The 72089-nt window shown below is 38.8% G+C and overlaps 1 protein-coding gene across 1 annotated transcript; it reads left to right on the top strand.

Moving 5' to 3' along the window:
- The first annotated feature begins 32798 nt into the window (after nucleotides 1-32798).
- COL1A2 (collagen type I alpha 2 chain) lies at nucleotides 32799-69506 on the top strand. The gene is made up of 53 exons (XM_060020517.1): nucleotides 32799-32833; nucleotides 33989-34193; nucleotides 36689-36699; nucleotides 37300-37314; nucleotides 37961-37996; nucleotides 39129-39221; nucleotides 40562-40615; nucleotides 43420-43464; nucleotides 43554-43607; nucleotides 43699-43752; nucleotides 44069-44122; nucleotides 44543-44596; nucleotides 45129-45182; nucleotides 46807-46851; nucleotides 47145-47198; nucleotides 47299-47343; nucleotides 48007-48060; nucleotides 48572-48670; nucleotides 48796-48840; nucleotides 48948-49046; nucleotides 49467-49520; nucleotides 49680-49787; nucleotides 50157-50210; nucleotides 50312-50410; nucleotides 51333-51386; nucleotides 51835-51933; nucleotides 52313-52366; nucleotides 52858-52911; nucleotides 53066-53119; nucleotides 53389-53442; nucleotides 54425-54469; nucleotides 55641-55739; nucleotides 56928-57035; nucleotides 57703-57756; nucleotides 58686-58739; nucleotides 59467-59520; nucleotides 59618-59671; nucleotides 59768-59875; nucleotides 60252-60305; nucleotides 61175-61228; nucleotides 62222-62383; nucleotides 63123-63230; nucleotides 63901-64008; nucleotides 64359-64412; nucleotides 64501-64608; nucleotides 64754-64807; nucleotides 65181-65288; nucleotides 65756-65809; nucleotides 65931-66038; nucleotides 66367-66625; nucleotides 67043-67227; nucleotides 67960-68202; nucleotides 69044-69506. Exons 2-53 carry the CDS (start codon nucleotides 34124-34126, stop codon nucleotides 69188-69190), a joined length of 4101 nt encoding a protein of 1366 aa, XP_059876500.1. The 5' UTR covers nucleotides 32799-32833; nucleotides 33989-34123; the 3' UTR covers nucleotides 69191-69506.
- Nucleotides 69507-72089: the final 2583 nt, after the last annotated feature.

The raw sequence follows: 72089 nt of genomic DNA, 5'->3' as shown, positions 1-72089 counted from the left end.
ATGGTTATTTCAGTACTATTTCCACTGTGTCACACCACCTGTCTGAATTCCAAACTGAGAACACTCAGGTTCAAGCTATATTCAGAAACAAGAAATCTAGCAGTCAAAACTATAAACACTCATTCTCTTGTCACCCACAGTATCCTCTTTCTTTCTTTATAAACTCCTTTCTGTCAGTGTCTGAACCACTCCAACACACACACACACACACACACACACACACACACACACACACACAGAGTTGAATTTGGTGTTTAGACTTGGTTTTGAATATGATTCTATATCCTCTGAAAATCTTGGTTCTATCAACAATTAACATACATGTTTCAAATTTTTCACTGGGACGATAGTATAAAAAAAAGTGGTGTGCCCAGTAGAATTATAAAATTATTGAACTAAGAACTTCATTTTACAGGCAAGAAAATTGAGTCCTAAAAAAGTAAGATGATTTGCCCAAAGCCATAGAACTGGACGGCAGAAGAGACTGGATCTCAGGTTTCTTGACTCCTCTGTAGCATACCTCCCAATCCCTGCCATTTATAACAGTGTACATATATCTGTGCCTTTATGGCTATTAACTTCATTACTTCAGGGGAAACTAATTTTGGATTACTTTTTCAATATAGTAGTTCTCTTTTTTCTAGAATGGAGATAGAGGTTTTTGTTTTAGAATGTAATCCAAGTATTCTTGAGGGATTTCAAAAGTTACTATGACTTTTACTCTTCCTAAAAGACCATCAATCTCTCAAGAGGATAGTGACTTGCCTTTGCACTGCTGTGCTTTGAAACAAAAGGATAATTTGTATATTTAAAAGGCACCTTTCATCTTCTCATCTGCAGAGCTCAGCACTTACAAAACAGCTAATTAATTGTTTCTTCACCTTTTGTCTCCTTAGAAAAGAGGAGAAATTCAAAGACTCAAAAACTAAGTCATTTGCACAAGGTTGGACAAGAAGTCACTAATTTAGCACATTGCTTCTAAAAAGCTCTGGTATGAACTTTTGTATATTAGTATTACTAATAATAACTCCTACAAAAGTAGCAGTCACTGAAGTTATACTGTGTTCTAGATACCATGATATAACTTTTATATGCATTAACTTATTTATTCCATGATTATTGTGTCTTAGTATGTAATATTATTATCCTCACCTTACAGCTGAGGAAGATGAATCTTAAAGGTGTTAAACAACTTCTCCAAGGGGACACAGGGGAAAGGACATGCCCAATTTCTGGCAAAGATGTCATGTGTTTCTTAAAAACTATTATCAATTCAGGACAGGGAAAGGCTCTTGATTCTAGCAGTGAAAGAGTAAACAGAATGGTTTCTGGGGTTTTATGGTGTATTGCTATAGATACACATAGCTACTTGTTTGAGGCACTGTGAATCTATGGATTTGAGCTGCTTCATTAAGGTAAATTAAAAATTAGTCCTTGATGTTAGAAGTTAGGATGAGGTTTCCTTTGAAGGGGAAGGGGTGCTCCCGACTTGGAGGGTCTTCTGCAGCATGAGTAATGTTCTATACTGTGTTGTGGGTGGTTGTTAGGTTGGTGGGTTTACTTTGTGAAAATTCATTGGGAAGGATACTTATGATTTATGTAGTTTTCTGTATGTTATATGTCATTAAAGTTCACATTAAAGTTAACCTTTGAAAATGCCTAAAAACATATTCAGCATAGAACCACTGTCTACCTCTGAGGAGATGTTACATTTACCAGCAGTGAAGCACATGAGGCTGCATAACAGAGGTTATGCATATGGACGTTGACGATGACAGGTCTTGTTCAGTTCCATCCCAATTAAGGATTTCTAAGCTTCAACATTCTTGCTTATGAAAATGAAGGGACTGAGCTCAATGAGATATATTACAGTCTTAGCTATATTCTTTGTTACTTCATCTTCCAAAGGTTTTTGTTCACCTTGTTAGTCCAAAAAACAGACACTAAGATGAATTAAATGTGCAATAGATTTATTGGGGAAAACATCGGAGGAGGCTGAGAAAGATGTCAGACTGCAATGCAAGTCTGAACTTTATGAAGGTGAGAGGGCAGGGGTCATTGCAACAGATAACCCTTGAGAAGAACCAGGTTTGGCGAGAGGGAGAAATAATGAATTCGGTTTTGGCATATTGAGCTCGAGGCGATCTCTAGACATCAATCGTAATATGTCAAAGGGAAATATGGGTCTGGAGTGGGCTGCAGTTGCACATTTGTGCATATAGGTGGTAATAGAAGCCAGAGGCATAATGAGAGAGCCTAGGGACATGGTACCAATTGGAAAGAAAAAAGGACTCAAGCGCTGAAAAATTCAGATAATTTAAAGTCAGGAGAGAGAAGGATGAACCTGCAAAGATTACAAGTCAACAAGGAAGCAGGAAGAAAGCAGGAAAGGATTGTGTCCAGACAGTGAAGGAAAGTAAGAAATGCTCAACAGTGACAAATGCCACAGGGAGGTCAAGTTATAAGCAGCCTGAAACTGTCCATTGGATTTAGAGACCTGGAGGCCCTTGTTGATTCTGAACAAGAACTATTCAGTGATGGGGACAGGCCACTCTCCCTATTGGTGGTGGGTATGGGTAGGGAGATAGACGTGGAGACAGTGTACAGATCTAAAGGGCAAGTGAGCAGATGGGCTTTCAAGAGGATGCAAACAGTTCCTCTGTTAGACAGGAGGAAAGGAGCATAGATTAGATACAGGTATAGGCAGAGATACATTTGGAAATGGGAAGATGAGAGATCACAATCTTATCTAACAGTTTCCATTTTCTGTGTGAAAATTCTACCTTTGGAGAGCAATGGAAAGGACAGAAATGTTGAGGGTTATGGAGAACAGAGAATTTGAAAGTCTTTTCAGAAAATGTGGGTGGGAATTGACCAAAATACATGCAGCAAGTTAAATGCCCATTTGCAGTTGTTGACTCTACATTTATAGAATATCCAGTGAGGCCTGCTGTGCTACCTTCTACAGCCAGGTTGGGCTGTTAGCTGCAAACACAGGAAGGGCAGATCTTTGGGTTAATCTGGGGCTGACTTTATGCCTGATGGGTGCAATGAAGAGCCAAAGGTGAATGCATTTAGTGGTACTGGCCATCGTGTTACTGAAATCATAATGCATGGATCGTGGTTGAGAAGGAAAGTGACAAAAGGAAAGGAACAATGGCTTGACAGAAGTCAAGCAGTCACGGAGAGAACCCCAGCGCCTGAACATCCTTGCCCTCTAGCTTTAAACAACTCTTCTAAGACCCATCAGTTTGGTTCCCAGGAAAAATCATGTTATAAATCTTATGTTTGAGAAATCAACTATCTTTATGTCAGAAAACACAATTATAAAACTCCTTGCCTTCATGAACTTTTGTATTCTAGGAAGTCAGAATAACAATATTTATTGTGGAGCAATCCTATCCCACAGAAATATCATGGGAACCATATATGTAATTTTAAATATTCTAGTAGTCATATTAAAAGAAGTGAAGAAAACAGGTAGACTTGCCAGATAAAAAACAGGAATATGCTCGTACTAAAAAATCATTCCTTGTTTATCTGAAATTCAAATTTAACTGGGCATGTTATTCTTTTATTTGATAAATCTGTCCATCTAAACAGGTGAAATAAATCTTAAGACTATCTTTTTATCATTTCCACATGTTTTAAAAACTGAGATATTTTACATTTTAATTAAAGTAAATAAAATTTAAAATTCACTTTCTTATTCATACTTGCCGCACTTCAAGTGTTCAATAGCTGCATGTGGCTAGTGGCTACTGTACTGGTCTGCTGAATTCTAGATTATAAACTCCTGATGTCATGGACGATGCTCACCTTTGTAATCTCCCCCAATGACCAGCATAATAGCAAGGCTCCATAATTACGACTAACAGAAGGAGTTACATTTGATTAGAAAAGATATATAATAATGGGCAGAGAAGAGAAGTAGTATATGCGTTGAACAAAACAGCCTTCTACAAACCCAAGAAATTATACCCTTTGGACAGAAACATATATGAAAAAGATGGTCCTTAGAGAAACAGTTTCATAACCAACTGGAATGTAATTTTAAAAGAAAAACTTTTAAAAGTGTACTTCAGCAATACATAGAGAAAAGGAAAAGGTGTTTTTAAGAAAGTTTCTATCCCATTCATGCACCAGACATTTCTTTCTCTGTGTTTTGCATGGAGCTTAATCCCTAACATGAATATATGCTCCACAAAAACAGCATAAGAAACTCCATCTCTGTAAACACTACAAGGACAAACTCTCCCTAGGAATTCCACAGAGCAAAGACTCATGAAGTTGGGTATCTCTGATGAGCATGGCTATTTTCTTTAAATCCTCTCAGGGTTTTTTCTGTTTTCCAAAATGAAAGCAACCTGGAAATTATTTACTTCTCTGTGGAGACCCAGAAGAGTAATGGCAGACTGAAAGCTCACAAAAGAGAAGGCTGAAGCTGTCCTTTTCCTCAGGGAAAAACAATCTGAGTCTGATGCAATGCCGTCTTTTTTTCCTTGCCATTCTTTTTATCTGCCAAAGCTGTGCTTTCCTAGAGCATTCATCAGGCCGCTCTTTCTTGGTTAGCAGAGAGAACACTGTATGAATTCTAACCTCGCAATATGATCCATCTTGGAGAAAGGAAATACAGTGAAAGAGGAGGGGGAGATAATTCTCGTATTGATATTTACATTTCCCAGAACATATAAAACTACCATTTGAAATTAATTGCTCGCAGACCAGGCTCCCACTGAGAAACGTTGTTTATTCAGAGAGAAGACTGACCTGGAGCCTCTTTGAATCAGAAACACTGTTTTAATTATTCTTTTCTCTTCACTCGTCAAATGAGCCCCCTTAATGGCTCGGTTTCTTAAAAGTTCTCCCACTTTTGTATTTTTAGTCTGCTGAAGTTTAGAATTCATTGTATCATTTTTAATTAGTTAAAAGGTTAATTTTATAAACTTCTGAAATGACAAAACAATAATTGGTTTCCCCAATCTATAAATGGATTTTTTTCAGTGACAATTACAGGACCAATTTTTGAAGTTAGAATCTACGTGTAGTGTTCAGGTTAAAGTCCCAGTTTGTGGGAGAGGATGGTATACAAATTTTAATGATTTTACAGTGGTTGGGTAACGATTGAACATTGAAAAGATGACACCTAAGTATTGGGTTGGCCAAAAAGTTCCTTTGGTTTTAAAGTAAAAATAAAAGACACATTTTTCATTTTCACCAAGAACTTTATTGAACAATGTATTCACCCTTTTGTTCCACTACATTCTGCCATTTTTCAGGCAACTTCATAATTCCATCTTCCCAAAACTTTTTATCTTTCCGAGCAAAGAACTGTTCCAGGTGCCTTTTACAGTCTTCCATGGAATTGACATTTTTTCCATTAAGAGAATTTTGTAAAGATCGAAATAAATGGAAATCCAAAGGTGCAATGTCTGGTGAATAAGGCAGATGAATCAGAACTTCCCAGCCAAGCTGTAACAGTTTCTGCCTGGTCATCAAAGAAACATGCGGTCTTGTGTTATCCTGATAGAAAATTATGTGTTTTCTGTTGACTAATTCTGGACACTTTTTGTCGAGTGCTGCTTTCAGTTGGTCTAATTGGGAGCAGTACTCATTGAAATTAATTGTTTGGTTTTCCGGAAGGAGCTCATCATAGAGGACTCCCTTCCAATCCCACCATATACACAACATCACCTTCTTTGGATGAAGACCGGCCTTTGGTGAGGTTGGTGGTTCATTTCGCTTGTCCCACAATCTCTTCTGTTCCACAGTGTTGTACTGTATCCACTTTTCATCGCCTGTCACAATTTGTTTGAAAAACAGACCGTTTTTGTTACATTTCAGTAGAGAATGGCATGTGGAATACAGTCAAGAAGGTTTTTTTCACTTAACTTATGTGGAACCCAAACATCTAAGCAATAAACCTAACCAAGCCGGCGCAAATGATTTTCAACGCTTGATTTGGATATTTTGAGTAAGTTGGCTATATGCCATGTGGTATAACATTGATTGTTCTCAGTTAATATCGCCATTTGATCACTATCAACTTCAACTGGTCTACCTGACCGTGGAGCATCATCCAGCTAGAAATCTCCAGCACAAAACTTCACAAACCACTTTTAACACGTTTGATCAGTCACAGCACCTTCTCCATACACTGCACAAATCTTTTTTTGTGTTTCTGTTGTGTTTTTACCTTTCTTGAAATAGTAAAGCATAATGTGCCAAAAATGTTGCTCTTTTCTTCCATCTTCAACATTAAAATGGCTAAACAAAAATTCACCAATTTTGATTCTTTTTAATGCATGCTGACATGACAGCTGTCATAATACAATCTAACATTTTTTTTCAAATGAAGTTAAAGACAACTGAGAGCCAATAGAGCCATTTTATGGAAAAAAAACCAAACAAACTTTTTGGCAAACCCGATGTACTACCCACTGGTAGTTTTTTGAGGCATGAACTCAGGAGCAATAACCTGAAAAGAAAGGTCACCATTTAGTGAAGCATCATTTACTTCCACCACTTAGCATTTACTAAGGACGGACAAATTATGAGTCTGTCAGTACATTGAACACTCAAGAACAACTCTTTTCATCTTTGTCTTCTCTTAATCTTCCAAATCAGTATAATAACCCTACAAAAAGAAAACATGGCCTAAGATGGAATTAGAGTCCTGGGTGAAAATAATTCAACTCTCCTTCATCCTAAAAATAATGTATCACCAGCTCTGTTGTACATGTATGAGATTGTTGGGAGACAATTCTTTATGGGTCTCACGTTTCTGCACATTTTGCAAGAGAAGCACTGATTGCTCTTTTATTCTGGACTATATTTTCAAGGATGTTTGTACCATGAACAACCTTGTAAGAAAAACATGTTTATCATCCAGTAAAATAGAGAGCAAACACAGGAAAGCTTACTGTTTGTTGTAAAAGATTCGGGTTCCCTAAATTCAGGGTTCCTCTCCTATAATGCAACCTACTGCATGTGCAGATGTCATCTGTTTTTTTTAAATCACGCTGTGGGACTCAGAGAATTGGGGTGGGGGGGAAACTTATATTCTGACCATTGTTATTACTGCGAGTAATAAACATTCCTTTGTCTCTCACCCAGCAGTCTTCTGTCTTCTACCAGTATCCATGAAACTGTGGCAGTCTTACTTGTTAGTTTGCAAGCAAGGCAAAATCTCAAAGCTTTAACAGTTCTTAACAAGAATCAGCTGGGAAAAGATGCACAGAAAGACAGACTTTACCACTCAAATGCTCCTGATATATTCCTTCAAGCTGAGGCTGGAGAGGGCCAGAAAGTGAGGGATTTCTGGAGCACAGGTTCTCAACACTGATGGACAAACTTTTCATCACTGTACAGTTTGGGCTCAATATGTGAAATGTATTTTTGCTGCAGCTAAGGACATGAACCCTTATGGTGTGGCCCATCTGACAGGATACTGAACTCACCTGACTATGCAGTATACTATAGAATATACTTGCTGAGAGTAAGAAAAGAGAGGTTAAACTCGATCTAGCATGAAAGAGTAACTGAGCATTCACTGCAATATGTGATGATCTTCCTTCAAAAATGCAAAAGTATTGTCAGAGCATTAAAAAAACTTGATTCAAATAGGGATTCAAGCTGAAGGCCCTAAGTGTGACCAGCTGAAGAGTGTGAATACTTCAGGACTTCTTTTTTTTTTTAGTTTTCCAAAACTTTCCCTTTTAAAAATAAAAACTGTTTTCACCTCTTCATCTTTTCAAGAGGGCTGATTTGAGAATCTAGAGTTCAAAAGCGTGCCACAAAGACATAAATGATGTGAACCACAGATCTAGAATGTCCACAGCTATGGGGTGGGTTGGCATTGCCAAGCCCAGTATCCCCAAAGAAACCCACCCCCCAATTCACCCTCACCTCCATGAGGTTGATTCTCACAGGAAGTTACGAGTCACACCAGGGTCTAAATACAGAGCTGAGCAAGCAAATGGTACTTATTCAGGACCATTTTCCTTGGTGTCCTTTAAGAAGCTATGGGAAATGCCTTCTCCTCATCCTTCTAAGCCCCCCTCTAATTCTCAACACAAAGTCACTGTAGGTGCTATATGAACAGATTTAGAGATATAAGCCCCAGACCTCATATGTAAAGCTTTCCCAGTCATACCCAAGGGATAAGATAAGAGAGATACAGTCTACTATCCATGCCAGAGGGAGGCCTCCAGGAGAAGGTCTTGGGCCTCTGGAGAGACCTGCCAAGATACGGGAGGGATGCCACATACCACAGCCAGCAAGTGACATGATGCAGGAAGGAGGAAAGACAAATCAGCTTAGCTGAGCGCATCTCTGCCCTGCCAAGAATGTGGCAGACACGTGGGAGAGCTCCCCACCGCCAGTCAGAACACACTGCTGCCCTCAGATATTTTTGGGTCCTCCAAAATGATAAAGTAAAAAGAATAGCTTCTGTGCCTATGAAGTCCTGGAGGTTGAGCCACAGGAAGTGACCTCCTCTGACATGACCTGAAGAACAAAGAAAAGTGATTTCTCTTAGGAAGAACTTCACTCTTCACCTTTGATTAAAAGTAGGACAATAAATAAACAGATAAATATTTTAGGTGAATGTGCTAATTGACCACCTGCTATGTTTACAATTTGACTTCATAAAGGAAAACCCTGCTGTGTTTCTATTAAGAAGTCTTAAACGATAAAGCCCTTTCCAGGGACATCCAATTTGAGGATGGCTGTATGTTTTAATGAAGACTTTTGACCCCTGGGAAATATAAGAAGGAACAACCAGAAATCATGATAATAGATTTTCTGTCTTTTCGTCCTGATGGGAAAGCTTATTTTGAAGAATTTTAATTCTTAACGAAGATACACAACAGACGACAGAGCTGATTAACACCTAAGAGTTCGATTCTTCTCCAGCAATCTATTCAGGTTTTGATTCCCTATTAAAACTCAACACTTAGGTCCACCAGTGAGAGAAGGAAAAAAAAAAAAAATGTCTCTTGCTTCGAAGTCATAATGGCCTCCAGCTCTGCTTTGCCCACTTTAAGTAGATTGCTTGGTTTGGCCACTTACACTGTTTTTTCTGGAAACCACTCATACTTCTTCTGTGTTGCAGTCCTAAACCACTGGAAGTCGTCTGGCTAAGAAGGAATTAGGGTCCAAGTACTTTTTTATGACTTTATTTTACCTTCTCCTTTTGAGCACCCTGCCCTTTAACAAACAGAGACAACAAACTTATTGACGACTTTTTTACAACAGTGTCCTTACAGGAAGATTTTGTTGTTAATCATTCTTTCTTCCCAAGTTTTACTGCAAAAGAAGCAACCCTACAGAATCGAGCTGGTGACTCCCATGGAAAAGTTTACCACAGAAACATTTGCGATCAGTTAGGACCTTGTACCCATAATTCTTAGCAAAGGAAGCTGAAGACAATTCAGAATGGAAATCGAATTCTGTACGCCGAACCCTGGAGCTAAGCTCTGAAGAATCACCCACAGGAGATGTGTATTTTTTTCATTGTTTTTTGCCTGGTGAATGCAGATGACCATGTCTTTAAGATTTTTATTCACTGTATTTGTGTCTGCATCCGTATAGAACATTATCTTCCACTTGGCAGGTCACCTAGACTTGCCCACATCTGTTTCTGCTTTCATTTCTGTTACCCTATTCATTTCTGGCCAGCAGTCAAAAAGAACTGCAAGTTTATAAGTGCCACGGAGGCATATGATTAAAGGGAATAGTCTCCCTTTCACCAAGCCTCTATTTCTGTTTTGATTTTTTTTCTCTATTTTTCACTTAATTCAGAGTAATCACAATTGAGTAGAGGGTTTTATTAATTTTCTGGAAAATGATGTTTTAAAGAGGCATTTTAGAGGGATCTAAATGCTTAGAAACTTTGTTTTCAGTACTGAACTACAGACCTCGCTGAGCGGCAGCTCTTTATTGAAAGACCATGGGCCTCAGAGCTAGGCAGAGTTCATTCTGATCCAACTTTTACCATTTACTGGCTGACTAGAATCCTGGGTTTTCCCATCTGCATTTATGTGATTTTAAAAAGTCTACATCTTCAGGCTGTTGTGAAGAATAACTATAAATGCATGCTAAATGCCTGGTAAAAGGGAAGTACTATTAATAAACAACGGCTCTTAATAATACTTTGTAGCAGAAAAATGCAACATTCTGATCACACTCAGCAATTAAAAAAAGAAAAACCCGCTGGTTATCATCTCTATGAAATCTAATATTATGTAGTGGTTTTCCATTAGGCCCAGTAGAATGTCTTTGCTATTAATAAAGGATGCAAAGACTCAATAACGCATATAAGTTTTATTTGCTTAATGTCAGAGAATGAGCCAAAGGACAATACATTTATGGTTTGGGAAAGAGAAACAAATTGCGCTAAAAGCAATAGCAGGCCAAACATGTCAGAGAAAAATACAACTCTGATAAACATGAAAATAAGTCCTGGTACCAGGAATAAAGTAAAACTGTGATTATCTACTGAAAATCCAGAGAGTAGACCTAAATAAAACAAACAAGATTAGCTGAAGGAAACCATTCTCTGTCTCTCTCTATTCTCTTGATTGTAATCAGCTCTGGCTCTTAACTGAGGGGAAAGAATGGTTCCAGCTAGGTAGGGCCAATGCCAATCAGAGTTAACCATTTGAGATGACTAAAGTGGAGTTGCCTCAGAATGTCAATTTTTTTTTTTTTTTTTTTTTTTTTTGCGGTACGCGGGCCTCCCACTGTTGTGGCCTCTCCCGTTGCGGAGCACAGCCTCTGGACGTGCAGGCTCAGCGGCCACGGCTCACGGGCCCAGCCGCTCCGCGGCATGTGGGATCTTCCCGGACCGGGACACGAACCCTGTCCCCTGCATCGGCAGGCGGACTCTCAACCACTGCGCCACCAGGGAAGCCCCAGAATGTCAATTTTAGTTCTGCCTATAAGCAGTGAAATTAAGCACAGAGACTTATCTACACTAAGTGCATTCATAAACATAAGAGAGACTGAAGTTTAGAATAAAGAATTTGAACAATATTTTAAAAGATGACATTTTAGGTGTTTATTTCACTTCTGGAATTGAGCAAAGTTGAGTAAGGTATATTGTACTATTTTGATAGAATTGACTTAATCAGCTGGATTTAAACATTGCTTCTTCTGTGTGGGTGATGGTGTTTGCTGGATTAGGGGAGATATTTATGATTCTTATTTTTAAAGCAGTGATTATTTCCTATACTTTCTAATAATTTCTCAGGCGCACCAAAGGTAGCCATGTTCATCTATCTATATTGTCTACAGATATATTTTGTGTCTTCTCTCTCTCTCTCAGGTGAGGTTGACGTCCATAAAAAAAGACAGGGATTCTGGTAAACATTGGAGTTTTTGTTTAAACAGTTTTCTTGTCTCCTATTTGTCATCACTTACTTCCCTCTGGGTCATTCAATGAAATTAGACTTCACTATGCCATACTAAATAAAGGGGAAAAAGGAGTGTGAATTAATGAAGTTTGGATAATATAATTTTTTAATGAAATTCAGGTTTATTGCTTTAAAGAATCTATGGTAATTAAAAGTAGACTGAGAACTGCTTCATCGAGATTCAAATTTAATAAATAACGAAGCAAGATTTGCAATTAGATGATCATATCCAGGCACCAGTCCAAGTATTGCCAACATCTGCTTATAAGTATACTATTTTATTCATTTATTCATTCTTTCTTTCCATACAAATTTATTGAGCACATATTATTTGCCAAGAACTGTGGTAGATGCTAGGGATAGAATGGTTAACAAGAGAGATTACTTCTTCACCTGCTTGCTTCTTGTACACTTGAAAACACTTTTCCTCTAATTAATCTTTTCCCTTATGAGCTTATTAATATTATTCTATGTATTGATATAATCGCAAGCTCACAATTAAGTCTAAATTAATGAGGCTTTTTCCTACTTTTTTCCAAGGGCAGAAACTGATCAGCAACTCTTTCTTTTTATGCAGCGGTGTGTCTTGAAAGACAAAAAGCTGTCTGAATCCATTTTGTTTTTCTCTGACAATTTGCAGGAAATGGGTGACTTCTGACTGGAAACAACTCATCAGTTCAGTCTTTTTTTCCTGCTGTACCAATTTTTACAAGAGTTCTAGCAAACAACAAGTTAAGGGAAATATTATGAAGTCAAGCAAATATCGTACAGCAAAAATGTGGGGGAAATACGTTTTGATGGAAAGAAGCTGAACCCTCCAATGGTTCATAGTAATGCAGTTGTCTCAGGTGACAGTACAACTTTGGAAAATTAAGCACACAAGTGCTATGCAGTGTGCAGTATTCAGAAGTAAGTCTGACCCCCTCAGCAAGCACGCTACCCATAAGGGGCACAGAATCCTGGAAGGAGAATTGAGTCTGGGGTCCCAGCTGTGCCGTGACCTTGGGCCAGTCACCTCACCGCTTAGGCATGCAGCAACTCAAAAGCACAGGAGTTGAAATCAGAAGCATGATGATATTTGTGACTGTGGGTAAAGAAAGCTCTTTCCAACAGTGGGCTCTTCTGTCTAAATTTGATGTCAGACCAGAAGCTCTCTAAATGAAACTCCAGCGTTAGCATTCTTCATTTCTAGAAGTAGTTAACACCAGAGTTGTTTTCCAAGTAGAAAAAAATTTTTTTAATTGTTCTGAATGGCAACTGTCCCACTCACCACTCTCCTTCACAGTACTCCGTTTGGGCTCATTGAGCTGGACCATCCAAGCACAAAGGAGAAGGTAGTAACCCCCCAAATGTGTATGTTGAATCGGAAACCCCAAGACCTCAGAATGTGACCTTATTTGAAGACAGGGTTTTTTAAGAGATAATCAAGTTAAAGGAGGTCATTAAACTGAGGGTTTTTAAAGAGATAATCAAGTTAAAGGAGGTCATTAAGGTGGGCTCTAATCTAATATGACTGGTGTCTTTATAAAAAGGGAGATTTGGACAGAGATACACATAGAGGGAAGGTGACGTGAAGACACAGGGAGCAGAAGATAGCCATCTACAAGCCAAGGAGAAAAGCGTGGAATGGATCCTCCCCCCCACAGTTCTCAGGAGGAATCAAGCCTGCTAACACCTTGAACTCAGACTTCCAGCCTCCAGAACAGGGAGACAATAAATTTCTGTTGTTTAAACCACCCAGTTTGGGGTACTTAGTTACGGTAGCACCAGCAAACAAATATACCCCATGAGCTAGTACCAAGAAAATTAAAAAGGGGTCTGACCATCCCAACTAACGAAAAGCAGTAGGCTTGGATCTGAGATTTCTTGCGTCTTCTAAACACACACCCTGGTTTGCTTGTTTCCCTTTTCCTGTCATCTCCCTCTTCTCCTGTATCTCCCCGTCCCCAAAGCTGCCTCCAGGCACACTTTAACCAGATATAAGATGCTGATTCAACGTCCAGGATTTATCACCTGACTTGCCCAGGCATCCCCACTCTACATCTCTGCCCCAGAATAGTCTCCTTTGTAAAACTAGTTGGTTGGATTTGATAATGAGGACCCCTTTTAGCTACAATGTCTGTATAAGCATATGTAGTAGTTAATAGGATCCCCTGAGACATTTCGAGAGAAAGAAAGATATGATTAAAATGGCACTTTAGGAAGATAATTACTGACAATGCAAAGGAGGGATTAGATAGAGAGAGAAGTAGAGGCTGAAAGACAACAACCATTGCAATTTTTCAAACAGTTGATGTGACCAAATTGTCAGCAGGATTTAGACTAGAGCTGTAGTTCTGAAACCTGAGTGTGGGCCAGAATCACCCAGAGGCTTGTTAAAACACAGATTGCTGGGTCCCACCTCTCGAGATTCTGTTTCATTAGGTCTGAGGAAGGAAGAGGCCCAGAATTTCTATTTCTGACAGGTTTCTCAGGTGATTCTGATTCTACCAGTTTAGGAACCACACTGTCGGAATCACTGGGCTAGACTGCCACAGCCATAGTGCTCTAGAGAATTTGGGCTACAAGTCCCATTTTTTTTAATCTTCTTTTTTTTTTAAGTTTGGCTTTTGGCAAAAATAGGGTTTATTTTTGCTTTTGATTTTGTTTTGGCCTGAATTATCCAAGCTGTTAAAGACACAAGAGTGCCAACTCAATGATAATTGATCATGCAAAATTCTATCTTATTTGGGGCCATATTAACAAGGAATTAGAAGCTTCAGACCCTTAAACTGAGGGGAAAGATTATGAATTGGTGTCCTCAAGTCTGGCTACAGTCTTCTTCAAGTTAAAAAACCTAGGTGACTATCACTCCTCTTCCTCCAACTTCCCCACCCTGATTGAGCATCACTGATTTATAATATAAAGGCTTCCCATTTGATTTTCCAGAGCAATTGGTGAATTCACAAATAATGGTTCTGTTCAACATTCTATGTGTGTAGACGAAAAATATTACCCCCAATTTACAGATAAAAGAAATGAGGCTGAAAGAGGATGTTACCCTGTCTCATTTCTGTTCTTGCCTGGATTTTAATAATTTGCCAAAAATGATTAATGTTCCGGCTCCAGAAGTTTCCCTTAACATATTTGATTAGGAACAATATTAGACTTATTAAATTCACACAACCAGTTTAAAGTAAATCGCCACAGAATTAGAGTCCATTAAAAAGAGCCGATCGGCCCTATCATACATCGCCACCGGTAAATTACGGGTTTTGCCTGAATATTCATTGTATAAGATTGATCAAATTTCTGTTTCTTTTCTCTGTGTTCTTAGAACTAATTTTATATAAAGGGGCTTCAAGCTACCGATTCAGCAAATAGTCCCTTGTTAAATGAGGAGAAAATAAGCTTCTCTTTTCTGATTTCCTTCAAGTTCATGAAGAGAAAAATTCCAAGAACTGTACTTTCTATCAAATTGAGAAGAGAGATGTGTAATGAGGAAAGAATTTTGTTCAACAATAGCAGCAGTGCCACATAGCTGACCAGCTGGAGCCCAGCCCAGCTGTGGTCCCGCAGCCCTCCCTTCCAGCAAGAAGCCAGCGTGGCTCAGCAGAGGCGCCCTCACAGAGGGCACCTGCCCTCAGCCTCCACCCCAGGAACCAACCGTCCTTTACATAGCAGAGTGTGTGCATTTATAAAACTTTTGTGCCCTGTCTCTCTGTCTCTGTCTCTCTTCCTTTCTGTCTCCTTCTCTCTTCCCAACTCCTATCTTTTAAATCAGTCCTATGGCTTTCACGTGAGCATTTTAGTGTGTTGGATCCACCCAGCTGTCCTTGGATTTAAATGAAAAATGAGTTCCTTTTATTTCCTTGAGGACTTAATTTTACTCAAAAGTTGAGGGTTACACTCTGACACTTTATCTTCATGAGAAAGAGCAAGAGAGAGAGAGAGAGAAGCCATTCCGAGACCAACATTTCGACCTCTCCTTCCTGATTGCTATTTAAAGCACTTATTCCGACTCGGAGAAAATGTAATATGTAGTTCCTTAATGTGTTTAGTTAAGGACCTCATGAATCATGTGGATTTCTCTAAAACCTAAGTGGTTATTATGCTGACCCAAGGGTGTGCCATTTTGTGGACACTTCATCTCTGTGTTCCTGTTTATTTGTATCGGGCAAGCTCAGTGCTGTTAAGACACTGATTAGAGTCACAATGGAAGTTGTTATCTACTGCAAGTTGCATACAGCAAAAAGCCGCCAAGTAGTGTTCATGTAATTGAAGATGCCCAGCTTTCAGACTTGATTTTGTGATTTTAGTTTGGGGCTTCTAATTCTAGCTCGGGCTCTCAGTAAGGCCAAGACTATTCCTCATCCTGAATTATTCCTTTTCAGGAACAACACTTCAACAACACTTCAAATGAAATCTTGGAGATTGCATACCAGTTGTTGCATTTTAAACCTCCTTTTTAACTACAACAATCTCACCCTTAGTCCTCCCCAAACTAATGAACCAAAGCTGCTTCCTTTGCTTACCACCGGATTTCAACTTTTGCAAGGAATTTTATTAAGAGAAGCAAGGCAGTGGGGGATGGTGATGGCCCTGAGTTAAGTATATGACTGAGCTGAGCTTGAGGGAGAGGCTGTGCTTTCTTACCAGCTGTTAAACATCAAGAAGAGACAGGCTTCTGTAACCCTTTCCTGGCATGCTAGTTCAAAACAAAAGCCAAACACTCCGTTTTGATAAAGATTTACCTATGAAAACATAAAACAACATAACACTATGAATCAAATTCATATCTAAATAAGATTAATAAAATGTGACACTGTTTGTGTGTTTTGGATTGTCATAAGAAAGTGTGAAAGGAGTTCAACAGTGTTGGTCTCACTGACATCCCCAAATGGTCCTGCTATTTGCTTCTTTCTCAAGGAAAGCCACTCTTTTCCCCTGAGGTGTAGGTTAGGAAAACACCAATCTGAAATACAGAAAGAAAATGGCTAGGGTTGGACCTACTCTTGGTCAAATCCCAGAAGTATGTGTATTCAAATGTGGTTCCCTTAAGGGTTAAGGGTAGGGTTCCTCCCAGGAAATGACAAATGGTTCCACAGTTCTCCTCACTCCCCTGCCCCCAATATCCAGACTTGCAGACTTCAAAAAGTGCAAACTAGAAAAAGTGTTTGGCTTGAAATAATTTCTGAGCTTTAACTGGCCTCGCAAACCACATTCTTTTTACTCTCCTCCCCCAGCCCAGTTTAAAAAAAAAAAAAAAAGAGGAAAAGGGAAATGGCTTGGAATTCTGATGATAGACTTTCATAAAACTGTCCGTGTTGCTTGCTGAAGCAAAAAAAAGTCTATCTGAAGTATATGACTTCTTCTGTTGTTACTAAAATGTTTGTCTTCAATATAGAGATATTTGTCTTCTATGTTTACTTTTTTGCATCTTGAATTCTTACTGTAGTTTTTATTTCCCAATTTTCCATTTTAAAAACTTAATTCCATTTTAGCCCTACTCCCTATGAAGACATCAACTATTTTGTGAAGCTCCAGGTCCCTGGATATACCTAAACCCTTAAGTCAGTGTCTATAAGATTTTTTTTTTAACCTGCAGATGCCTGGGACCCACCTCCAAAAATTCTCAGTAAGTCTGGTTTGGGGCCTTAAAGAGTATAATTGGTCCTCCGGTGATTTTAATACAGAACCTGGCTGGTAACATACTGCTACATAATATATACCTCCCCCCGCCAACACACACACACACACACACACACACACACACACACACACACACACACACACACAACTCCCACATAACGACCAGCATCAGAGAAGAATGGCCATCATTAAGAGTTCTATTTGTAAGTCTACTACAGAGGATATCCTATTTTTTCTTTATTGCTAAACTTCTTGAAAAAGTGGCCAGTCTGTCCTCACTACTCTCCTGCTCCCTAACCCTACCACCCCCTTATACTAGGTCCAGTCTAGCTTTCCTCCTAATGATTCCTAGATCAGTGGCCAGTGACCTCTTCATGATAAAGTTCGCTGGTCTTCTTTATTCCCTGCTTCTTCAACACATTTTCAGCCTTAATACTTGACCATCTTTGCCTTCCTCCTTTGGATTAAGGAGCTTTGCACTCTCTCAAGTCTCCTCCTGTCTCTTTGTTCTTTTTCTGGATCCTCAGATTCTTTCTGCTGCAAAAATTCCCCTCAGATCTGCCCTTGGCTGTTTTGATTTCCATCTCCACAACTTCTCTGGCAAGCTTATTCAACCCCACAGCTTCAACCAGCACCTCCTCACCAGGCGGATCCCAGATCTCTCTCTCTAATTCTGACCTCTCTCCCAATCTCCACTCCTTTCCCTTTATTGTTTGCAAGACACCTTCATCTGGCTCTTCCACTACACCTCCAAAGTAACATGTTCAAAAGGGAATTAATCTTTTCCCCAAAACCACTGCTCATCTGGTATTTCGTGATTCTGTAAATTGTAGCTCAATCCTCTCACCTATCGAGCTTCGAATCCACAACATCTCTGACTGATTCCCGTCACTAGCCCACAACATTCAAACGGGTAACCAGCCCTGTTGATTCTTCCCCCCAGATATCTCCAACTCAGTCTCCTCCTTTCTAGTCCTACTGCCAGACCATAAATACTATTGTATTTTAAATATAGAGAAGATTTTTTGAGAACAAGAGTATTCAGAGAAAGATTCAAAATGCTCAAGATGAGACTTGAACAATCCTTGAAAGACTGGTAGGATTTAGGTAAGCCAAAGGAGAGGTGGAATGGAATCTGTGGGAAGATCAACATGGGTAAAAGTCCGGATGCAGGAATAACTATGGCGTGTGCACAAGCAATGAGAAGTTGACTAAAGCTAAATGTGTGTATTAGTCTCCAAAGCTTACTCCCTAATGAACCACACATCCAGGTAATCATACCCCTGTGTAATCCCATCCTACTGAATCTCAGTTGGCACTGAGGCTCTCTTTACGATTACAGAATGAGGCAGAAGTGACACTGTGTAATTTCCGTGGCTAAGACAGAAAAAGTCTTGCAGCTTCTGCTTTAGTCCTTTAGAATGCTCTCTGTGGGAGCCAAATATGAAAACTGACTGCTGTGCTAGAGATGCCTCATGTAGGCATTTCTGTCAACAGTCCCAGCTGAGCCCAGGCTTTCGGGCATCTCTGTAAAGCCAAGAGATATATGAGCAAAGCCATCTTGGACTCTTTGGACCAGACCAGCTGCTAGCTGAACCTTGAGTGACCTCACTCAATAAAAAGTAGAACACGATAATCACCCAGCTAAACCCTACTTGAATTCCCAGTCTATAAATAAAGAATTTGTTTTAAGCCACTAGGTTTTGGGCTAGTTTATTAGGCACCAATTGATAACCGAAGTGCAAAGGTAAATTTTCTTGAGAAGTAGAAAATCAGATTATATATGTAGGATGGTTCCAAATTATGGAGAGCTTTGAAAACGTCAAGCAGAGAAGCTTTTCTTGCTAATGTACAATAATAGGGAGCTAATAAAAGTTGTTGAGCAATAGGATGATAATCACAGCTTTGTATACAAGATAGTTTGACAGAAGTACACAAAATGCATAGACAAATGGCAAGCATTTGGCAATTTGATACAGAAGATCTAGGGCCTAAACTTAGCTTTGTTAATACTGAGAAAATTACCAATTTCAGCTTGCTACCACCTCAAGGGGTTGTTGTGATGGGTAAATGGGTCATATACATGACAGTACTTTGAAAGCTCATTCTAAATACCACATAAAATAAATTTTTGTCAGTCATGTGAGTGAGAGACTAGGGGCATCAAAAGCAGCTCAAAAGCTGGGATAGCAATCTGGGTGTAGGGTGATGTATTCCTTACTTAGGATGATTGATCTGGTCAGTCTTGAGCTTTATTTCCAGCCACTTTCTGCTGCATAATTTGTATTCTAGCCACACTAACTATGGAGGGTAGCTTCAACATGCCATACCTTTCCTAAGCTTCAACTCTCTTGTTCATGCTCTGCCCTCTACCGCTACATCTTTCTCTGCTTCTCTACCATGCCATTCCTATTCGTTTTCAAGACTCAGCTAGGGCTTTTCTTCTCTTGTAAATGTTTCCTTGATTTTCATAGTTTGAATTCTTAGGACCTCCACTATACATTGCACTCAGCAATGATTCCGTATCATATTAAATGGTATTTGTAGGTTTACGTATTTGCCTCTCCAGTGGTACTACACTCTGAGCACCTTTGATTACCTGGCACACAGTAGTGTCTTAATAAGTGTTTTTCTTTTCTTTTTATTAACTAGAACATTGGGGATAACAATATAAGAAAGATTGAAACAAGTAGCATAAAGGAAAAAAATAGGAATTTATGATTGATTGAATTTGGAGAATGACGACTGTGGAAGAACCAGAGATGATCCTGAAGTTTCAGATATGTATGACTAGGAGAACATTAATGCACAAAGAGATTCAGGAAAAATGATATGGATTCTGGACATAATAAAAGAATTTTGGAAAGCTTTGATGTGAATATGTTGAATTGAGAAAATGACAAAACATCCAAATAGAGATATCTAGAACTAGTTGTATATATAAGGCTAATGTTGAGTTCATAGAACAAGAATCAACCTTTAGTGGTAGTGCTTACCTTACAGTGGTGATATTTGGTTATCTCCTTGATAAAAGGTCTTCTCAGAGAAATAGTGTACAGAGAGAAGAGGCGGCTCATCTTTATGGACCAAGAGAAAGAAAGGACTTACAGAGGGAAACTGAAATAAGCCAGCATTAATAAGGCTACTAGTAGTGGTGTCACAGAAACTAGCAGCTGTTGCCTGCTAGTCAGCAGCAGATGGACATCCTGCACCATCTCAAAGATACCATGTGCAAATCTAAGTTCAAATTCACAACTCTGCCTTTCCCCCTACTTTCCCCATCTCTGTTAACAACATCATCATCCACTCAGTGTTCCAAAGGACATTTAGGAATCATTCACAATTCTTTTCTTAATCCTGACATTCTCACAACAAATTCTATGAATGTGTCCTTGAAATATGATTCTCCTTTTTCCCGTCCAGCCTACCACCACCGTGTCATGTGATATAGCAGCTTTTTAACCGCCTGCCTCCAGTATCCGTTCCTTACGATGTATTTTTCTGTTGCCAGAATAATTGTTCTAAAACACAAAAGTGCCCTACTGAAAATCCCTCAGTGGTTCTCCATACCTTGCAAGATATACCTTTGTCCTCCATGACATGGATACTGCCTACTTCTCTGCTTCACCTGTGATTCTTTACCGCAAGCAGCCCACATGTTCCGGCCATGGGAAATTATATTCAGATATTTCAAACACAACATGCCTGAAAAAGAATTGATAATTTTCACAAGCTCAGATCCATTCTTCCGTCTCAGAAATGTTACCACAACAAGGCAGAAACCTGGTAGGTATACCCGTTTCTGATTCTCACGTCCCAAATCCACCTAATTCTCTTCTCACCCGATGTTATCACCCCAGACCCCACTACCATTCATCTCTTATCTGGAAGAGTCTCTTAAAGGGTCATGTTCCAGTCTCCTCTCTCAAATCCATTCTCCAGACTACAGACAGAGTCATCCTTCTAAACAAAATCTGATCAGGTTTAGCATTAGAGTGAGAGTTAGGGTTAATATTTGGACTAGGGTTTAACAATCTTCAGTGGATTCTCACTGCTGCTAAGACAAATTCCTTAAGATGCCTTTCAAGGCCCTCCCTGACTGTCCTCTGGATAACCTGGAATATCCCTCTATGAACTCAACCCCTACCTCACCCATCTCCCTTGCTTTGGCTACGTGGCACCGATCGTTTACAGACTGAATGTTTGTGTCCCCCACCCCACAAAAAAAATTCAAACGTTGAAACCCTAATCCCCAGTGTGATGGTATTTGGAGGTGAGACTTTGTGGTGGTAATTCGGTTTAGATGAGGTCATGAGGGTGAGGCTTTCACGAGGGGATTAGTGTCCTTTTAAGAAGAGAAAGAGAGACCAGAGTTCTCTCTTTCTTTCTCTTCCATGTGAGGACACAGCAAGAAGGCAGCCATCTGTGAGCCAGAAGAGGGTTCTAATCAGGAACCAAATCTGCAGCCACCTTGACTTTGGACTTCCTAGCCTCCTGAACTGTAAGAAAAAAATGACTTTTTTTTAAAGTTCCCAGTCATGGTATTTTGTTATGGCAGCCCAAGCTGACCAAGACACCATTCTAGTTCTGAGTCTGTCATCTCCTCAGAGTTCTTCCCTGTGTCCCATGGCCAGGTCAGGGCCCCTGCCATGTACTCCCATAGCACCCCACATATTTCCTGTCAGAGGATTCATTAGTTTATTATGCAGACATGCTTAATGCCTGTCTTTTCCGCTGGTCTATAAGATTATGAAGCAGGAACCCTCTCACCTTAGATTATCAATGACTGTCACAGTGCCTGAGACAGAGTAGGCATAAAATTAGTAATTAATAAATGAATGAATAACTCGATTGAACCATGGTGCTATATTTTATATATTCCTGTTTATTTCATGCAGTGCCAACCTGACAAACTCTAACCCATCAGGACTCATCATCTCCTCTTGGCGATTCACCTTAATATTCTCAGGCAAAGTTAGATACCTCAGTTCTGTTTTCCCACAAAAAGATCTCTGTCACATTGTTCTGTTTCTCTCTCACACATCCCCGCTAAATTATGAGCAACTTGAAGGCAATTTTCATCTTAAGCATCCTTCTCTTCTCAGTGCCTCTGATTCAATACATGTTTGCTGAATGAATGGACAAATGATTCCCTTGAGAAGGAGGTAGGTCAAGCAATATTTCTTCCAATGTTGAGGATGGAGCTATCCTAACTATTAAGTGATTCCAGTTCTTCATTACCATATTTGGAAGGTATTGTAAACATGTACAAAACAACATTCTATCTTTTAAAAGATGTGTAGAAAATAAGGGGGTAAATATGGTAATTTTACATTAGGAAAACACCTTCAGTTACTTGTGACACCACTCTGCCAGTTCCTTATTGGTCACTACAGTGCATCTTTTGGCCCACTCTTTACTTCCAAAAACAACATAAGTAGTGGAGATTCCTTAATGTTCTTTGGGAAATTTGTCTAATACATTAAAGGCCATTCGATTTTAAGTTGTGTCATGAGTTTCCACTATTCTTTCTCAATTATTTTTCTATTTGTAATCCTTCAACTTATCACTCATTCTCTGACTTTACTTCCTGCAAATATTTTGGAGATGAAGTCTACATAATGAAAAGATTCAAGTTCCGAGAATTGATGAACTGTACTATTTCAGACCTTTGCCACTGACTGGTCACAAGGCATTGATGGAACCACTTTAGGTCTCTGGAGTAACTCCATTACGCCTTACATGAAGTGCAGCAATTAGGACTATAAAAATAGAGCAAATGGTCTCTTCAATCCCTTCTTGCTCCCTGCTCCTGCCATGGGCTTTCATAGCCACTGAGGCTTTTTCTGGACAGTTTCTTCAGCTTGAAGAACATTTGGTATTATTTGAGGCAATTATAGATGGCTCACATTGATTTGCCATATTTTTTACTAGTCTATCTTTCTCATGACTGTGAGCTTCCTTTTAAAAAAAATTATTGAGGTGAAATTCACATAACATAAAATTAACCATCTTAAAGTATAAAATACAGTTAGTACATCCACAGTGTCATGCAATTATAACTACTATATAGCTCCGGAACATTTTCATCATCATCAAAGGAAACTCCATACCCATTAAGAAGTCATTCTCCATTGCCACCACTAGTATGTTTTCTGTCTCTATAGATTTACCTATTCTGGATATCTCAAATAAATGTGATCATACATTATACAAACTTTGATGTCTGGCTTCCTTCACTTAGCATAATATTTTTGATGTTCATATGTGTTAAAGCATGTATCATTACTTCGTTCTTTCTATGGCTGAACAAAATTCCATTGTATGGATACACCACATTTTGTTAATCCACTCATCTGTCGATGGACATTTGGTTGTTCCCACCTTTTGGCTATTGTGAACAGTGCTGCTATGAACATGTTAGCTTCTTAAAAACTGGAATTATTTACCTTGCTACCCTTAGTGCCTGGGAAACTGGTTAATCAAATGTCTGTTGAGTGTACTGATATAAGCTAATGTTTTAATGAGTATACAGAGAGACTAGCTCACACACACATACAAATTCTGCTTCTCCTTCTATCTTCCTCATCTCAAGTAATGATACCAACATCCACTTAGCAGCCCAAGGCAGAAACTTCTCCCCCACTTTCTATATTTAATTAATCACCAAGTCCTAAGAATTCTAAGTCTTAAATATCTCTCAAATCTGCCCTCTTCTCTCTAACTATCTTCACTGCTTCAGCCTTAGGTTAGGCCCTCATCATTCTGGCACTATTACAATGCCTTTCTAAGTGACTGCCCAGCCTCCAGACTCTTTCCTCACTGCTTGGTCATCCTACTAAAACATAAATCAGATGGCATCAGTCTCCTGCTTAAAACCCTCCATGGAGCAGTTCTCCATGGACTATACATTAAAAGAAGACTCCTTAAGATAGCACAAGATGCCCTTCCTAATTTCTCTTTACTTTATTTATAGGCTTATTATTTTCCCACTGCTCTTTAACTATACCCTAACTTCTAACTCTGAATATGTATTTTCCCTCCCCAAACATTTCCCCTCTTCTTTCATGCCTCCATTCACTCAACAAATATTAAATCAGTACCAACTCTGCCTCAAACTATGCTAGGTTCTGTTGACACACGGGTGAATAAGACAGGCTAGGTTCCAGGTCTCATGGGACCTACCTTATAGAGCAGAGGCAATGTTGACATTTGAGGTGGATGACCACATGTTATGGAATCTGTCCTGTGTACTGTAGGATATTTAGCAGCGTCCCTGGCCTCTATCCACTAAACACCAGTAGCACACGACACACCTTGTTGATAATAATTGTTATAACATTAATTATTTTTGAGTAAAAATTATGATAAATGTCACCTGCCTCTACACATGTGGTACCATCTCCCTAGAAAGGGTTTTCTTTTCTTTTCTGCCTGATGAATTTCCTCCAAGAGTCAATTTCAACATTCCCTTTCCCTGCTCAACCTTCCCAAGTAGAATCAGTTACTTCTTGCTCTTTGATCCTCCTTATGGACTCCCTTAAACCTTGTTAATACATTGTACACTGAATAAGTGCAAAATATCTTTGTTCTAATGAGATAATGCCTTATTTTCTCCGGTTAGATAAAGTAATCCCTCTCCATTAGTGAACTGCCCCTACTTCAAATTTTAGTAAACAAGGGGTTTCAGTATATGCAGATTTAGTTTTGTGTACTTTTTTTAGTTCCAGTATATAAGAATTATGAGTCACTCCTGTTGGGGATAATTAGAAAAAGAAGAAATTGGGTGTTGGGAATAAAAAAGTAAAGTAAAGCAGATGGCATGGCAGTAACAGAGGTTTTTGCCTTGAGGCTTTAGGAAATAAGGGAATCTGAGGAGACATAAACCAGGACCTTAAAATGGTACTCCTGCAGCTGCAAGGAAGGAGGAAAGTGATATTTGTGTGAGAGGGGCCTGATGGCATGCGCTTTAGAGAGTTATCTCTGGGACTGAGGATGCAGGAGTCAACAATTCGAATCACGATATCTGAAAGGCACTGCACATTTGGATGGAGAAAGAGATACAGGGGGAAAAATCCTTTCACATGCATATTATCTTCAGCAAAGCAAAGCAAATTTATGGGCATTTCATTGAAATGGCAGGGGAGAAAGACCCTGAGAAATTTCTACTGAGCAAGATATGGTAAATGGAAAGCAATTGTACCATAACCATTATTAGTAATTTAAGACGTGAAAAATGTCACTGATACTTTCTTCATTTAGCATGCCGTCTTGATGCTCTAGAGATGATACAAAGATTTATAAGGGCCTGCCTTTAACCCCTCTATAACCTTATTTTCTCCCTAAAATCTTAAGTACCTCAAACTGAAATATCTCCGTTCCCTCACAACTGGGGAGGATCTACTGCATTTGTGATGTCTCCTGAGATTGTAATCTATATCTTATCCCTCTATCCCTGCCTCTGCACCTGGCACAATTGGAACTCCATCACTGATTGTTGAGGATGCAATCCAAAACAAGATGTGGCTAGAGGAACTGGTAAAACCCATCCTCGTCTTGCCGATGGAAATTCTGAGAGAAAAGTGAAGACTGGGAACGGGTGCAACAGCAATGGAATCAGCTGCAGGCAATAGCTGGAAGTCAGAAGCAGGGAAAGCACAGAGATAACTAGTATGTGCTGGGCCAAGCCAGGAGTGCCATCAGTGAGGTCCTGCAAAAAGGAATGCAGGTGTCACAACAGGTGCTGGAATACAGCAGATACAGGCAGGTAGGTCTGCAACAGTAGCAGACATGAATGTGGAGACATGGTGCTGAAGTCTAGGGGCAGGACTCCAGTCTCCAGGTTGTCAGAAAAGGTTGGATTGCCAAGATCGTATCTCAGGTCCAGTTTCCAACCTTGTATCTTGCATAGACATTAGGTTTGTTGAGTGAATGAATGCATGAATGAGTGAATAGAGTGAATAAAGCCAGTTAGAGAGGAAACAAGCACATTATCAAAAGAGGAACTCAGGTGCAAGAAGACAAGATAAAGACATATGTTGTAAGAATGGGCTTAACATGTAGACTGGGTTTCGGATATATGAAGCCCAGATAAAAGAAGAGTGCCACAGAGTCAAATCCAATGAATGGTAGTTAGAAAATGCTAGAACTGGAGCTTCTTCAATTCATCATGTACAAGGACAGGGCCTATTTCCAGAGTCTAGGCAGGACTGGGTTAGTAGTTGTGCCTAAGTGGCTACAGTTGTAACATAAGGAGCCTGTCAGAAAACCCACAGGCAAAAACAATGACTTCTGTGATTGTTTTAGACCAGCATATTGCACATTCTGAAGTTCTGAACAGGAAGATCTATCCTCTTACTTACTCTCTTGGGTGCTTCAGAAGGAAAATCCATTTTTTAAGGTTGTGGAGTGCCATATTAATTCAAGTATCAAAACGTGATATGGGAACTACAGGAAATAGGAGCATATATGTCTGTGATGTCAATATAGAAATAAAATGTTTCACAACATCACCCGGACTTTTGGGAGCATTTTCTAGAATGAGTAATGGATTTGCAGGAAACCATGAATCTTTCCTGCCTCACCTGAACTATTTAATTACCCAGGGAATTACACCCCAGGTCCACAGAGCAGTGAATTTCAAGCTACTGAAACAGGGAGAAGTTAATTGTTCCAGAGGGGAACTGATGCTACAAACCAGACTTCATTAGCACGAAGTTCTAACCATTAGGCCAATCACACTCAGCTTTCTTGAAGAGTTAAGGTATATCCTTCAACACACATTTTTCCTTCGATGTTAAAAAATACTGTGAGTAAAGAACAATTAATAGCCTTTCAGAATGTTCAGCTGCCCATCCTCTTGAAGCAAGGAGAATCAAGAAAAGACACATTAAGTCAACAGATGTATTAGAGAGCAAAAATGGATGTGGAGGAGGCTCTTTGGAGTGAAGGAGAATAAAGGAATTAACATTTTCTTAACTGGACTTTCCCACTTTTCTATCCTGTTATGCTCACAGCTATTCTCCATGATACTAGATTTAGATCTATCTAATTCAAGTTTAACTTAACAGTAACAATCTTCAATACTAAATCACCCGAAGGGTTATTAAAACACAGATTGCTGCTAACCCACAGCCAGGGTTTCTGATTTAGTAGGTCTGAGACGGGGCATGCAATTTTTCTCTCTAACAAGTTCGAAGGTGATGCTAGTATTATTGGTCCAGGGACTACACTTTGAGAACTACTGATCTGGAGAATACCTTTAAGTTTGTTGAGCCTCAATTTATCCTCTGTAAAATCATAACTAATCTTCAGATTGTTGTAAAGGTTAAATATTGCAAAATATTCCAGACAAATGCTAGATATTATTTTAATTTAAAGAAAAGAGCAGGAGAGTGGGAATCAGGTGACCCCTGGTTATGGGTCTACCATAAGCTACCAGTCACATAACCTCTCTAGGCATGTCGTCTCATTTATAAAATGTATTATTTCATGCAACTAAACCTTATTGAATACCTGATGTGTAACTGACATCTGCCAGACATTAGAAATACGGTAGTAAAACAAATCCTGATTCCACACACTATAATTACGATTATGATTTGGATGATATCTAAATTATCTTCCAACTCTAAAACTGTGTGGCTTTATCATTAATAAAATTAGCTTTTTCCTATTCTTCAATCACTTCGTCCTTCATAAATTTGACTTAATAAAATAAAATCTTTATGAGATATCAAGGAATAATTAGGTGTTATTATCAGGTGAGCTGGCTAAAATATATTCACGTATTATTCAAGTAAATTTCATATGTTGATTGCCACTCTTACCTATTAACAAAAATAAATTTTTAAGGGTGCGGGTTGAATGGTAAACCGTCAGTGAAGAAAACAACCAGAATTTACATTTATTCCATATTCTCCAGTTATGTCATGCAAATCAGTCTTCATTTGTTGAGTAAATATTTGTTGAGCATCTCTTATTCAGCAGGCACTGTACTAGGATCTAGAGTTGAAAGTGTGAATAAAATAGGTATTGTCTCTGTCATTAAAGACCTCACATTTAAATGAAGCCAGTCAATGAACAACTAGCCCCTTTAATTAATTAATCAGTTATCATGGTGATAGATACTAGATATTAGAAGTACAAGGCATTTAAAAATGTACAATAGGCAACAGATCCATGCCCAAGAATGGGCTTGACCCATTCTAGCATACCTGGGAAGCCTCAGACAAGTTACGTCATCTCTCTAAGCCTCAGTTTTTTTACTTGTAAACTTGGGAATAATAAAACATACCCCACCAAGATTTAGATAATGATTTTTGGAGGTTTGAGAGAATTTATGTAAAATTCCTAGCACAGTACTTAACACACTATATAATAGGTAGTTATGATGTCACATTAACTAACTGGAAGATTATCTATGCAAGTAGAGAATTCTAAAGGTCAAAATCAAATTTAAACTCTAAAGAGTCTGTCAGTAATACCATTAACTTAATTTGCTAGTTATTTTTAAAAGATGAAATATAAATTATATAAATTCTAAATATGATATATATAATTAAATCTTTATAATTCTTTTTCTATATGTAATATATCTCAATTCAACTTAATGGGTGAATCAATCAGGTACCAACACCCAGCATCTTCAGCTGCAGCTGAAGCAGAAGTCTCCTTATTTCTTTCAGCCACTTGAAAAATATAATTCTGGAAACCAAGCCAACCAAAGTCCTAAGAACCCAGAGTGGACTTTTGGAATGCATTAGCATTCTGGTGCTCTTCAATTTAAGGATGGATTTGGAACTAGCTGAAGAAATGTAATCAGTATCTTCTCAAAGAAAAAGGTGGACTTCAAAGCAGAAATTTGTGTGCCCTAATATATCCCTCTGAATTACAGGGCTTGGAACAGTCAGTAACAAGATATCACAAAACACCTATATCCATACAATCTGTACACTCTAGAATACTCAGAGTTGTGCTTATAAAGAAGTGGTTGTCTATTTCATATTTCTAGACATGAAAAATGGGGCACTGAATCCCAGAGGAATCTCCCAGATTAACTGGGATTCAAAAACCATGAAATAAATTGACTCTGTCTACACATTTTAAAGGGATCTCCTGAAAAAAAATTGATCATTCACGACCAAGTTTAAAAAAAAATATCTGCAAGCACTTAAGGGCTCCTTGCTTCAGTAATAAAAAGCAAATGAGGAGAAATATAATGTAGGAAACCTCAAGAAGGAGAAGAACATTTCAATGGAAGGCTTTAAAATGGGGTTTGTATGAAGATTAAACATCTGCTTTGGATGGTCTCATTCTAACACACACAATTCTCTTCCATATTAATCCTAATATCACCCTTAAACTATATCCCAGCTCTCTCCCGACTCCTATTATACTCCTGATGTAACTTAAATCCTACTCTAGATGTATTTATTTCCTCACTCTTCCACTTCCTCTCGGTAGGATTTCATTCCATTGAAACCACCCTCACCAAGGCCTCACCAGTGATCTCCAATTTGCTAATTTATGTCATCTTTTTAGCCTTACTTGACCTCTCTTGCTCTCCTCCCCCAAACAACCTGTTTCCTTGCCTTCTGTGATGGAAACATTATCGTTTTCCTCCATCCCACGTGGCTGTTCCTTCTCAGTCACGTTTATGGATTTTCCTCTTCTACTGTCCACTGCTTACATGCCGGAGCTCTTCAGGCTTTTGTCCTAGGTTTTATTATCGTCAACTTCTTCCATTTACATGTACAACGTGGGGGATTTCATCCACTCCCATGACATCAGTAATCTGCTGACTCCCTTATTGATAAATCTAGGCCCAGTACAGGTTTTGGACTTTAGGCCTAAATATCTAATCATCTATGAGACCTATCCACTTGGATCGTCCACAATCCCCTAAAACTGAACATGCCCAGATTTGACTTCTTTATCCTCCCCTCCGTCACCCCAAGTCTTCCCCCCCCTCAAATGTTTCCCTGCTTGATGGACGATACCTCCAGGCAGCCAGCTGCTCAGCCAGGAAACCTCCTGGTGCTCCCTGAGTCCTTCTCCCTCGCTCCCCACAACCAAACGTCTGTCTGTTTCTTCTACTTCCAAAATATTTACAAAGTCTGCCAACTTCTCTCCATCTCTACCAGCACTACCCTAGGCCACCATCGTTTTCCTTCAGAATTACTGCTACAGCCTCCTAACTGGTTTCTTTGTCTCCACTGTGTTCTCCTTCTAATCATTTCCCTACACTGCAGCCACAGTCATCTTTTTTAAAAACACTCTCTCATTACACAAGTTTTCTGCTTAAAATCATCCAAACACTCCCCATAACATAGTCAAGAAAACACAGACACCAGAATACAGCTGAAAGGGTGCTTTTTGCTCTGGTTCCTGCTAAATCCACCAATCTCATGTCCAGCTCCTTCCTCTCCCCACTTCCCTCCACAAGCCCACCATGCCGAAATGCTTCCATTCCTCAGAACTTCCAAGTTTTCTAATGCCTCTGTGCCTGGATCTCTCCCTCATCTCTTCTAATCCTATTCATATTTAAGGCTTGAGCTTCTTGCATCCTCCAGGAAGCCCTCTTTGATTCCACCCACCTAAATCTAGATTAGGTGCCCATCTAATCGTCCTCCAAACACATAAGCACCCTGTGCTCCCCCATCGCAGTACTCCCCACACTCTTAATCTCCAACAGACTATATGGCCCCCGAGGGCAATAACCATGTTATATACCCACCAATTAGCACAATGCCTGCTACAACACTAAATAGTACTTGAGTGAATATTCATCTGGTCTTATTTAAATAATCAGCGAGAACCGAATGACCCAAAAGATGTGATGTAGGGCAGGAATCTCCATGGCTTCCAAACAAATATCACAGACAGAAGTCAGCCTTCAAACCTTCTCAGCTTCCACCTTAATTATCAGCTAATACCTTCTTAGCAAAAAACCAACTCAACTAGAACTAGAATAAGGTAGTGTAGTATTCGTGCTTTCCACAGACTGGATCCTCAAAAATGTTTGAAAGGAGATGTCAGTTTGATGCTTGATCAAAGAAGAGAAAGGAATAAACGCATAAGGCAGCATAGTCTTATCAGGCTGCCCTGCATTTTTTTAATCAGTGGGACTCTCAACCCTCCTCTTGCCAAACTTTACGGTGTGGCCCAGTTTGTAATCTGTGGGTTATAGGGAGCTAAAGCGATCATCTTTTTTTTCCAGCAGAGAATGATTTAGGAATAGGAACCCAGGTGTTAACTGTGTAACAGCAAAATGTAGAGGTCTTTGATCTCTACCTCCCTTCTTCCTTCACTCCTCCACTCTCAGCCTCTACCCCACTTTACTCCCTTACTCTTCTTTCCTCCTACTCAGTCTCCAATTGCCCCCCACCCAGTCACCCAGGCTTCCCCTAAACTCACATACATCATCACAGCCATTGCCAGGACACTCAGTTTAGGCTTTGAGTCAGCCCTCTTCCCAGCCCCACCCCTATCCACTCACAAAGCTTTTCGCTTTGTTTGGAGGCACAAAATATTTAACAGAGACCTAAATGTAAGCATTAAAGAACTCCTCCAATAACACAAACACTTAATTAACTATCCTCCCCAGTAAGTGATGAGTAAGAGAAAGAGAAGGGCAAAATAATGTGTAAAAACTGCTGGAACAAAAATTTGTCTCCCGCTTAAAAAAGAAAAACTCCCCTTCAGTTTTTTCCATTTTCATTGTTTCCTCTAGATCCAGAGCCTCCCACCAAACGCTCATGACTGCCTGCTTCAAACCCTGCCACATCAGCAGGGAGGGAGCCCGGCAGCGTTTGGTATTTGCATCAGTTTCCAGGAATGCTTTTCCAGTTACCAGTTTACTCTGCAGAGATATGTTTCCTTTAGTTTATAAATGTGTGCTTGAATTTCTCGAATTCTCAAAACCTTGTTGAGCATTTTGTTATGCTAAAAGGGAAATTATAATCACATTTCCAAAAAATGTACTACAATTTCAAAAAGTCTTCTCAAGTTATCTCCCAAGTCAGTGCTCTTAATTAGAATAAAAGAAGAGGTTTTTTTTTAATATATATATAGTTTTTGGTTGTTCTCTTTTATTTCAATTAACTTTGCTGTTTGTTAGTTTATAAGCTTAGAGGAAGCAACCAGTTTAAGAATATTCAATCCCTTTGGTTTATAGCAGCTGCTGATAGAGTTAGGCAGAAATTCTTCCTTAAAGTACGGGGGGCGGGGGCGGGGGGGAAGGAGGAGCGGAGAGATGGGGGAAAGAAAGGAAAAAAGATGAGCAAGGAACTACAGCCCACTCATTTCTGTTTGGTGGAGACAGAATTGACCTAAAGATGCCCCTTTTGCACTGACTTCTGGGAGAGAATGGCTGCCTCATTGCGGGGGCTGAGCAAGCAGAGGCACAGCGCGGACCGATGGCCTTTCCTCTGGACCTGGAATGCCATCTCAGAAGGGTTGGGGAAAGGGCCATCCACTGAAGCTGACTGCACTCAGTATTCTAGATTCTCAAGAGTTCTGGCCTCGCATTTCCAAGGCCTCAGGGTCCTCTCCTCTCCCTGGTGGGGGGCAGAGAGTGGGAAGCGTCCTCAAGGGGAGAAGGAGCTCTCTCCCTAACGTGGGTGGTGGGGAGAGAACTAACACCCACGTTGGTGGGAGCTCCGCTTGAGGTGTTACCAGAGAAGACAGCCTGTATCCCAAACTCAAATTAGAAGTCCCTCTAGATGGCCTAGGCGTTTTCTCCAAGGTGTGGAGATCAGCTGGGAGGTGCTTGGGCGTTTCCCGTAAGTGTGGAGTCGGTGAATGAATGCGCAGAGAGGACAAAAGGGATGGCGGGCGGCGCCTCACTGGGGGCTTATCTAAGTCTAGGCTCGGGCTGTAGCTGGTAAATCCAGACAAGGAGTCTGGAGAAGAGGAGGGGGAGACTGGAAACCCGAAGGGGAGGGGGTGGACTTTTCCACCGCAACCTCAGAAAGAGACTGCGAAGTAAGAAAGGAGTCCGTGTTGGTCAGTTGCAGTCACTTTGCAGGGCCAGATAATCCCCAAAGCCTCGGTTTAAAATCAGCCTCAACAGAGGGAAGCGAGGAGGTCGTATGATTTCTCCCGTGGCTCGGTCTAGTCTGGTGTGCGCAAAGCACATCCTCCCTGGTGCTGGATGCCACGCTGACCCTAGCCCTCTTCCCTCCCCACCCTCCCAACGGTGGGCGTCCTCGGACTCCAAGTAAACCCTCCACCGACAGAACCCCCCTCTCACCCTTTCCCGGAGCCAGAAGAGAGAGAGAGCGTTACTGCTGAAAAAGTGGGCGCACAGACGCCCCAGAGAGGGAGAAAAGCTGGGCGGGGGTGGGGGCGGGGTGGAGGGGGCGGAGGGAGGGCGGCCTCGGGCTGCGCCACGCAGTCGGATCCTGCTCCCTGGTCCCCTGCCCCCTCCGCGCCCGCCGGCCCTCCGCCCTGCCGGTGGCCCGCAGGGCACCAGGTAGGCAGAGCTGGACAGCTCCTGCTTTGATCTCTGGGCTCCAGTCCCTTCTACAGCTGCCCGGCTGCCCGGCTGCCCGGAGATCTGAGAACTCTGCCCACGTCGGTGTCAGCAGAGCTCTCCGACGTGTACAGAAGTGTTTCCAAACTTGGGAAGGGCGGGGTAGGGCCGGGGGAGATGGGGAGGGCGGAGGTATGCAGACAGCGAGTCAGAGTTTCCCCTTGAAAGCCTCAAAAGTGTCCACGTCCTCAAAAAGGATGGAACCAATTTAAGAAGCCAGCCCCGTGGCCACGTCCCTCCCCCCTCCGCTCCCTCCTCTGCGCCCCCGCAGTCTCCTCCCAGCTGTGGCTGCCCGGGCCCCCAGCCCCAGCCCTCCCATTGGTGGAAGCGCTTTTGGAAGCACCCTCGGGCCAGAGAAACTTTGGCCGTATAAATAGGGCAGATCCGGGCTTTATTATTTTAGCACCAAGGCGGCAGGAGGTTTCGGCGAAGTTGGGGGTACTCGCCACGACTGTATGCCTGCGCCCGCCAGGTGATACCTCCGCCGGTGACCCAGGGGCTCTGCGACACAAGGAGTCTGCATGTCTAGGTGGTAGACATGCTCAGCTTTGTGGATACGCGGACTCTGTTGCTGCTTGCAGTAACTTCGTGCCTAACAACATGCCAATGTAAGTGCCTTCAGCTTGTTTCGGGCAGTCTGGGAAAGAGGTTAGATGGGTGGGCACCTGGTCTGAAAAGGAAAACCTAACAAAGTTCTAGATACAGCTTGGAGGGAAGGCTCTCTGGCATGTGGAGACACGCTGGCATTTATGAGAAACATGGAAAATACTTTAGAAATGAAAACAAAAAAGGCTCGACTCTCGCCAAAAGTTAGGGAACTTTTCTCTCAACTCAGAGTGAACCTGTTAACTTGATCTGGATCCTCCAGTTAGTGAAGCTCAAAGGGAGCAGAAATCCTTTTCCTTAAGGATGAGATATTAACTGACATGATGAAGGAAGGCAGAGGCCTCAGCCTAAAAGGCCCCCAAACTGCACTGATGCCCACCTTGTGAAACTTGAGGCCTGGTTTAGAAAGCCCTTAATTTAGTAATAAAAAAACTCACCTCCTAAAGGCTTTTCTCTTCTGGGTGTTTTAAGACTGGTCTGGATGATGATGATGATGACGATGATGATGATGACGACCACCAGGCGCCCTCTGGAGGGGGACAATGAGAGCACAGGGGTCCAGGGCTTAAGGTCTATGGAATCCCCATTTAAAGACTCCACAGGTTTATACAGAGAATGATCTGCATTTCTCACTGAAGCCAATCCCAATAGCTAGTCAGTGTATCCTGGGAAGAAAAATGGATACATTCTGAAAAGTAAAATTAGCTTCTCATTTCATTACCTGGTCATGGAAATGGTAACATTATTTAGCTAAAATCTGCCCTGCCTTTTGTTGAGCCAGAGTTCTCTCTTTAATATGTTCCCAAAGACAGGCATTCTGAACATAGCAAGTTGGGAAATATCAACACTGATCTGAGATTCAGGAGACCCGGTTTTTCCCATGCCAACAATTTATCATGTGACCTTGGGCAAGTCAAACCGAGCCTTTTCTAAAATGCAGGATAGAAATTGGATGGACTCCAAGGCTGCTTTCCAGCTGTAGGTTTTATGACCAGATTTCCATGTTAAGATAGAATGAAGAAAATCAGTCTGGTTTTGCCTTGAAAATGGCTGACTAATTACCAAAGACACTGATTTGATGGGGTAAGAGGGGGATCTGGCCACACCCAACACTCTAAAAGTTTGCTCCACCCACATGCCACGGTGTATTACTGATGCATTTGTGTGTGTATGTGGGTTTTCTCCCTTCATCTACTTTTAGTATACACACTGTGAATGCTAAGGAATAGTTGCATTGAACAAATTCATATTACCAAGTTCATTTTTTTAAATGAGATCTGAGGGTGGCAGGGGGAAAGAGTTGTCTCCTAAAGATGAAAATAGACCTAGGAAAGTTTGAAGGTACAAAGGGCAATTCACCTTCTGATCAACATCCAACTACAGTCTGAATAAAAGTTACCAAACACACATTCTTCAAAGTGGCTCAGTCTGAATAATTAAAAGGCAAATTTCCAAAATCATAAGAACTTCTGTTAATCAAGTCCAGGCATAATTATTCTTCCTACTGATGAACACAATGAAGTAAACATATCATTTTCCTAATTTAAAAGTAATTCTCATAAATTGCCCTTAAATGTCAGTGCTGGATATGGTCCACCCTCCTGAACTGTGACTGTTGCAGCAGCTGTTCCCACTCCAAATGACACAATTCTTGGCCACCTAATTAAAGCAATTTTTAGGGGTGATTCATTTTGTTGCCAGCTTGGCCTTATATCCTGTGTTAACCTATAATTTTTATACCGTAGGAGAGGAATTCAGTCTTTAAAGGCTTATAGCAATTATGGCAAAGGGGGAGGATATTCCTTTAGTGTATTTTTCCCATTATTTTTCTAGATCTTTAATCCACAGTTTTTCCATTTATACAGAGCAATTCCTCCTCGGGGACAAAAGTGATACACATTGGTAAAATGACCTTACCTAACTTAAGTGAACCTATTTAAAGCAAAATTTCAGATGTCCGAATGAATCCATTTTCATGGTGACTTATTTGCAAATTAGACCTTTTGAAAAAGGACATTAAGAATGGTACAAACTCTGTAACGTTAATGTTTTAGAAAAAAACTTTAGGTAACGTACTTTCCTAAATTTCCCCCTTTTAAAATTTTTAAGTATCAAAAATTGTCTAATACAAATTATTTCCTCATCAATACACTGGTTTTGCTCATATTCAGTGATTCACCTGTGCAATATAGCATCTTAATTACTAAACATTAGACACATTAATATTTCACAGCATTTATAAAGTAGTAAATAATTAACAATTTAATTCAAAATATACTTACATATTAATATTGAAAACAAATCATCCTGCTGATCCCTGCCATAATTTTGATGTGCATAATTTCTAAGTCATTAGAATATTCTTAATAAAAAATACAATTTGTCCTTTAATTAGGTAAGTCAATTTTATAGACTAATATACCCATTTGTTAGTCACTGCTAGTGATCAATGAAATAATACTAATAATTATTTCTTTCTTTCCCCTTTCCTCTATAGCTTTACAAGAGGTGAGTAAAATTATTTTTTGAATTTGTTATTTTAGACTTTGATTGCCTTGGCCCCAGTAATGTCTTCTGTGGGGAAGGAACAGGAGGCTGTATTGATATTGACTAACTCGAATTTCCAAAATAATCATCAGGAGTTATGGTAGTCAATCCTTTCTGGCTGCCTTAGAAAGTACCCACCCCAATTTCTGAAATGGGCGGGGCTACTGAATAAGACCACCCTAAAACGAACACCCATAAGAAAAGAGAGTAAATTATCCAGTGGAAGTTTGGGTTTTAGCATCAGCTGCTACGAACTAGAAGACTTCACCAAGCTAGAGAATTTTATCACTCCCTTGGAATCATTTGCAAGATTATTATGAACAAATTCTTAGTTCATGAATTGAATTTGAGGCATAATTACAGATAAGTATATATCTGGATTCTATATGTATTTTATTTTATTTATTGGTAAAATTTAAAATTGTGCTTTGAGATATTACGATAATAGTAATGCAAAATATATATACTCTGTAGGTATGTTTGTACACTACATGGAAATGGGAGCCATTTTAAAATTTATATAATCTTCCTCATAATAATCCTTTACTTATTCTTTTCTAGGCAACTGCAAGAAAGGTAAGAATCCAATACTTCTCCATAGTACTTGAAATGATCAGCGATAACTTACAATTTAACTAAATTTATGGTACACTACAGAAGGAAAATACTTTGTCAAGGTTTTGCCCACATGAATATGCATTAGCTAAACCATAAAATAAAACAGCTTTGATGTGCAAGATAACAAAGCTTTATTATCTTCCAGAGTCATCTCTAATTATACTTACATTATACAACTGGTGATTTACGTACTAAAGGAAAAGAAAAGACTTGTTTTTGTTCTGGAGATGGAATGGGTATTATGTTAATTATACGTGATAAACAAAAGTTTATTTTAAAGGGCTTTGACTATATAAATATGCTGTTATCGATGTTACAAAATGATAATTTTATCCACAGAAATCATCTTTCTAAAAATAGTGGTCATGATATTGGCCTAATGCTGGAGACTATAGCCTCCAATCTCCCAGTTTAAACAAATTACATGTAATTATAATAAAAACAAAATACTTTTGTCTATTGTATTGTGCCATTTTTATAGCCACTATCTAATAACATTATGGTTAGATCAGCCTTACCGACTAATTATTATCACGAATGTTTTGCTCATTCACTGGAAATTGCCTAGACATTTATTACTGTGCTGTTTCTACCTTCCTCATAGGGCCCAACTGGAGATAGAGGACCACGTGGAGAAAGGGTGTGTAATTTTTAAACTATTAAAGGGCTTTGGCCCATATTTTAATAACTACATATTAGAAACTACAGGAGACTGACAATTTATAAGGATATTATGTATCCAAATAATTGCCTACCTTTAAAGCAAATAATGCCTTACAGAAAGTGAATAAGCATTATTATATATAATCAATATTCTTTTTAGGTCAAGATTATCCTTTAAGAAAGTAGAACTATTACAGACAGCCATATTCTTTGCATGGTCTATCTTTCTTTGTTTTTAGTTGACCTGTCTAAAACATACATAATGGAAATACATCTACCTACCACCACATGGCCCTTCTCTTTTTAACATGTTTTGTTTGCTTTTCAAGTAAGATCTCTTATCTAGGCTGGGAATAATAGTTAAACAGCAGCCAACAACATGTTTCTGTCTAAATTAATAAATGTACAAGTTAGGCTTGCATTTTATTCATCGTATTCTTAGATCTCCTTGCTATGCTTATGTGGCAGGTATAACCACATGGTTTCATTATATGACACTTTCATCAGTATATAAATACCTATACCTTGTATCCATCGAGAAGTGCAGACCTAAATGTATTCCACTCAAGCAATCTATTAGAGGTAGGGTTATGTCAGTAAATTACTTTAACAACATAAATAGTGTTAATAGTAGGAAATCTGCAGGATTTTCTACCCTGTGATAAAATAACTATTAATTATCATATCAATTAACCTGCTTTTCACACATAACATACCAAAACAATTGAGTAAGTTCATCAGTCAGAAACTGACAATCAATGTACACAGTACATCACTGTGCACTGTTAACCATATGAATTTATAGCTATAAATTTTAGCTATAATTTTTATCTTCATTTGAATACTGGAGCTCCGTTATGAATTAATATCCAATGGCTGACATAGTCCTCTTCCAAGAGGAACTATCCTGTCTTGTGTCTTCTTCGGACACCAGCTGCTAAACCTCCTTCTAAAATAGACACATGTCAATAGTGGCAAATATGGCATTTTAAATTTCCACACCACTTGTACATTCTGACCAACTGATCTTACCACATGTATTCTGAGGTCTCCTTTAGGTTTCTGCGGAGTCTGTCTAGCCCTGACTTAATTCACTTTTTACATAACAGGGTCCGCCAGGCCCACCAGGCAGAGATGGTGATGATGGTATCCCAGGCCCACCTGGTCCACCTGGTCCTCCTGGTCCCCCTGGTCTTGGTGGGGTAAGGTGTCTTAAGTATCCTTAACTTTTAGCTAACTCAGTTTCTTACACCTGTGTTGGAAGAAGATTCATTGTGGAATTTATTTTTAGTAGTTTTAAGGGAGAGTCTGCTATTTGGATATTAGTATAGTATTTTATTTCATTTCTTTGGTTTCTTCATTCAAGATTCTGCTTTGCCCGATGTCTTTGTGAGCGCTTGTCAATTACAGGACAGGTCTTTGTGTTCGCTGAAGGTAGCTGCAGCCCTCGTGACCATTATTTAATTTGGGAATTTAATATCTTTTATCAGTAGGGCACAAATAAGAGGTGTTGCATTATTAAAAAGTTTGATTAGATTGAATTATAAATGAAATCCCTGATCTTAAGCAATTTCACAAACATCCTACTCTTTTTATTCTCCTTGGCTTGAAGTCTACTGAACCAACATTCAAAGCAGTTTTTGGTTTAATTTGCTTGAAACTAATTTGAGAAAAGTACATTTCTCTTTTTCATTAATATCTTCTTTTAGCTTTATGCTTTAACAATGGTATGAGCGCCAAATGGCCTCACTGCAGGAAGGAAAACATATTTGCTTAATTGGTTAGCACTATGAATCAGAAGCCTGATTCTAATACCCAACTGTACGCCAGTAAAATAAGACCTTTCTCCCCCAAAGATCTTATTATGATTGCTTATCTACTGAGTGCATTAAAAAGCACCTTTCTTAATAGGTCTACCACTGTAAGAGAGATCTTTAACAGTAAAGCTATTACTGTGAACTATTTTTTAAAAGTTTAATCTTCCAAGGGGCATTTTAATTTAATTTTCCTCTAAACTTTAAAACTCTTTATATCCTTTTTGAAACTACAGCAAGAAAAAGGTCTCTTAGTCATTTTGTGTAGTCATGGAGGAGCAGGGCAACAGGTAGAAATATAAAGTTGTTCTCTTGGGTTCTGCTTAATTTATCAGGGGCCCTCACTGACTTTTAAAGTTTAGAAAACTGTCTTCCTCAGTGTACAGGTAGGGGGTGGGGATTTGAGTGAGAGGGTTAACAGGGCAGGAAAAGTTTCAAAAATAAGGTAGGGAAGCTCCCTATTTCAAACTAGGTGTGGACTAAATTTTAAACTTGTATCTCTCCTGAATTTTTAGGAATTTAGCTCAATATGGAAGTCTAAACTAATAATATGTCAGAAATACTGCTTCCTTTTAAACAATAACAGAAAAATCTTTAGTACAATGAGAAAATGAACTACATGGCCAATAGTTATTTTTACATATATATATATATATATATATATATATATATATATATATATATATATATTTTTTTTTTTTTTTTTTTTTTTTTTCCCCCCCATCTAGAACTTTGCTGCTCAGTATGATGGAAAAGGAGTTGGAATCGGCCCTGGACCAATGGTATGCTTATCTCTTTTTATCTAGCCAAAAAATTACTGAATAGAGAATTTACTTTATGTTAAATTTCACATTGCCATTTATTTAGCTACCTAGTTTAATACTCAATACTCAGATCAGATAAAAGCAGCAGCTCTCTTTGTATTCAAATCTATAAAAATCTAAGCCTAGGTTAGGGGGTTTGATTTTTTCTACAAACATGCCTCCTTAGGATAGATCAGATATTTATATATCCAAGAAATAATCTCTGGACATAGTAATCATAATTTAGGTAAACCAACTTAATTCAGAAAAGTAATCACTCTAATTTTTTTATTCACTTTAACATTGCCTCGAATTTGAAGCAACCCACAGAGACGCAGAACTATTAAGTTCTATGAACTTGCTGGAAAGGATCAGCAAGTTCTAGAGTAGCCCGTTCATTTTCTAGGTAGAGAGTTTAAGCCCTTTCCCAAGGTCATATATGTGGTTAATGACAGAATGCCAGGCAAGATGTCTGATATTCAACATCATGGCTCATGTATCCAGTACTTGAATAAAACATTACTTTATTTAACAAGTATTTACCAAGTTGGTCTTCGGTAAGACCCAAACTATATTATGCATTTGGGATATAGCAGTGAATATGACAGATTCCCGCCCTCCCTCAAGGAATTAACAACATAGGAAATGTTTCTTTTTATCCACCTTGATAAAAAATTCTTTTTTAAAGTCTAATTATAAATCAGTATAGGAGGGAATATGACTATGATGATGATGGTCTATCTTTAACAAGTAAACCTTCTAACAAGCATTAGTGAGATGTGTTAGGGGGAAAAAAAACTGATATGAGCATGCAAAATATATACTAGTATGTAAAAAATAGAGGGGAAAATTGCTGGAAATAAAAATGTTAAGTTGATTAAACACTGCAGTTTAGTACATACCCACACATAATTTAGTGATTTTTAATTAATTGTTTGCAAACAAAGGTATTTATATGCCCAAGTTAAGATAGTCTTTAAAATATAAATTTTACCTGGACAATGCATTCAGTGCTCTGTCTTCAAAAGATGTTCTGCTGGAGCTAATGGTCCGCAATAAGCTAATACACGGTAAGGGCAAGACGATATTTTCTGTAAATTAAAACTCTCACTTGAGAAGTAATATGCCGTTAATTGATGATTTCCAATTTCCTGATTTTGCATGGTAATTTAAAACATTCATATCTGAAATGAAGAAGTAGAGATTTTCTTTTGGCTTTGTTTATATTGGATATTTGAAATCAGCCATTTCAGCTAATGCTGGACATTAGTCAGTTTTAAAGCAGTACCTATATCTCAAGAAGAAGCTAAAAAGAAAAAAAAGTAAAGCATTAATTAAAAAAAAAAAAGCCTACATAAGCCTGGAAAATTAATATGGATTTCAGATTCCCCTGACTTTGGAACATCTCTCTGGGGGGCATATAGCAGAGTGTTTTACTTTTAAATATCAGTGAAATATAATTTAAGCTTGCACATTCACACACATTCACAGACATATGTAATCAACAGATATGTTTCACAAATAGGAGAGGTAGGCAGCAATAAAGCATTAAAATAAATTTCCATGTTGGAAAATCAATAACTATAAAACCCCACAGGGTCCTTCTCTGAATTAATGAATAATCATCATCCATCTCACAGCCTCCACAAAATAAACTACCTTTTATGTAAATGAAATTGTTGCAAATACATGGAAAAATGAATAAATATAATTAAAAATTCATGGTGTCAAGGAAAATTATTTTTAATGGACACCTAAAAATATTATTTTGATTGAAAAGTGACAGTTTCTTTTAACTTTGAAACAATTTCTAAAACCAAATAAATAACTCATAATTAAGATGATGAGCTTTTTAATAAAATCCATATTATTTGACTCTAGGCATTAATACAGTGGGGCAGACTTGACTGCAGAGTCCCCATGCTTGATGTGTCGTGAACAAATTAACTGAGACTTGTCTGTGCAATATATTCAGCATTAGAGGAATGGCCCCTACAGAAGAGTTTGCACAGGCCTTGCAAAGGGGAGTCACAATGTGTATTTAGCTTCCAAACTAGTAACACTCTGTTTTACTCTGTGTGCTACAGAATGAAGAACAAAGGCGAAAACAATCTGCTGTCATTTGGGCCATATTTTCAATAATAGTAGCATATGATAGATTCTTCCAGTAGGATGTTTCAATAATATTTTATTTTTCCTTCACCCCTTACTATATCCACTTTTGCTTGACATTTTCATCAGTCACCAATAGCCCTTAAAGGAGTTGTAAGGTTATAACAAACCTCCCTCTAATCATTAAGAAAGACTTTTGATCCTTTTCAATTTATGCCCCTTGTGGCAATAAAAATATCAATTTCTTAGCTGAGTATGATATGAGGAGATGACATATGATAAGGAAATCCAAATGGAAATGCTTCGTCAGCTGCATGAACGGCAGTTGTATATTCTGTACTGTGCAAAGACTGAGTCACTTCATTGCATTAGAGCAATCTCAATATGCCCAATTGTGCACAACTTGAAGCAACCTGTGGCCACCTCATCTACCTGAGTTCTGATTTGGATTAGGAGGGGCAAAGGTGAAAGCAAAGGCAGAGAAAACAGTGGAGGAAACTTGGGTCCTTAAATGCTTCCTTGAGAGGAACAAAAACTGTGAAATGAGACCAGGACAATTCTGTTCATTTGTCCATCACAAAACGTCTATGGCACTACTAAGCTAGTCCTGTCTAACCCAACCCGAGGCCATGACGACTTGTCAGGGCTAACTATATCTGTCCTCTTTACAGGGTTTGATGGGACCTAGAGGCCCTCCTGGTGCATCTGGAGTCCCTGTAAGTACCGAAAGCTTGTAATCTCTCTTATGTAAAAAAGACAGAGAATTAAATAAAGGCTTGGAATGTGACATACTGTTTTTTCTTAGGGCCCTCAAGGTTTCCAAGGACCTCCTGGTGAGCCTGGTGAGCCTGGTCAAACTGTGAGTACTTTTCCCCCTTTGTGATAAATATTTTTTTCAAGAAGTTTCTTAATATAGCATTAACAAAACAATGGGTCTCCCATTTTCCTAGGGTCCTGCAGGTGCTCGTGGTCCACCTGGCCCTCCTGGCAAGGCTGGTGAGGATGTAAGTATTTACTCGTAAGCATTTCCAAATGCCATTTAAATACTCCTGCCTCAACAGAATTTCTAGATTCAAATTAAGTATTCTGCCAAAAGCTGAATATGCCTGACATAATTTTCCCCATATGGATAATAACATTTTAATGAAATAATAATTAATTTTCTTATATTTAAGGAAATATAATTGTTAATTAAATATATATTTGGATCCACATTTTTACATGATGCCTTTTTTCCCTGTTGTAAAAACCAAGATGCACCGACTATCATCTGATAGTTTACCAAGAAAGGGTTTACCCTATGATGCTTTCATGTTTTAGGGTCACCCTGGAAAACCTGGACGACCTGGTGAGAGAGGAGTTGTTGGGCCACAGGTGAGATTTTTTTACAACAGTATATAGTCCAAACATCAGAGGTATCTCGTATATAAGATTGTTGCTAAAACTAGAATCAGACTAAGTGGCAACATAGAAGTCATACTTATAACACTCACTGAAGGCATCTGACAAATAAAGGAGCCTAGTTAAGAATGCATACAGGTTTTATTAATGCAAATAATGTAATATTAATGATGGTGAGCATCCTTTAAACAACTAAATTGTGTGTTCTACAAGTACCATAGTATTAGTTACTCAAATTAGAGCAACTTATTTGCTGCTCTGTGCTTACACATATACTAGTCTTTGATTCCAAGCTTGGACTTTGATGAGAAGAAGCACTTTGGAGGGAAGAAACCATCGTCTTTTTATTTAGGACAAAAGTGTCATTCGTCGTCTTCTATGTTTCTTTTTAAGGGTGCTCGTGGTTTCCCTGGAACGCCTGGACTCCCTGGCTTCAAGGGCATTAGGGTGAGCACATTCTTTACCCACAGAAGAGAAAATGTTGATTACTTTTAGTAAAAACCTCAACTATATTTAAACTCCTGGATGACACATATTTGCTTCCAAATTCCTGGAATTTGCCGGAGTGGAGAGAGAGTTAAAGGGTAAGGGGGCCGGAAAGTAAAGTGGGGTGTAGTTTTTTTTTTTTTAAGTCTGTTCATAGCTTCCAAGAAAGGAGGATCCCTACACGGAAAATGGTATAAAATGGGTATAACTTAAGAGGTATTTAAAGCCCTCTGAAGATCATAAAATTATTAATGATGGAAAGTACATGAGAGAGCATCTAGATCTTTATCCTTCCCTTTCAAGTGTAGGGAGGTTTAGTGACTTACCTAGGGCAGCAGAGGGAGTTTGTTGGGAGCTGGGGCAATGGGACTCCATTCTACAGAAGCAGTCACAAGATTCACGCAGGAGATATTAACTGCAAAGATACAAGATGTTTGAGTTGACCAAACACTGTAATGGAATAGCATTTTAATAATAAGGATTTGCCTTTCAGGGTCACAATGGTCTGGACGGGCTGAAGGGACAGCCTGGTACTCCAGGTGTGAAGGTAAATACTAAATCAGAAGCACTGTTTTTAAAAAAATTTTTAAAAAATTGATTGTAATTTCCCATTGCCATCAGAAAGTATATTTTTACTGAAGGCTAATCATATTCTGAAGCATATCTTATTTCCTCTTCAATACTTTAAATCCTTCAGTGGTGAGGACTATGGGATTCTGTAACAAAAGGCCAATTATTAATAATATTTATTTAATTCAATATCTATTAAGCAATTGAGATTAAAAAACATGTCAATAATTTCTTCCTCCATTTCCTTTCCTCCTATAATTTTAGTCGATCTCTGCAGCCAAAATAAAAGTAAATAAACATATAATCAGATACTAGAACACTATGTTATTTTAAATAGTAAATTCTCCTTTGCCATGCACTAATTACATGGGTACATTCATGTCACAATATACTTTTCAACCTCTTTCCTGTGATTTATCTGTGCACACTCAAAAAAATTTTAATTAGGTAATTAAAGTCTCAGAAGTGTGTTATCTCTTGGCTGGGCTCTTCTCTGACAGCATTTTCAACTATAAAATGTTCTCTCTCCTATTAAGGAGATAATGTGATATTAAAGTGAATACCAACGTAATCACAAATTAATGAGTAAGGAATACTAGTGGGACCAGAAATGAACATGAATATGGAGAATCCGTTCTAACTTTCCAGCTGCCACACCAATGGATAAGGTCAAACTCATTCTCCCTGGAGCCTAATATAAGAGCTCAGACTACTGATCACAGCATCATAAAATGTTAGGGCTGCAAGGAGCTTTGGAGACCCTCTCATTTTTCAGATGAGGGAAACTGAGGCTTATAAAGAATGAATGACTTGCCCAAAGTCACACATCTAGAAGTTAGAAGGGCACAGGCTAGAATTCCTGACTCCCACTCTAGTGCTTACTCACAAAGAATACACTTCAGATAGAATCCTAGAAATGAAGGGTCCTTAAATGGTCTCGAAAACCAGGTTTCCTCTATATCTAAATTAGATCATCTTGAAGGAAAGTTCCTTTTCATGTGCCATTGTATTAAATTACCACCAGCACCAGCATCACTACCACCACTACCCCACCATCACTACCACCACTACCCCACCAACATGGTTTTTACTCAAGATAAGAATGTAGACTGGAAAAAAAAAAAAAAAAGAATGTAGATTGGAAGTAAATAAGACAGTTTTATAAAATATTATGAAGCTTTAATTTTTCATGCATATTTTATAAAAATAAAAATACTGAGTGTTCAAAATAACTTTAAAGAGGGTAAATATGGTTATGTTGAAAGCAATTTATCCTATCATCTCTTTTTATGTTATCATTGCTAATATATAAGCCTAGTCTAAATGATATCCAAAATCTAAGGGGAAAATTGGAGAAAGGGTGAATAACACTAGACCACATCTCCCTCATTCTGTGATATTTGGTATTATCTAAATAAAAACCCATATTTTATAAATTTTTTAAATGTATGTGATTGGCATAATTGAGAAACAATCTATGTAAGAAATGTTACAAAATATATGAATGGTTGAAGTTGAAGTAATAGTGTAAAAATTACCAAATCAGAAGAAAATAATTAATATATATAATGAAAAAAACTCAATCTTTCTTTTCCATGTAGGGTGAACCTGGTGCCCCTGGTGAAAATGGAATTCCAGGTCAAGTAGTAAGTATTGATTACTTTACTATAAATCAAAAATGTGTACACTCTTTGCAAGCTGGAACTTCTTTAATGTTTTTGCTAATTACCATTTCCCTTGGCATTGTATTCTTTGATATTTTTCTAATAGCCTTCTGCATAGTTAATTGAAATCATTACCTTTTAGTTGGAATTAGAACAAGACCTATTTATTTCTAGTGGATTCTTGTGCATGTTGGAAATTGGAAAAAGGAAATGATGCCTGCAACTTTTTCTTAAATTAGCATTCTGGATTTCAATGGAAATATTTCTGCTTCTAGGGAGCTCGTGGGCTTCCTGGTGAGAGAGGACGTGTCGGTGCCCCTGGCCCAGCTGTGAGTGCTTCCACGTTTGTTCATTTTTATTCTTTTTAAAAATCTTCTAATAGGTTCCATTTAACTTTCCACTCGACTTTTTTCTTTATTTTCTTCATAGGGTGCCCGTGGAAGTGATGGAAGTGTGGGTCCTGTGGGTCCTGCTGTAAGTGGTGACACTGAGGAATTTGGAAGGGACTGAGAGTGTGGGATGGGAGCTATCTTCTTTATTAATTCCCTATGAAATAACACCATTTTAGACACCTTACCAAACGTTCTAAGAGGTCATTTAAAGGTTCTATTTATAAGAACTACTATCCCTGAGGTTTGTAATTGATAACTAAAGTAAAATCTACCTCACCTGGGATACCTGGAATGTCTTCCCTTGGATAACATACCAATGACAGCAGATTAGCTGTCAGTTTTCTCTTTGCCAACATTAAGTAAGATCAAGCCACTCTAAGCCACTTCAATCTTCTGTTGTTGTTTTGTTAATTTTTTTTTTCAATTGATGATCACTTTATTTAGGGCTTTTCTTTTTCCAATGTCGTTTTGTAGGCTTTAGTGCACAGGTCATACTTGTATTTTGTTAAACATTCCACTAATAACTTGATTTTTTATTTTTATTTTTTTAACATCTTTATTGGAATATAATTGCTTTACAATGGTGTGTCAGTTTCTGCTTTATAACAAAGTGAATCAGTTATACATATACATATGTTCCCATATCTCTTCCCTCTTGCATCTCCCTCCCTCCCACCCTCCCTATCCCATTGTTTTGTTAATTCGCTGAGAGGAAACTTCTTTCCACCTTCTTTTTTGATTTCAGGGTCCTGTTGGGTCTGCTGGCCCTCCAGGCTTCCCAGGTGCTCCTGGCCCCAAGGTAAAAATGCTGGTGACCATTGTCATTACCTTGATAAACATTTTATTGTGATGTGAAAGATAGGGACTGTGTTTGCATATAGATAATTACAGAACAGGAAGCTTAATTAGTCCCTCCTTCGAAATGGATACAGAGTGACCAGTTTTCTCACTCTAAACTTGAAATAGATGATCTCTCTGTACCCAAGCACTATGAGCATAGGTAGAGATGGCAACATGGAAACTGATTCCCTGGGGTTCCTCTGGGATACTCCCAAACTAGCTGGGACTGACTGGCTGAGAACCAGAGTCTCTACCAAGAGAGACAGAGGTAGGTGAAGACAGCAATGGTAGCCAAGATGGCAGAACCAGGCCAGGAAAATAGGAACACAAACCCCAACCTGTGGTACCAGATCAGATAAGGGAAATTATTGTAATTCTGAAGAACCTTCATAAAACTTGGCCACCTAAAAACAGAGATATGCTATTTCATTATTTGCTGACTAATGCCTCAACGTCATTCCTGTTTTTAGGGTGAAATTGGACCTGTCGGTAACCCTGGTCCTGCTGGTCCCGCGGGTTCCCGTGGTGAAGTGGGTCTTCCAGGTGTTTCTGGCCCTGTTGGACCTCCTGTAAGTAGCCACTGTCATTAACTTCATTGAGTAGAAGGAAGAAAACAAAAAGAATGAAGGTGGGGTCAAAGAAGAGCAGAAATACTCCTGTGAACCATATCTTTCTCCCTTCCTTTTCATCACAGGGCAACCCTGGAGCCAATGGCCTTCATGGTGCTAAGGGTGCTGCCGTGAGTATATGGCTAAAATGTGCTGCTGTGGTTTTAAAGGTATTTTAATGGATGCTGTCTCTCCTGCCAGTTGCCTCATGAGGGACCATGCTGCGTTTCTTTCCCAGGGCCTTCCAGGCGTTGCTGGGGCTCCTGGCCTCCCTGGACCCCGGGGTATTCCTGGCCCTGTTGGTGCTGCTGGTGCTACTGGTGCCAGAGGACTTGTTGTAAGTGGTCATGGCTGATGCTTTCATCATTCTGAAATACCAGCTCTACCATCACTTCATCCCCATCTAGACTTCGTCTTGTCGTCTTATCCTTATTTCTTCCTTAGTGTTTTCAGTGTGTATTTCTTCTGTAAGTTCAGGCACACTTATGTATACTCTCTCCCTCACACACACACAGACACTCCCCTTCTGCTATCCTAGAACATTACCCAAAGGTCAGTGAGGCACACTTCTATTATATCAGTCTTGTCCTTTCAACCAAGACCATTCCCCTGTAGGTCGTTTAAATATGAACTGAGCATATTTCTTAGAGAACTAAAGCTCTCTTTACTTTGATTTGTAAATAGCCCCTGATGTTTGTCTTCCAGAGAGTTGTGACAAATGTTTGTCATTTGACCACTGTTTTGTATTGGACCCTAGGGTGAGCCTGGTCCAGCTGGTTCCAAAGGAGAGAGTGGCAACAAGGGCGAGCCCGTAAGTAGTTCTATAATCACAATTTTATGGAGTTACTACTTTTTCAATCCAAAAAGTAATACTTTCACTTTTTTTAAGTTATTACTTTTTTTTCTAGCTAGATATGAACACAAATTTTACTTTTCCTGTGACCCCTTCTTTTGTTTTTTCATTAAATAGGGTGCTGCTGGGCCCACAGGTCCTCCTGGTCCCAGTGGCGAAGAAGGAAAGAGAGGCAGCACTGGTGAAATTGGATCCGCTGGCCCCCCAGGACCTCCTGGGCTGAGGGTAGGTTCCAAATGCTCTTGACACCCAGACACACCAGAGGCACCCATTCGTTGGGAATTGGTCAGAATTACTGAGTGCATTTTCTAGATGAAGGAAACATCTGCTTTCCATCTGCTTTATTAAATCACTGACTCTCAATTTGATATGTTATAAAATTGGTCTGGAAACAATGTTGACCTACTTTTTCAGAAGGTTTCCTCCACACAGTCCTTTGGGGTTTGGATGAAGTTTTTTGGTTTGGTTTGTAATTGTATCTCCCCCTTAAGGTCATCAAGATTTCTTGCATGCATGCCATGTTTCAATAAATTCTGCCCTACCTGATATAAGGATACTCTCCAATTCTTTTCTATTTCATGTACTTTGTTACAGGGAAATCCTGGTTCTCGTGGTCTTCCTGGAGCCGATGGCAGAGCTGGTGTCATGGTAAGTTGTCTATTACTCACATCCTGGGAAGGAACTTGATGCTTCTGGCCGTGGGTATGTCACTGGAGTTAACAACCTCCCCTCCCCTTTCTTTTTAATAGGGCCCTCATGGTAGTCGTGGTGGAACTGGCCCTGCTGGTGTGCGAGGTCCCAGTGGAGATTCTGGTCGCCCTGGAGAGCCTGGCCTCATGGGACCCCGAGTAAGTTTCAGATTGATTTTGAGCAAGTCACACCTAGCACTGTTTCCTTTCCTAAAGGGATGATTAATATTTGAAGACAACAATAAAAAAAACCAAAAATTAATTTGTTGGTAGACTTGCTGATGGTTCCCTTTTTAATTTAACTTTATCAAAGCCCAGTAGATATTTTGACGAATTTAGTTAGTTCATAAATTTCCTATTTATTACTTGATACAATGGCTGTGAGGTTTTTGGAAGAATAGATTTATTTTAATATATCCAAATTAGGTTGGTTCTCCTATCAGCATGAATCTTTTATCTCAATTTGTGAGTTTTATATAAGGTGTTCATGAAATATATTAGAACTATACATTATCAGTTTATTAGATTCATAAGTGAATCATTTTTCCAGCGATCACAAAGTGCTGTAATGTATTCAGCATCACACTAGCTATGGAGAAATGACCTTTAGATCTGTAGACACTCTAATCCATAGCAATAGAGTAATTTTTTGCCTCCATTATCTCTTACGGATGAGTATCAACTGTCATTGTACCATAAACAAGTAATAAAGACACCAAATATAGCAATTTAAAAAAATCCACTTTGAAAATTACTTACTAGAAGTATTTGTTTTTCTATTCTAAGGTAAAAAAATATATACATTTTGCACATATAGTATGTTGCTCAACAGTTTCTTGAGATATCTTTAAATGGATCAGTTGCACTAAAATTCAGTAAAAGGAAAGGCATTAAAAATAGAAAGAAGAAAGTTTTCAGAGCTCTTTCATACCTCCCAGCTAGTGGCTAATACCCCTAATGTTTTGCCCTAGTCAACAAACAAAAAGTGGGGGGAAAGTGCTTTTATGAGATTTCAATTAATTGGAGCCTTGAGTATATGTGTTAGAGTGCCAATAGGAAAGCATCCTCATTTATTTTATAGGGTTTTCCTGGTTCCCCTGGAAATGTTGGCCCAGCTGGTAAAGAAGGTCCGATGGTAAGTATCGCTTATATTTTCAAGGACACTTATTGCACCCTTATCAAGTGTTTCCTGTAGCTTATTTATATGTGAACACATTGAAAATATATATTAGCCACATACATATCTGAGAATGCAAAGTAATAGATTGTAATTACAGAGTCCAAATGAACACAGGAGCAAAAGGAGAGAAGGAAAAAGAAAAACATGGCAGGGAATATTGAAGCGGTGACAAGGGTATGAAAAGAGAGGAGAAAGAGGGAATTGTGTACATATGAGATTGACTTGGATGTGCATGTACCGACATCCTATTTAGAAAAGGAAAGTGGATTCGTAATTTATTGACACTTTATACAGGAAGCTCTATACAATCAGAAAATGATTCTGTTTCATCCTGTGGCAGCATCACAAGCTTGAGGTTGTGAGATCCTGTGCTGAGTAAACTTTAAATAAACTCTGGTTTCAGGGCCTCCCTGGTATTGATGGCAGGCCTGGACCAATTGGCCCAGCTGGAGCAAGAGGAGAGCCTGGCAACATCGGATTCCCTGGACCCAAAGGCCCCACTGTAAGAATCACCAGAACCTCTTCTCCCTTGGCACTTTTTTGCCACATTTCACCAAAACTCTTATTTCTCTCCTGCCTCAGTCCACTCTACCTCAAGGGGGTTCCTTTCAACACAAGAAAACTGCAAGCCACTTACCACAACAAAAGTTGACCTCCAGTGTATCATTGTTCCTGCTGAAAATCCACATCTTGAGTCATATGCTCCTGCAGACATAAGTGTACTTTATTGTATCTGGAGCTGCATGACGATGGATCATGCCTTAAATAACAGAATTCAAGGACTAGGAATCTAAAAAAAAGAAAAAAGGCAAGAAATTCACATTTCAAAATTGTCATGGTTAATTTGACATTAAATGTATTTTTTTTAATGTTTATTATAGGGTGATCCTGGCAAAAATGGTGAAAAAGGTCATGCTGGTCTTGCCGGTCCTCGGGTAGGTACTAACTTCTATGCGGCTCTATCCACATAGTATTCACGTAGGATACACATCTTTTGAGGCCATCTGATATCATTCCATCACTTTCTTTCTAAGATGGCATCCCCAAGCTTCCTTTTACCATCACAAAATGTCTTTTCTCTTTAACCACACTTATAAGGCAGTGAGCTATGATGAATCAGAATGTATATTAAGTCAAAAATATTTATGGATGCATTTGGTTTTTATTTAATTCATTTTATGATTAAAAGGCTATGAGTATGCTAGTAGCATTCTCTGACTTTCATAAATTGCCCTTCATCCATGGACTTCCTATGAGCCATATCACAAGTTAGTAGATAGTATTTGGGCCTTGGCCACAATGTGTTCAATTCATGCTGAAATAACAAGCTTTGTTGTGAGGAAGTAATACACGAGGGAGGCTTTGGGGTATCTTAAATTGTCTGACTCACAGGCAACTAACTGAGCCTTTCTGTTGAACATTTTAGGGTGCTCCAGGTCCTGATGGAAACAATGGTGCTCAGGGACCTCCTGGACCACAGGTGAGTATTTCTCTCACTCTCGCTCTATTTTGCACTAAAATGAATCTAGTCCCACAAAAATGGCCATCTCTTTTTTTCCAGTCTAAAAGTTATGTAGCTCAATAGCAATGGTGGCATATATCTCTATTTATGTAATCTTTCCTATCACTTTCAGGGTGTCTCAGGTGGAAAAGGTGAACAGGGTCCCGCTGGTCCTCCAGGCTTCCAGGTAAGTCAGCTAAAACATACAGACTACTGCTTTTGGTCAGACTCTCCAGCTGTAAATAACTATAACACTCTCCCCACCACACAGTACATGGTTTCAGAACTGAAGCAAAGAAGCGTACATTTTTTCAAGGCAAACTTTTCTGTAATCCTTTAATAACACATAATAGTTAGTGATCATGTTGATATTAGGTATTTCCCCCCAAAAAACAATTATTAGAAAATCCCCCAAATATAGCCATAAAGATTGAGGTTTGTCTTTTTCTCATCTAGGGTCTGCCTGGCCCTGCAGGTACAGCTGGTGAAGCTGGCAAAGCAGGAGAAAGGGTGAGTAAAGCAAGTGATAGTAAATTCGCCTAAACTTGGGACTTTCCCTCTGTTAAATACCCTACTGCAGTGCAATTATAATATGCAAAAGGAAACTTCATATTTCATATGTTAATGATAGTGTTCTACATATGTTGGTACTGATGGAGAGAATGAGCCAAGTTACTCATTTTCATTCAAATTACTTTGTTTTAAGGATTGAATGAAACATCACATTATGGAAGTACAATATCATGAACATTCCATTTAATAGCCTTACTTTTTGTATTGTTCTTGGTAATGTTAAAATACAAATTATTTCCCTCTCCATAGTAAAAAAAAATAAATGCACTGATTTTCCATCAAACTAGACCCTGAAAAATTGCTTTTAATGTTTTTCTTGGCATTCAGACATGACACTGCTATTCACAATCAGGGCATGAGTTCTGAGTCATTTTTTCTGTAATTGTGATGAATGTGCCTCAATTCAGTTACATTCTGTGGCCTGCTCTCCTTTGTCAACAGTGGGGCACATTAAGGAGACAGCTGGTCAGTAATAAAGGAGATACACTTGGGTATACAATTAACTAGGTAATGTGCAGAATATGATCATTTCTATTAAGAAAGCAGTCTGTTATATAACTAAAAATAGGCAATGTCTGATATTGTTCATCATCATTATTTATTATATTATCAAAGGAGATAGTCTTTTTTCACTTTTTAAAAAGCAATAAACCAAATAATGAGAGACTAAAATTTTCTGATACCAGGTTCTAGGATAGATATATATTTAATATCAGTGAAATTCTCACTTTTTTAAAATCTTTCCGTACACCACTGAAAGCTCTCTTGTTCCTAATAGCCTGTGTACTTATACACTCATGTAGGTAGAGCCTATCGGGCTTTATTTCACTCTCAAAACTTTTCTAAATATCATAAACATATGTGGATTTAGAGAACATACATAAGTTTCACACTTTATTTTTTCTCATGTTTTGCCTAGGGTATCCCTGGTGAATTTGGTCTCCCTGGTCCTGCTGGTCCAAGAGTAAGTGTTACTTAACTTTCATAAACTTCTTGCAATGTTTTTAAAACAAATGGTGCCTTCTCCTAAAAACTATTGGTGACCTTGTAACAGCAAACTCCTGACACTCTTCTGTAGTCAAACATAATCTGCAGAGAATATTCAATTTCTAAATTGACAGTAGACTTTTTATGTAATTGCTCATATTTCTTATTTAAAAACCACAGAATTATAAGAAACATAAATGAACTAATATAGGTATTATATTCAGTGATTTATACAAACAAGTATGATATATTTATGACAGTGGCTCGACCTGAGCTAAGGAAAAGTAATATCTTACTAAGATTTAAAATCAATTTTTCCAATGTGTATTGGTGTTCAAAGTCTAAAAGATGAAATCATGAGCCTACTTTTATTTTAAATATTAAATAAATTGATGTCATTTGTCTGTGGTCATTAGAATAACTGGAAAGATTAGTTGGCCCCTAAAGTATATTGTTATGTGGCTAGTTACCATATAGCTGGGATGCCCAAACAAATTTACTGTCATAGAGCCATAGTATCATAGAACCAAATTATGACAAGGGCCTTTGAAACAGTTGCAATGTGGGCTTAAATGTTAAATATTCTGGACCACAGAATACTATGTTGTAGTGATATTTACATGCAAATTGGGAAATATTTAGATAGATAGAAAGATAGACACACATACAAATACACACATTTTCATACATATATTCTCTGTTAACTATATTATAGCTGTTATATCACTATTGCATGCAATTGTATAAAGAGAGCATAGATATGAAATATCTAATCTTATTTACATCTGGCATTGCTATTCACCTAAAATGATGGTACTGTGCATAACTGGCATCTATTTTTACCTATGGACCTATCACAAAAAAAGGAAATGAATTCCAAAAGTTGAATATTACACTCTAAAAGCAACAAATTTTGGAGTTGTAGCCATAGAACATTAGAGCTGAATGAGACATTGGAGATTATCTCATCCCATCCCTTCATTTTACTAGTAGAGAAATTAAGGGAAAAATAATTATAATTTGCTAGTAAACTAGACATTTGGCAGAACTAGGATTCAAAAGCTAAACAAGTGTGAACTCTAATGTGTAAAATGGTATCTCTGAAAATGATGAACAGTGTAACACTTCTTCTAATCCCCTTTTCACAGGGGGAGCGTGGTCCCCCAGGTGAAAGCGGTGCTGCTGGTCCTACTGGTCCTGTTGGAAGCCGAGGTCCTTCTGGACCTGCAGGGCCTGATGGGAACAAGGTAAAACTTTGTTACATATTGCTGGTTTGGCCTAGTGTGCTCTAGAATAAGTAAATCCTTTACAGTAGTAAATGAATTGTTTCTCAGATTTTTTTTTAACTTATTTCCAGTTCTGTGATGATTTCCACCTCAGTAAATAACAATCTGATTCCAACTGACCTGAATTATTCCAAAAGAGGCAAAACCCCAGTGTTCTACACACATAAATGAATTAGTATGGGTTTTCACTCTTTTCTCATCACACTATTTATACTTTTGTCTTAATCTAGAAACATCGTATACATTTGGACACTATTTTTAGAGAATGAACTTTTACCTCCCCAACGTCCTACTTCATAAAGTAAAATTTCAAAAAGTAATCTAAATTTTAATAAGATAATTTTATGATGATAAAAATTAACTGGACAGTACATTCATCCCCAAAACATAAGCCTGAAAACTTGTGTTTCAAAATAGAATCTGTGGTTTAGATCTTAAAATAGATGGAATTACACATTTCTGAAAAACAGATTACTTCAACCACAATAAAGAGAAAGTAACATATTACTTCTGATTCTTACCTTTAAGGGGTAAAGATTTGCTATAAAAGGCTATTTTGGTATATGGAAGGATATTGGAAAAAATAAAATAAGGTAAGAGGGAGAGAGGAAGTAAGAAAGGAAATATTGGTTCTGTGAGAAAGTACTTTCAAAGGGTTTTATCTCAGGAGCTAGTCAACAGGTTTTAAGTATGTGGAATTGTAAGGTTTTATAAAAAAATGTAAGCTATAGTCCACACTCTTAAGAAGATTAGAATGTAAACATCTCCCCCGTTGATGAGGTCTCTTTCCACATTTCCTGTCTGAGCTAAGAGACTTCACCTTGAAAAACGTTTGTGGGCATTTTTCACTCTCTGCCTTCCATTGTCGTACCCTCTTCTCTCCCATGCCTGACTCCCTTAAGAGGACTGGGAGCAGGTTATAGAAAAAATCACAGGCACCCATCCTACTACCCTCTTCTCTTTAGTCACTGTGTCATTAACAGCATCTTCCTCGGTTATATTCTCCCTCCTTTCAGTAGGCCTCCTTTGTGTCTAAGCAGGCGAGCATGCTATCCATTAAATGTTTAAATTGGAATGCTTCAAGAGTTTGGCTCTTCATTTTCTTCTTGTACCACAGAAATAACTGATTTCACATGTGTTTGATTCAAGGGCGAACCTGGTGTGGTTGGTGCTCCAGGCTCTGCTGGTCCATCTGGTCCTAATGGACTCCCAGGAGAAAGGGGTGCTGCTGGCATACCTGGAGGCAAGGGAGAAAAGGTAGCCTCTCAGTGTTTGACCTCAATACATATTGTTGATGAACTCTCACAAAGAAGGCTGTGCAAGGTCAACTTTTTTTTTTTTTTTTTTTTTACAGTTCTTGGCAGGTGGTCTGGTAGCATTTTGATATCTATCTATATACGTTTCCCTCTGCCACCTAGCACCTACGCATTTCTAAACTCACTAATCTGGCAAAATTCCTTGCTACCATGGAATTTCACGCAAACAGATGGTGTTGAGTAATACATGAGGCTCATTTTAATGCCACTAACAATAATGCCTCAGCCTGCCCTAATTAATGGGAAGAAGCTATATTGAACAGCTGTCAACCGTGCTGCTGCATTAGTTATGCCATAAGAGTGATCAGGCACTGAAGCCCATTGTGATGTTGCCTTATAATTCTGTCCACATGAATTTGTACCTTGCTTGATTACGCTTCAGGAGGGTGTATGGAAATTAGAAAAGAATATTTAACACTAACTTGGAAAGGGCCTTGAATTATTTTTTCCTCATTCAATATTTTATAGAATGGTAGGGAATCAAAACATTACTAAAGATCTTAAATAAATAAAAGTATTATAGCATCTTCTGTAAAAACACTGTGGATTAATTTTGATTCAAAAATTTGGTCAGAAAACAAACCTTTGCTCTTGCTTTTTACTTTCAGGGTGAAACTGGTCTCAGAGGTGATGCTGGTAGCCACGGCAGAGATGGTGCTCGTGTGAGTAGAATTCTGTTGGTACTCAGATTGTTTTGTTCTGTTTTGTTTTGTTTTACATTTCACTCAATTTGAGTTGAGAAGCTTTCCAAAACTGAACTGACAAAAGAGGGATTCAAGTCTTGTAAAAGAGTATTCCATTCCTTCCTGGACCTATGACTAATAATATCAGTTTACATGTTCCAAAAGAAAAATTCAAATGAGGACTTATCCCCTTGAAAATCATAGCCTGAATTTTCTACCTTCCTTAGTGTTAACTATACCAAGTACAAACTACAGTCCAAAATCTCTAGGTTTAATAGAACATTAAATGATTGTTTATCATAGGGCTTTAGAAAAAACAATAATTCTTACATTTTAGGAAGCCAGAACCTCTAATAAGGTCCTATTTATTCAAATGTATACCCTAATAATTTATCACTCAAAGAGCAGCTCCAAAGATTAACTGTTAATGCCATGGAGATGCCAAAGATAATCCCATAAAGGTATAATAATCTTACCTAGAGTGTTGATATCATGGCTCTTCCAGGCCATAAGCCACTTGGGCTTTTCTCACCTCTCCCTCAGGCCTGATAACTCCCTGTGGCACATTCATCATATCCTTTCTCCAACTCACACAGTCCTCACAGTTCTTAGCAAGGCTAGTCATTTGCTACTCTCCAGGGAATTTTACAAGAGCAGAGAGTTCAGATCTCCCCATTGTTCCTAACCTGCCCATGACTTAGTTCCATAACCTTCACCACTAGGGTACTCCCCTCCTGAGAGTGGCTTCTCATAGTCTTGATAATTAGAACTGAAATGCTTCAAAGGCTTTCTTGATGTCCACCCAGAGTGTTCAGTCACTGTATAAGCACAGCAAGGGGAAACAGCAAGGGTCACTTTTGACGGTATGGGGGTGTTATTAACAAGACTTGTTTTCTTTTTGGTACTAGGGTGCTCCTGGTGCTGTAGGTGCCCCTGGTCCTGCTGGAGCCAATGGGGACCGGGTAAGCATGCATTTTCACTGAGTTGCAGCTCTCTGAGCCAATGGCGGTATCTAAAATTCCCTGCCACCCTGGCCCCAAAGGGCCCTGGCAATTCATTTTTATGGCTTGGTCTAAAGCCCATTGATTTAAAAACTTATCCATTAGTATGGGGCAGCAAGAAACAAACGCTGTGTGTTGCAAGTTCTCTTTCCCTTCCTGTACACGTGCCAGGTATCTGATCTATACTTCAATCCCTATCATTTGTTTTAAAGTCTTTTAAAGTCTTTCGGGGTTGCCCATTAACAATATCCTAATGCACTGAGCCTTCTTGAAGCCTTCATTGTAAAAAAAAAAAAAAAAATCAATAAAATACATAGTGTGCCCATTTCACATTGAACAGTCCACTTAAAATAGACCTTATTTATTGTATAGCACAAATTGCAGCAAATAGATCAGCCCTGTGTCCATCTAAAAATTAAAATGTCCTCCTCCTGGTATTGTGGGCACTGATTTATAGTGTTTTGGCAAGTGTATGACCAATACCATTTCACCCTCCAAAATTAATACAATATTATGCAGAGTAAGAATCCATTTCACTTTTCTCTGTGAGATGTGAATTAGTTATCTCTTTGGATGCAATTGCAAACTCTGGCAAGAGCCCACTGTCTACGCCTGTTCCCTCTGCCTCCTACCTCTTTGAGCATTTGTGTGAGGAACACTGACAAACTCATTTCTGGCCCCCTTATAGGGTGAAGCTGGTCCTGCTGGTCCCGCCGGTCCTGCTGGTCCTCGTGGAAGCCCTGTAAGTAAAAACCTGGGTCGTTTTAGACACTCATAACTTCTAGACACTCATGAATCTAAGATTGCTAAGACATTTTAAAATCCCTTTTCCCACCTAGGGTGAACGTGGTGAGGTTGGTCCCGCTGGCCCCAATGGATTTGCTGGTCCTGCTGTGAGTATCATGTGACACAGGTTAATCTGAAAACATTCCAAGTTAGCAAGTAGAGTAAGTTGGAACACCTGAACTATAACTGTTCCTTTCCAACAGGGCGCTGCTGGTCAACCTGGTGCAAAAGGAGAGAGAGGAACCAAAGGACCCAAGGGTGAAAATGGCCCTACTGGTCCCACAGGCCCCGTTGGAGCTGCTGGCCCAGCTGTAAGTTGAATTCACTGATGGTCCACACAGCCTCTGCAGTTACCCATGAAATCTTATAACTCAACATAAATCAATCAAGTGCCTGCTATATATCAGGGAACATACCAGATAGAAGACAATTTTAAAATAAGAGTTAACATTTGCATACCACTTTGCACATTATAAAAGTTTCATAAATATTGTTTTATCTCACTTCTTTGATTACCCATAAAGGTGGTAATATTGAAGTAAGGACATTTATTTTATATAACACAGATAATCATTTTACATTTCTAGATTTGATTCTAATAGACATGGGAATGATCCATTTGAAGAAAAGAGTAACATTTATAAAGATTGTTTTCTGATTTGACCATCTTTTCTTGTTTCCATTTAGGGTCCAAATGGTCCCCCTGGTCCTGCTGGAAGTCGTGGTGATGGAGGCCCCCCTGTGAGTATTTACAGTGTATTCTGATAATTTTTCTTTCTTCAGAATCTATTAGGGACAACTTGAAAGTTTGGAAATTTTTGGTAATTTGGACTATAACGAGAGTCTTGAGAGTCAAGCTAACTATTTAAAGAAATTCTGATAATGAAGTCAAGATCAGATTCATGGAATGTTAACTTAATCCCAGCTGGAACTCAGTGCACTGTATGTTGCTACCACTTCACTTGAGGTAGTGATAACCAAAGTTAACCCCAAGTAGTTTGTGAAATGGGTAAAATATTTCTTTGGTACCTTTTATCATTTTGTTGATGCCCCCCTTCTTCTGCCTGATTAGGTTCCTTCCCTTGGTGTCCAGTGCTATCACACTGACTTCCTAGAGACCCAAAGCTCCCCAGGAATCAACTCCACTGACTTCTTCCTCCTCTCATTGGACAGCAATTAATACACTTGGTCTTTTATTATACCTTCTTCTGTAAACAAAATTACTTAGTGTCCATTCCCTTAGCAGCCAGCCAGGTGGTTAAGTTATTAATATATACAGATCATATATAATAATAGTATAGTGTCTTGTCTTCTTGCTTTTACAACCATCAGGCAATATGTTAGCATTTCAAAAAAGAACTATCAGAGCCTTAATGCAAAATATAGGCATTGCAACTGGGGGCATGCTGGTCAGGAAGCTGTGTAGAGATGGAGGGTCTTCGGGGTCCTGGGTATATTTAACATAATACCCTACCTGAGGCTGTCACTGCCTACTCTTTGGTCCATCCTTGGTCACGTGTACTGAGGATTTTCCAAGGGAGAAATTTCCATCTTACCCAAATTCCTGGAGTTGGTGCTGACTGTGGAATTTTAATGTGCTTGGTTCTTAGGGTGCTACGGGTTTCCCTGGTGCTGCTGGAAGGACTGGTCCTCCTGGACCCTCTGTAAGTAAATCACTTCAAAATGTGTCTTCATTTATTTACTCTAGCCAAAATCCCTAGCCTCTAGTAAGAAACTGGTAAGAAACTCCCTATGAAAAACATGCTACTAATATTTTGCTATTACTTTCCTAATCTGAAATCAGTTTTTCTGACTCATTAAGGCAAAATCATCAGAAATTATATTAGAAATATCAGTTTAAGAGGCTTTTATTCATGTGAACGTAAGTCCCCTTGTCCCCTTTTAGGGGCATGGTCTCTTTGTTAAAAATAAAAAACAGAACAGTTTTAGTCACATATCAGATATTTCTATATCTAATTACCCTTTATGGCCAACATTCTGCCTCCGTTGTTAAAGTATAATTGTTCCTGAATTTAAAGGTGGTTTGGCCTCTAATTTAATTCTGATTCAGACTCTCCTGTCAGGACTCAAGAGAATTTAATTAATTACAAAGGATTAAGTCTTCTGGTTAAGGTTTCAGGGGAAAAAAATAGCGAAGATGTTGATTTCTTGGAATCCTTTCACAGGTTCATAACAGAAAAATCTTCATTCCCTGTAGGCATTTAATTAAACCTAGTTGAGAGCATATGTGATTCCTCAATTATGAGCAAAATGCCTGTATTGGCTTTCTTCAAAAAGAAACAAGCAGAGTCCTCCAAAACCCAAATTCCCATTCATTTACAGCTAGCTCTTATAACTCGACGTAGTTCTGATTCCAGTATGCCAGGTGGCTGGTGGCACCACATTGCTTTTTCTCACAGACATTTGCCATAGCTTCTGCCTCGGTTGTTCACTTTATTACAGCCCCAGGAGAGGAAGATGAAAGTTGCTTCTTTCTACAAGAAAGACTGTTAAGACTTCTAAACATTTCTCCAAAGTGACCAGGATATTATTTTGTTGCTTCGAGTTGTTTGCATCTTAATATTTAGAACCTCAGCTGCTCTCTCCCATCTGTGATGATTAACAGAAAGTAAATGACCTCATGTATTTGCTCACAGGGTATCACTGGCCCCCCTGGTCCCCCTGGTCCTGCTGGTAAAGAAGGACTTCGTGGGCCTCGTGGTGACCAAGGTCCAGTTGGTCGAACTGGAGAAACAGGTGCTTCTGGCCCCCCTGGCTTTGTTGGTGAGAAGGGTCCCTCTGGAGAGCCTGGTACTGCTGTAAGTGATTTCAAACTCCTCTTTCTTAATACCTTGAGTTGAATTAATATAAATCCCTTGTAAAAATCTTCAGGTGGCATATATTTGTTGATGAGTATTGCGGGCTCTCAAGTAGAGCTCAGTTGAGCCAGGAAATCTATCCAACAGATATTGAGGTGTCATGGCTTCAGCAGATGCTCAGAAGGCACTAGATGGAGATGACAATAAGTGAGGGAACTCACTGTTTTATCAATACAGCCCTTTAAGCTGTTGTGAGAGTACCTCACTGGTACTGGGATTAGAACAGCATCCCATTGCTGTGGTCACTCTACTGTAAATTAATCAATATCAGTAAGCTACCAATTTTTTAAACATGCAATGTGCAGTATTATTGCTACTCTGAAATGTGACTTTACTAGACCTGGTGCAGTTAGAGGCCAAGGTCAAAATTTGCTTCCCAGCATAAATTCTATAAGAACTCTGTTCCCTCACTCAAAGATGGCTTCATTAATCCCAACCACATATTTTTAAATGTTGTTCCATTGGTCTCAAGGAGGAACCAGGTACAAAGAAATAAACATGCCAAGATGTAAACTCATTGTCTTCACTAGAGAAAAGACAGCCAAAGATATGTTCTACTAATAGGAGGTCATCAGCCTTTTTCTAAACTGAGGATAAACTCATTCTCAGAAGCCTCAAGCCAACCTGTGTTGTCTCCTAGGGTCTTACAGTAATACTCAGTATTTTTACTGTTGTTTAGGGATCTCCTGGCACCCCAGGTCCTCAAGGTCTTCTTGGTGCTCCTGGTTTTCTGGGTCTCCCAGGCTCTAGAGGTGAACGTGGTCTACCAGGTGTTGCTGGATCTGTGGTGAGTGTTTGACACCATTCTTATTCTCATTAACATAAGAAAAGATTTAAAAGCTGCCACTTCAACTGTGACAGATTGATCAGTGAATAACTCCACTTAAGATTTTTTATTCATAGCATTTTCTTTATACAGATCACATGTCACTTATCTAAGAAGCTTTAATACCACCTTACTTAGACACATGCTATAAAAACACAGCTTAACATTATGCAGAACAATTTTTGTTCTTTTTACATGCTTAAAAACGATATAAGCTCTAATTGCATTTACTCCCCTGCAGTATGAAATGCTAGCATCATCTATCCTGTAGGAAGAATGAAACTCTAGAAGTTCTGAATCATTCTATTAAACCTAATACATGACAGCAACTAGGAACCATCTAATCTCCATAAACTCTCTCAACTTTATGAATTCATTTTATTTGGAAAATCAGATGAAACTAGACTCACCTTGTACAGAGCAACATTCCAAAAGTACATAAAGCTGACCATCTAAGTGTGTAGGAGAAGGGCAAAGATGATACTAATGACACTTCTTACCATTATGTGGCCCACTCACTTTCAATCTACCTTCTCGCTTAAACCTGGAATCCCCTGGCTAACGTTGTTTTGGGAGAATGGGAGTGGCACTCAATCCAATGAGAGGAATTTTGTCTTCTCTGCCTCTTTAGGGTGAACCTGGCCCCCTCGGCATTGCAGGCCCAACTGGGGCCCGTGGTCCCCCTGGTGCTGTGGGTAATCCTGGCGTCAATGGTGCTCCTGGTGAAGCTGGTCGTGATGTGAGTCCAACATTTGGTTTGTAAAATGTAACCTAGCAGTACTTCCTTGTGTGTAACTTTGTATCCTGAGCTGAGGTCTACATGTACTCACCACTCCCAGTATCGACAATCCTAAAAATAACTTGGGCTAGGGAATGAGTCTTTAAGTAGCATACTTCAAGTTGGCCAACATATTAAAAAGAAAATTCTATAAAAATCTAGGTTGGCAAGTTCTTGTTCCTATTTTTAACAGCCTGAAGAGCGGGTTCTCCATTGGGCACTGGGAGTAATGAAGGCAGATAGCTGAACTGTAGGGGTCAGTGAGCTACAGAGCCTCCCTAAGCACCTTAATTGGCATGGTGTCTTCACAGGGCAACCCTGGGAATGATGGTCCCCCAGGCCGCGATGGTCAAGCTGGACACAAGGTCAGTACACCTCACCGTTGTTCTCTAACTTAAAAGGGACTAAACTACAGGCCAGATTGATGCTAAGCTTCATTTCTGCCTTCGGCAGGGGGATCGTGGTTACCCTGGTAACGCTGGTCCCACTGGTACTGTGGGTGCACCTGGTCCTCAAGGCCCTGTGGGTCCAACTGGCAAACATGGACACCGCGGTGAACCTGTAAGTTAATAAATACCAGTCCCTTAATGCTGTCATCCTCAGCAGGCTTTACCTCTGACCTCCCCACACCTGGGAACTGTGGTGGCCTAGGGAGGAGGATCTTGGGCTTGGCTGATAAATTGTGTTTTTCTTTTCTAATTCACAGGGTCCTTCTGGTCCCATTGGTCTGGCCGGTGCTGTTGGTCCAAGAGGTCCTAGTGTATGTACATGGTGAAGATTTCTGTACAACAGTTAGGGAGGATCAGTCCGCACTGTACATTAAAAAAGATAAATAATACATAGACTGGATTTTATATATTTTTTGAAAATTTAGTCCATGTGGAGAGTTGCTACAAATACCTTTTAATCTCTTATATTTCAAATCTATTCTTATTTGTATTAAATTATCACAATGCTTAGCCACTTTACAGACAGCTCAACTAAAGCAGATTAAGAGTTGGGAGTAGCACCCACATGGCTTGTAGACCTTTGCATGTCTTGAATTATCTTTGTAAACAGATTGAACAATATTTGTGGAGAATTGAGTGTCATCTTTCAAAGGTAAATGTCCTATCTGTCCTTTTTCTTTATAGGGCCCACAGGGTATTCGAGGTGATAAGGGAGAGCCTGGTGATAAGGGGCCCAGAGGTCTTCCTGGCTTAAAGGGACACAATGGATTGCAGGGTCTTCCTGGTCTTGCTGTAAGTACAATGTGGACATCCAGCATGTACACAGATCTTAAAGTCCTTCAACACAGAATGAACTTCCTCACAATTTCACTGCTATTGTTCTAAACTGTCCTACATCATATTCACTTCCCGTTCTCTAAGTCCATAGCTCAGAGGTAATGCTATTTCATCCCAACATGAAAAGGTGAGGGTTAGGGGAGATAGAAATATACGTATATTAAAATCTCCTGGCAACAATGTCCTTCAACCCCACTTAAAATAAATATAATCAGAGGAATGACTAATATTGCACTTCTGAAGTGGCTTGTAGAAAAAAATAACTGAATATAATAGACATAATGAGAGAAAAGAGCCCCATTTTACATTTTCAATTTTCTCAATCCAGAGTCCATTGAAACTAAAGTTTTCCATTCAATTTTTTGAAATCTGTGTATCGACACATGTTCTGAAAGTGTGATTTTCCTATTCTCTCTTTAAAGGGTCATCATGGCGATCAAGGTGCTCCTGGCACTGTGGGTCCTGCTGGTCCTAGGGTAGGTCAACTAAGAGACGTTTATCTCTGAAAGGAGCCTATGGCAGGCAGTAAGCCCCAGACCTCTTCTCCCTTGTGGGGTTTTTGCTGGCTCACACAGACTTGGTTTCCTTCTTCCCTAGGGCCCTTCTGGTCCTTCTGGCCCTTCTGGCAAGGATGGTCGCACTGGACATCCTGGTGCAGTGGGACCTGCTGGCATTCGTGGCTCTCAGGGTAGCCAAGGTCCTTCTGTAAGTATGATTTAGGGAAATAATAAGGGGCATCACTGACCTAAGGGAATATCTTCTTTAGACTAAACCAAGACAATTACAATGACACATTAAAGTAGTCCCCCATTTCTGTATGTTTTCTAAAATATATAAAAATTGTCTGTATGCAATGAGCTCTATAAACCCATCCCTGCAAGTATGCCTGGGAGCAAGTTGTTATTTACATGAACTTGATTCTTTTTTACTTATTAGAACATGCTTTTGTGTGAATCTCGACGGAAAACCTGCTCTCATTCTCTCTCACTGTAACCAAATACAAAGCCTCCTCTTTCTTACTTACACTCTGCAGGGCCCTCCTGGTCCTCCTGGCCCTCCTGGCCCTCCTGGCCCCAGTGGTGGTGGTTATGACTTCGGTTTTGATGGAGACTTCTACAGGGCTGACCAGCCTCGCTCACCACCATCTCTCAGACCCAAGGATTATGAAGTTGATGCTACTCTGAAATCTCTCAACAACCAGATTGAGACTCTTCTTACTCCAGAAGGCTCTAGGAAGAACCCAGCGCGCACATGCCGTGACTTGAGACTCAGCCACCCAGAATGGAGCAGTGGTAGGTTGAGATGTCCAACCAGAATGACCCTTCTCACAAGTTAGGCTTTTCAAAATCAGTTCCCACTGATATTTAGAGGAAAAAGGTATTTGGGTAAAAACTGCATTATGTGAAATCATACCCACTTAATAAAACATTTTCTTCTCCCAACCAGCACCCATTTTCAAGATTGTCTTGATATCTGTTTTTGCCCTTTTCATGGTATTATGTACCCTGATTTGATTTTCATGGAGAGGAGAGGAGGAACTGTCTAATTTAGAAAATAGCCACCCTCTTCCTGTTAATGTGGAGTAGACAATATAACAGTACAATCAGAACTGTTACTTATGGGAATCAGAATCTTTGACTAGTGATTATTAGAACCTATATGCCACTCAATGAGAGGTTTTATGATCTGGGTCTTGTTTTTTCTAAAAGGTTACTACTGGGTTGACCCTAACCAAGGATGTACTATGGATGCTATCAAAGTATACTGTGATTTCTCTACTGGCGAAACCTGCATCCGGGCTCAGCCTGAAAACATCCCAGTCAAGAACTGGTACAGAAGTTCCAAGGCCAAGAAGCACGTCTGGGTAGGAGAAACTATCAATGGTGGTACCCAGGTAAGGAATCCTACAAACATTCCTTCTCCTACTAAATAATATCTTGTTCGGATTATTCGTTTTTTAATTATCTACATTTTAGCCCTTTACCAAAATGGGCTTTTTAAAAGAACCTGCTCTGTTCTTGGGTTTGGTTATATCCTAGATTGCACATTAAAGATGGATTGATTAGACATATCCATATAATTCAAAAATAATTATTCAAATGTGACTTAATTGATAATCGCTGGAGAAACTGACTAACGTCATTAAGTGTGAAGGAGTACTGGCCAGCATGTAGTCCAGTACTCATGCCACATGTATTTTCAAGATATGAGCTTTTCTGAATTTCTAATTAAAAGTTTTCATCAACTTTATTGGTGGGAATTATAGAAAACTAAAGGGGTCTGAATCTCTAGATCCTTGCTCTCTTATTTTAAAAAAAGAAACACGTATATATGTGTGTGTGTGCGTGTGCGTGTGCGTGTGTGTGTGTGTGTGTGTGTGTGTGTGTGTATCTGGGCTTTATCTGAAACAGGTCCCTTTTTGAGATGACTTGCCTCAGCTTGGTAGTTCTTATGTTCCTTCTAGGTAGCTTATATTTCAAAGACAAGTGAATTGAGTTTCCTTTAAAAGTACAAGTTCAGATCTGAGTCCATTATTCCTCTCTATACCAGACTGTTTTTTTAAATTTGACTCTTAGTATCTGAGTCCTTCTTCATTTAACTGGAATGCCCATCTTATTCTCTGTAGTTTGAATATAATGTTGAAGGAGTAACTACCAAGGAAATGGCTACCCAACTTGCCTTCATGCGCCTGCTGGCCAACCATGCCTCTCAAAACATCACCTACCATTGCAAGAACAGCATTGCATACATGGATGAGGAGACTGGCAACCTGAAAAAGGCTGTCATTCTGCAAGGATCCAATGATGTTGAACTTGTTGCTGAGGGCAACAGCAGATTCACTTACACTGTTCTTGTAGATGGCTGCTCTGTAAGTAATAGTGAAGTATGGGAATAACATTTATTTGGGAAGTGGGATAGTGGAGCATAGACCATTAAATGAACAGATGAATGAGAGACCAAACTTATTTGATTTCTCTTTCATAAATGTATTTGTTTAAATTCAGATGGTAAATTCAGAATATTCTTATCAGATCTTGCCTTCTGAAATTTTCTGAAATACTGAAATATATACTCTGTTCCATGTATTAGTTATTTGTCTTCTAACATGAGTTTCTTAAATGATGATGTATACCCATAAGTTAAAATTACTTGAGGTTAAAAGGGCCCAAACTGTAATTTATAGTTATATGTATTTTATTTTATTTATTAGTATGACCTATATTTAATTTTTCTTTATGCCTTCTCTATAATATACTATAAATTGAAGAAAATTTAAATTCACTAATAGTAGTACTGCATAGCCACCCTACCACACACATCCTGAAAAGATACTGTAGAAATAAGCCGCTTGGAATATGCATTGGAACGTTTTTTTTTATAAAATTAGACTGGTAGGAAACCTCTCCCTGTAAAGACAGCCCTGATGCTACTGTTTCAAAGATAGACTTGTTGATCTGAGACACACATCTTCAGAAGGACATAAGCCAAAAAGTGGTTATTATAATATCTAGTATATAATATTATATAACATATAATTATATATAAATATTATCTAATATATTATATAATTATATATAAATATATGTTCTATATAATTATATATTATATAATACAATTGTATGCAATATATAATTATATAATATTATACAAGATGGTTAGGTTCCGTAATAGTGCTGCTTTATGTATATTTTTCTTCTCTTTTTAAACAGAAAAAGATAAATGAATGGAGAAAGACAATCATTGAATATAAAACAAATAAGCCATCTCGCCTGCCCATCCTTGATATTGCACCTTTGGACATCGGTGGCGCTGACCAAGAAATCAGATTGAACATTGGCCCAGTCTGTTTCAAATAAATGAACTCAACCTAAATTAAAGAAAAAGGAAATCTGAAAAATTTCTCTCTTGGCCATTTCTTTTTCTTCTTTCTTAACTGAAAGCTGAATCCTTCCATTTCTTCTGCACATCTACTTGCTTAAATTGTGGGCAAAAGAGAAGAAGAAGGATTGATCAGAGCATTGTGCAATACGATTTAATTAATTCCCTTTCCCTTTCCCCCTCTCCAAAAATCTGGAATTTTTTTTTTTCAACAGTCTTAAACTTGTTGTGGAAAATGTCAACCTTTGTAAGAAAACCAAAATAAAAATTGAAAAATAAAAACCATGAACATTTGCACCACTTGTGGCTTTTGAATATCTTCCACAGAGGGAAGTTTAAAACCCAAACTTCCAAAGGTGTAAACTACCTCAAAACACTTTCCTGTGAGTGTGATCCACCCCATTAGGTGCTGACCTAGACAGAGTTGAGCTGAGGTATCTGTTTTTTGTTCAAAATACAAAGGTGCTAACTAATAGTATTTCAGATACTTGAAGAATGTTGATGGTGCTAGGAGAATTTGAGAAGAAATACTCCTCTGTGTTGAGTTATATTGTGTATTTTTTTTTCATTTGATTTAACATCAGTACTTTACATCTTATTCCCGAATAAAAGTAAGTGGATCGTTTGCCCAACATTGTCCTCTTCTTTAAATTCAGCATTTGTTCTTTGCCAGTCTCATTTTCATCCTCTCCCATGGTTCCAAAGAAGCCTTGTTTCTCGGACAAGCAGAAAAATTAAATTGTACCTATTTTGTATATGTGAGATGTTTAAATAAATTGTGCAAAAAATGAAATAAAGCATGTTTGGTTTTCCAAAGAAAATATTGAGTAGAATTCCTTGCTTCAATGCTCTTTGCAGTATAAATATGGATTATAGCATCTCTAACCAGCCATTAGACCGAGTATTTCTCATTAGATAGGAACTATGCAAAAAGGGCAGTTTGGTATGGTAGAAAGAGCAGAGAACAAGGACCCTGGAGATCTGAGCTCCAATTCTGGCTCAGCTCCTTCTGGCTAAATGACCTTGAGTGCTTTACCTTTCTGAGTTTCAGTTCATCTATAACATGGGGAAGATTCCTTCTCTGAACTGTTAAACATTTGCCCTACTCAAAATACATAATACCTAAGCAACATGGCAATTGTTGACCTAAGTTTATTCTAAGTAGAGGTCCATAGAACTTTTTGGTTTATTATCCATTAAGCACTTTGAAACAGTGGCTGTAAGTTGGTCTATGCACAATTAATACTATTAACTAAAACAGTTTCAAATATTCAGTAAAAATGCCACACACTTAAATCTGATGCAACTGAGTACAATGCCTGTTAAGAGGTAATGTGTGTGCTGTCAATCAGCACAGACAGTTGTGGATAATAGTACCACGAACACCTACCTGTCAAATCAAGTTCATTTTCCCCCGCTGCACCTTTCAATGACATCTTTAATACACTTAAACATAGTAATGTGTCAAGTATAATCTTAAGATTGATTTAGAGCTTATTTCCTGTTGCAGAACATAATTGTGATTGTAATATTTGCCTCCTGTTATAAGTCATCTCGAGATTCAATTAGTTTTTAAAGCAAAAGACTGAACATGATAAACATCTAAAATTAACTCTAAAAAAGTTAACAAGGTCTGCTAACCAAATGGTATCTTCAAATTGTGGTCCTTCCACCACCTAAATCAGAACACTAGAATGCTTATTAAAATGCAGATTCCCAATCCTCAACCACCAAATTAAGATTTAGTAAGGAATCAGTATTCTTTTAAGCACCTTGAAAAATTCTGACATGCACCAATTGGGAAACCACTGGATAAGGTGATTTCAACAATCCTTTGTAGTTTTAACATTTTATGTCTGGCAAGAACGAATCAATATACCTAACCAAGCAACATAAAACTGAACCTCTGGGATCAGAGTACTAGTACTCCCCACAAATTACTAATTGAAACAGCCAAGACAAACTTACATAATAACCAGTTAGAAATCTCTGGATAAAGCATATGCTATGCCCTCAGGCTCGCAGTACAAGAACAAACCATAAAGTTGATAAAGTTGGTATAAGGAAGGGAGAAAGAGAAGGAAGAAAACCAACATTTATTGAGTACCAACTACGAGCCAAAACTATGCTACATGTTAGTAATGACTTTTGTCAAACTGTATCCAAATAGGCAGATTTCCTAAGCAAGCAGTCACTTAATAATCATTTAATCATCCTTATGAGATAGTATAGGAAAATAGTTAAATAATGATATATCTGATAGATAACAATAAGGAAATAAATGATAGAATATCTAATAAATACTAATGAGGAAAAAATAATGATATATCTAACAGATAATAATAGGAAAATAGTGAAATAAATTTTTGTATCTCAATAACATTTACGAGGATAATTAAACAAAAGAAAAAATGTAATAGAATGTTACAATCTTTAAAATATAATATTCAAGCACACTGTCATTAAAAATATTTTAAATGCAATGTAAAAATACTGAGTAGGTACATTTATGTAGTAATGATAGAAATGATTTTTATGTCTTAATTATCCAAATCTGCTATAATGTAGTTATATTACTTTTATCATTTACAACAAATTTACTCTTAAAATATCATGAAAAGAAATAAGCAGTCACAAGTGAAAACAATCCTGGTTGAAGAGTGACCAACTCCAGGGGAAGGGTGGTCACCCTCCTGCCCACCCACTTTCTGAAAGAGAAGGAAAATCCTAACCTAAGAGTCATCATTCACCATGTCCCAGCCACTCTGGGGGACACTGGGGAGGGGTGTACAAAGCCATACCAGGCAGCAGCATCCTCAGGGATCTCGCAGCTCAATTGCAGAGAGAGAATAAAATAATGCCTGAACACAATTTTAA

The sequence above is a fragment of the Delphinus delphis genome, chromosome 9, assembly GCF_949987515.2.
Source record: "Delphinus delphis chromosome 9, mDelDel1.2, whole genome shotgun sequence".
In the NCBI taxonomy this organism is placed as follows: domain Eukaryota; kingdom Metazoa; phylum Chordata; class Mammalia; order Artiodactyla; family Delphinidae; genus Delphinus; species Delphinus delphis.
The sequence above is the reverse complement of the archived record's forward strand: the minus strand, read 5'-3'. Positions and strand labels throughout refer to the sequence as shown.

Bases quoted from the DNA above. Each gene is read 5' to 3' on its own strand.
- COL1A2 (XM_060020517.1), top strand. From the start codon at position 34,124: ATGCTCAGCTTTGTGGATACGCGGACTCTGTTGCTGCTTGCAGTAACT. The intron at 47,344-48,006 runs GTAAGTGGTGAC...TTTTGATTTCAG, and splicing joins TGGGTCCTGTGGGTCCTGCT to GGTCCTGTTGGGTCTGCTGG. The intron at 49,047-49,466 runs GTAAGTGGTCAT...ATTGGACCCTAG, and splicing joins CTGGTGCCAGAGGACTTGTT to GGTGAGCCTGGTCCAGCTGG.